Source organism: Opisthorchis viverrini, assembly GCF_000715545.1.
Source record: "Opisthorchis viverrini unplaced genomic scaffold opera_v5_55, whole genome shotgun sequence".
Lineage (NCBI taxonomy): Eukaryota > Metazoa > Platyhelminthes > Trematoda > Opisthorchiida > Opisthorchiidae > Opisthorchis > Opisthorchis viverrini.
The window spans coordinates 1,975,638-2,044,395 of NW_008751709.1; the positions used below are offsets into that span (position 1 = coordinate 1,975,638).

Here is a 68,758-nt window from a genome sequence, read left to right on the forward strand (position 1 = left end):
GAGATTTAAGGAGTGCCTCTCTTTGGGTTTGATATTCAGTGCTTGAGTGAACCTGATGGTGCTGTGTCACAGGTGAAATTCCCAGCACTATGCGAAGGGGTGGCAATCTCGTCCCAGTATGAGCCTACATCCGATGGTGGAGCATTTGGAAGAGACTCTGGAAGGTGCTTCTGGTAAATTCGTCTAACGTCCGGATCTGCCAATCTCAGTTACCAAGCCATTTGTCCGCACCGTACGCAGCCCTGGAAAACGCAAGAAGTGACTTCGGACGAGCGCGTGGTCAGAGTCCATGGAGGCCGTAGGGGGTTCCACGTCCAGGGTTATACTTCAACTGTGGGCTCCAGATGAGTGGCAACCGGTGGCCACGACAATTATTGTTCGAAGTATTCGCCACACCAGTTGGAGCGTTCTTTCATCATCATCACCAAAGTCAGCAACATCGTGCCCTTCCGATCTGTTATGGTTTCTCTCACGTGTGGTTCTCAGGGACAGGTCGCACGGATCAACTGAAATGATCTTCGGGCATTGCTGGCCTTCTGGACCCCTTCCATTTCCTTGGCTTTCTGTGTCCACCACACTTCACGGTTGGTTCGCACGCTCACGTTCACTTGACGTCTGATAATTTGTCGGGTCAAGTTATACTCAGTACCAGCTGAGATACTTCTAGATATAAGCAGTGCCACTGTCAGGCCTGGTATCCAGTGCTTAATTAGTCCTGGTAGCGCTGTACCAGAAGCATAACTCCTAGCACTGTGCAGTGAGTTGGCGATCTCTTCGCGATATGAATTCACATCCGATGGTGGGGCATTCGGAAGAGACGATTCTGGTAAGTTCATCTAACATCCGGATTTTCCACCCTATCACTTGCTAAGCGATTTATGCCCACCTTACGCGGTCCTGGAAAACGAAGGGTGAAGCGACTTCGGACGAGCGCGTGGTTGGAATTTACAAATGTGTTCCAAAACGACCGGCAGCCAGTTATTGATCCGCGCCATTGGTAACTGGTGGCCATGTGGTAGATTTGGGTTTGTGGCCTGCACAGCGTTAGAGAACACCATGTGGCCAGACAGCATCTGCTATTTCAGCAGTTAGTACTGCATAAAAACAGTCTGCGGTCAGCACACAGTTGAAGCAATCGTTCACCATTGACTGTACTTAGGACTTCCTAATTCAGTCTCAGATACGCTAAGGCTGTCCACTTGTGCATTCATATCTCCGGCAACCACCACGACACCTGAGCTTTTGGCTCTCCGCAAAAGGGCTTTTAGTGTGTCCTAAGACCTGTCTTTGACGGCGTCAGAGCTACAGGCAGCTGGGGTGTAAACACGCATCGGCCAACTTTTCGCTTATGACACTACTTCACAGACGTTTCAAGGCAAACTGCACAGAGGAGACTGTCAACAAGTATCCGATCAAGAAAGGATACTTCCGTCTGGTTACTGAGGATGATACCAATCCCTGCATATCCCGCCGCAGTACACTGGATCACAAGAGGTGTGGGACGGGAATCGAGCGGGGACTGGTGGGTTGGTTAGTTAGCCCCTTTGCTTGCATCTTGAACTCTTGTTTCGGAGACAGCATATATCAATGCCAACGAATGCAGTGTAAGAGCAAGAGCAAATTGTTATCCTGCTTGCTTCAGCGTGTGGACATTGAAAACAGTCAGATAGTCTGGGCGTCGAGGCGTGAATATTGATTGCGAGATACCTAAAGATGTCGGTGCCATGTGACGAACAGATGTTACACGCAAAACCGATGCAAGTCGGAAGCAACCATCAGTGCTAAGTGCTGGGACTAGAACGAGTGAGTTACTAATGGGGTGGAGAGAGTGGGGAAGAACAAATATGCGAAAAAGAAAGAAGGGAGGCATCAGCAGTAGCCTGTTTTCGTTTACCCGCCCTGCTATATGCAGCAAGTAAGGCGACCCGGTTGATGGCATCACGTGACGACCGATTTGACATAAGTTCACTTGTGTACGAGCGATTCGTATATGGATTGGGTCTTCAGAGGCCAGGCGTCCCTGATAACCGAACATCACACCATTTTGACGGATGTGTCACGCGTAGGATACGGATCGAACGAAGGCATACACTGATTGGCCAGAATGTCAGTCAACCTGGATCGAGCACCTTAGCTCGACGCTTCTCACCCCTTCACGGAGATTCTAGCACGACCTTGTGGAACATTCTATGGTCACCCTACAAAATCGGTAGTGATAACATAAAGCGCTGTCCAGAGCTACCATGCCTTTTAATATATCATAGTGGATGGAGCAGAAAGCCAAGGAGCCAATACAGAGTTGCACGACCGTTCAGCAAGACACAACACCGGGATACTGTCAAGGCGCATACACCTAGACAGGAGGACGATTGGGGTCCTCAACCAAAGCCTTTGGCTCAAAAGCCTAACCGCAAGGCAGCGGTGTTTTGCGGGAAATGCATACACATCACTGTTTCTACGGAACAAGTTCCAAACCCAACCTGGAGGACCAGGAGATTGTGTTTGTCAGACCTCTCACCATTGACCAACCTGATACGAGAGACTCTGAGTGTCACGGTGACAATCCCCAGTATAACTCAATGGATCGTTGAGGTGCGCCAAACGTCACACCACGGTAAGGTCCAGTCTCTTCGTGAGGTAAGGTCCCGTCTCTTCGTGAGCATACAGTCCGTAGCTGCTTTTTCTGGCCGGTAATTTCGACGGCCTTTCTGCAGCAAATTCGGCCGAGTTGGTGGTGTTCACCAGACTTCTGACCACCTTCTGGGTGGTCATTCTATAGATCACGGCCTTCCTGACAGTCTCCATAACAGGCGCTGTGATTGATTGGCGACACGCGCCTTAACTGGAGGTCATGCCATGCCCCATACGTTACGATAGTCCCGCCAGGGCTGAAGTTTTCCTAGCAGAGTTCGTGTTGGTACAAATCAAGAGTTGTGCTAATTTGAAGGGCTTGGAGAATATTACCGATATGGTCTTTCCGTGGAAGGGTCCACATAGCCTTCCTGCTTTTGACTGGGGTGCTACATGATGTGATTGTGATCCCGTGTCTTGCTCTCTCATTGGATGGCCTTTTACTCGTAGTTGCTAATGTTTCGACTGTTCTGAACCACTTTGCTTGTCATCCGATTTCTAAGAATTCCCACTCTTCTTCAGGTGAGCTAATTAATATGGAAGCCAACCCAGACAGTCAAGGGGACGGGTCAAGCTACCATGAGCAGTCTTACTATGAGGGATTAGATGGTTCTTTACAAGACCAGGATTCAGAATATCAAACTGGTGAGGTGGAACAGCGGTCCCCGTTACGAGAGCAGGTTGGTTTCTTTATCGTTTGTTTGTCAGATTTCATTACTTTGTGGTGCCCCATTTTGTTAGTGTGGGTATGGCGTGAAGCTGAAGCTTTTTTTGTTTGTTTCATTTTAATGTGGTCGTAGCAAGGAAACCATGAACCCACAATTTGATGGCTTTCGGGTCGCTTTCACTTATCGTTTGGTATCGAGAGATGTCCTTGAGAATATATCAAAATCCCATTGGATAACCTTCTTTGTGGTTTATTACAGAGTAGAGACTGCTATCTCCTTAGTTGTATTGTGTTAAAAAGAAGTTTGGCTGCATTTGAAGCAGTTCTGATGCTATACTTCACTTGAGGATGTTGTCCTTTGGATTTGTGACGAAACCTATACGCCCAAGTAACTTGTTTAGTAGTGTTAAGTTATAGTTCAGCCTTTTATTAGCCATAAATCTGGAAGCCCTGTCTTCCCACACGTGATTCAATGGACCGGTGTGTAATGTTATCCTCACCCGGTACTCGATCCTGACCTGCGGTAACAATTAGACGTACCACAATACTCATAAACCCTTCGATAACCGACGACTGGTTTAACCTTTCTTTGGGCTCATCAAGTAGGCCCAGCCCCCGAGTTTCCGTCATCCTTATGTTGCAATTGAACCCAAACTGCTTACCAATTTAGTTTTCACAGGCGACTCACCCAAAACCCAGCTGAGTCTCCCGTTTATTCCGTAACTGAATATATCGCACCAGGTCATCTCCCTTGTATAGCTGTAGTCGCAGCCCTGAGATTCATTATCCCCACAGTCAATCTGTATCACATGGTAGTCAAAGGTTCTAAACCTTTGTTTGGTGTCCGTGACCCGCTTGCAAGAACTGACATGATTATCTAGTTATAAATGTAAGGCGCCAACGAACATGGTAGTTATGTTCAATAGTGCTGCCCTCGTGCTGCTGGCTCGCCAGTCACAGGTCATCGAGACACTGGCAAATTTTCTAGGCGACTAGTGGGGTTGTTAGGAGTATTGCATTCCAAAAAGTCGTGAGGGAGTTGACTTCCTAAGTAAATTCTTTTTACTACATCCATCTGGTGAATGTATTCCCTTACGGCATCATCTGAATTCAGCAGAAATTTGCAACTTCAGTTCGAAGAAATTTCAGGAATTGCTTTAGACGTCGTCAAATCACATTCCGATTCTACCCCGTGGTAGTCAAAGTTCAAGTTCAAGACTGGCGATAAGATTTGCACAAACCATCATTCCGCAGGAGACTGCTGCTGAATCTGACACCCAACCTTCTGCGCAGATGCGCGGTTGTAAGTGCACTTATGGGTGAACATTGTAGGCTCAAGGTTTCTACATTGAGTCTCTGCGCACAGTCCGTGGAGGAACGGTGCAAGCAATTGTGTCCCCACCGTTCCAGCCGTTGATAACAGTCGTAGTTTTGTCAACCGATGAGTGAAGTGAGGAAATCGAAATATGATTCTGAATACCTGTTCTCCTAAGCTTGAGTGCCTGATATCAGTGAGGTGCAACTCGACTGCACTTCAGTTTGGTGTCGCTGTACAAGAGACGCTTCGGAATGCGTTTGCTTATCCTTTTCTATAGCCAATGCGATGTTCACATTAGAATTCATATTAGAAGGAGCTGACAGTGCAGTGTACTTCATAGATGTAGAAGTCGAGAAGCACAAATAGGTCGATCCAGAGGCAGGAAGCACGCGAATATGTGAACAGAGAGGTGCTTTTAACCCCAGCGCTCTGTTCCTCGAAGTAATATAATTCAACCTCCTCCACCACCCACCCCACAGGAAATGAGTAATATGCACGCTAGACACGTTAGAGACCGAGGTGAGAGCTATCTACGATGAGGTTCCTCGTCGTAATATACGAAGGCCTGCCGAACTCAGTCCTGGAATGACTGTAGAGGGAGAACCAGCTTGTTTAGATCTGCTTTTCAAAGGGGACATCGTTGGGGCATCATTGGTAACCAGTAAGTTATCCGATGAAGCAAGCGGAACCAGTTACTAGACAAAATTATCGTAACCATTTTGTCCAGCTGATCGAAACAAACTGTAATCAGAATCCGTCCTTCCGAATGCATGTAGATCACCCGAAGCTGCTTGTGCCGTTGACTCTTATGAGGTATTTGCTTGACTTGGACTCTAAGATTCCTTATCTCTTTTTGGGGACTAGCTCCTGCGGTAAAATGACTCGATCTTTTTGCTGTCATAGACAGATTTGTTCCAGGAACGGTGGTCTGAAACGTTGCCTGAACTTATGGAGATCCACTTCTGGTCCCAGTAGTTAACTGTGTAAAGCCAATGCGCCACATACCCGTTTATACAATAGTTATCTGTATTTTCAACTGACTGCTCATATGACATCACCATTCAGGGCTAGCCTTTGCAGTCTTTGGGGTGTTCGAAGTTCAGTCAAGTTAGAAACTCTTCGAATCCCGAGGCATCCTGATCGAACTCATGCAGTCGACGGGTTCATTTGGGCTGTATCTCTGTGGCTTAAGTCTTCGGTTCTGAACAACTTTCGCCAGCGACCTGCCCTCTTCCACACTGATAAGCGTCTTCAGCTGATGAGCTGATCTTCCAGCCATAAACTTGATGCTCGAACGTCTTATCTGTAATGTTTCTTGGATAGAGGTTATCAAAATATTCACGGCAGATAGCTTCCCGTCCCTGTCCTAAACTTTTTGGACACCGTTATCATTATCGATCCCTAATGTAGCCGGTTACACTTCGATATACGGTGCTTCTTTTCTAGTTGCTCGCAGGATGATCCAAGGTCTACAGGGTGATAAACCTCATCACTTTGTTACGTACGTACGTAGTTGATGTATATTATTCCATTTAATGGCCTGCTTGCAGCGGTGGCTACATTTTGATTCACCGAAACTAATTTGGCCTCATATCCCTGCACTTCGGTGAAACAAGTCTAATTTGCCGTAACCTGCAAGTGTCAGCACACCGGGTGCGTATATTGGTTAAGGCTGCTCCTTAGTTTCACAGTGAGGTTTGACTGATCATCAAAAATTCCTGCTATCCCAGTGGACAATTCGACCACCAACTGCACAGTCTGAGCCACCTACATTTTTCTCTATATCAGGTCGTGCCCGGAATGTATACTCCGTGAAAAACAGAAAATCTTAAGGTGCCAAATCACGCCTCATGAATATCTGGTATTGTACATTTAGCGAGATTTAGGACCTTTCTGATGAGGTCAACTAGTTTGGTGATAGTTATTTTAAAGTCATCTCAATAAGCCAGCCTTTCATCCATTTGCGCTTTCTTCTTCCTACTCACGTTGTTCTTTAGGATCGATTTCTACCCATCGCCAATGTTGCGAAGATCATGAAGCGTGCTGTCCCAGGCAATGGAAAGGTAGTTCAAGTTGTCCAATTCACTGTTGCTTCCAGATAGCGAAAGATGCCAAAGAGTGCGTACAGGAGTGCGTTTCGGAATTTATCAGTTTCATAACTAGCGAGTAAGTCACACCCTAAGTTTGTTCCCTGTACATGTATGTCCACATAGAGCTGCAGAGCGATGCCAAGCGGAGAAACGAAAGACCATCAACGGTGAAGATATTCTTTGTGCCATGAATACGCTCGGCTTTGATAATTATGTCGAGCCCTTGAAGTCATTTCTGGTCAAATATCGTGAGGTTAGTATTTTTCCATGCAATAGAGGGGACGTCCAATTGGCACATGATGGCCGATATGTAGTGGATGAGAAATGTATTTTTGTTATTTTATTTTTCTTGCAGATAAGTAAACTCGAATCCTCCTTGATCGATCAACAGTCTTCTACGCCTCATGTTTTGACCTCGGTGTCCAACACTGTCGGATCAGCTGTTCTCCTAACTCCGACAATACTAAGCGCCACGGGCGCAGGTCTGACCACCGTGTCCACCAGTTCCTTAACGCCCGGTCGGCAGTTCGCCCTCATCAATGGAGCAGGTGAATTAACCGGAGAAACGGCTATCGATCCCTCCAGTTCGGCGTCTGATATCAAGGTTTCGGCAGCTACTATGGCCAGTTTGGGTACTTCTTTATCATCTTCTCTCGGAACGACAATCATTCTCCCGATATCTACGCAGGTAGGTTTTCCCATAGTTGCTGGTTTATTTAACTGCGTAATCACGTAGTTTTCCTTCTGCAAGCGTATGCCAAATTATTTCCCGTGTTCACCTTGCTGTTCCCTTTGTCGGGAAATACCCTTGGAATCATCCCTTTAATGTGTTGAGATGGGGTCTGATTCTAATCACACAAAATCAGATCGTGTCAAGAAGCTAATACGAGCCATTGAACTCCATCACACGGAGATATTATCTTTTACATGTTCGAGCTAATTATCGATCTAACATCCTTCATCTGGCGTTCCTCGTCACTCTGAGGTGATCGTTTAAAAGGATATTTTGAAAGATAAAAGAATTATGTCATCTAAATGCACTCGGATTTACTGGGGAAAATGTTTGTGATCTGACGAATTTTTATTTTGGCCTTACCAACAGGTACTCGGGGCTTAGGGTTAGAGTGGATATAACCAGTCAGTTCATTAGCTCTGTATTTTCTTTTATCATTATTATTATTCATTCGCTCCCAATGGGGCGAGATGGCTCAAGTGGTTAGAGCGCGAATTTACTGACCGGAAGGTCCGTGGTTCGAACCCGACCTCTGCCCCTCGACTTCCCCTGCTTAGGCATGGGCGACCTGGCAGTATCCCAGCCCTCGTGCTTCCTTCGGGTAGCATGGCAGCTAGACACCGGAAGGGTGTTACAGCTGAACGATTTTTTCTATTCGGTCCCAATGACTGGTGGGCCTAGAAAGCAGTGTCTTCCAAGTGCCTCTCATAATGCGGAAGCTGGTGGTCAGGAGGAAACTTTAATTAAAATACGTAACGTCGATAGTAACCGACCCTTCCAAGAAACTGAATAAAGCCCAACAGACTAGTGGTGGTTCGCACACGTAACGGGTTGCTTGTGCGTATCTGTCGGATTTCACGACAAATCAGAGTAGTATATTGTTGCGGTGACATTTGTTGTTAGAACCCAGCCTGATTAAAGGTAATCGCTGAAAGGCTGGACAGAAATAACACAACGATAGTGACAGCAGTTCTTTACTGTATTGAATTCTGTTATTTGAGGAAGCTAAGTAACTGGGTTGATCGCCGCATGCGTCGTGGGCCCGTTTTAGAAGCGCACACCAACTCCTACCACCCGTCCGGCTTGTTTACTATCGGTTCAGTAATGACTGTCCGTCAATCTGTACCTGAGTGGGTACACTAACTACTCCATTTTAGGTGTTATTGCTGTCAATTCTGCTTGTGGGTTACATAGCACAGTTGTCAGGACCCTTTTAATTGAAAAGTAGGTATGCAGAGCCTTACAGGGCTTTTGGAATTTTGATCTTTGAGTTATCCTTCCTTCTGCAACTTAATTAGAGCGTTGGCCTCCATAATAGTTTGGACATGCAGAGGTGTTCGCATTCATCATAGGGAGGAGGCAAACAACAGATTCGATCAATCAATATCCAGAAGTCCTTAATTCATCCTTTGGCGCTCTGTTTGGGACCCAGGTACTTTAAGGTGGTGAGCTCATAGTGTTCCCGTAGAGCATATAGCCTCTCACTGGATTAAAGAAGTTTTGTCTCCTTTTTTACTTCTCTCCCTGAAGCAGCTGTGTGTGGATTATCAGGACGGGGGCCGGCAGCCAATTGAATGACGACTGCTGGAATCGAACCTGGGTCATGGAAATTGTAGTCAGTCCTATCCAATTGACCCACTCAACTCTTAATTAACTCTCACCTACAGCCCGTATTAGATTTTCCTACGCTGCGCTAGACGGCTAAGGTGAATGGAAGCACTTTTCAGCAACAGACTCAACTGAATCCAGCTGAGTCTCGTTTGTGATGCTTTGAGGCTGTCCAGAACAAAACTCGGGAATCGCGCTTACCTGATAAACCCGAAGAAGGTCGAAACTGGTCATGGACTTTTAGAGTTTTCAGCAATCTTCTAAGTGGTGTGTTACGTTTAATGAATGAAATTAGTTCGCAACCTGGGCTTAGTACACCACCATGTTCAATACACATGTTCATTACCTCGTCTGCTGGTGTCTGCGGCGTCCCATTCATTAGACCTTCCTTCAAGCTGCCCGGCATTCTGTTCAGCGCTTCTAGGCCCCCAAACTGAGCGCACTCCCTAAGGGTGCCATATTGAAGCTTTATTGTCTCGTCTTCTAGTCCGCTAAACCGATAGATTTAATCAGTTTGTGGAATTTCCAAATGAATTCACAAATAAAATCAGTAAGAAGTCGTCCCAGTGAACTTGAGTGTAGGCCGTGGCAAATAGGATTGTCATAGGTTACCAGGCGTCGGTTGTGCTGTCCAACACCATTGGCATAAACTTTCGACTTGTTATGGCCGCTTTATTTCAAATAGATGACGGTGACTCACGCATTTTCAAATGCTAACTCGGAGGACTATTCTTCCAAATGTCATTTGAGTTACGCCAGCCTACAAAAATGAGCTTTCGAGTTTTTCTGATGCGGCCAAATGGCTTGTGACCGCAACAAGTTCGATAGACATCTTCACTTTGGTGCCGTAAGGAATACTGAAATCCGTCCGATAGATGAACCTAATGTGGTTCTACACTGCTTGGTCAGCATTCTCAAAAAGATAGCCCTGACCCAGTGACGTATCATCTGATTACTTTTAACAAAACCAATAAGACAGAACGAAACGTACCTATTTAAGTGACTGTCATCAACAGTGCTAATAACAAGCAGCATTCGCCGAACCCAGTACGAGGGACGGGAAGAAACAACTCAGTCACGGTCTGTCCATTTGAATTTCGCGACTTTATTGCCAATGAACTCAAAGGCATCTGCTGCTACATTGCTTGAACTGAGTTCTATATAAACTTAAACCTGGATTTTAATCACTTTTCTTGTAAGATGTCCCTGTTCTGGTTCCGCTTGGTGGAAGTTAATTGGTCTGTCGTGACATCAAGTTCGTTATATCGGCACCCTTGGTTAGGTATGCATTGCCTTTAAATGGTAGTAGGCCGTACCAAAACAAGCATGTGCTTGGTGATCTTCATTCATTCCCTTATTGTACATTTTCAAATTCCGAATTCTTCGTTACAATTGTGCCCTATTGTGTTCTCAACTCCACCTTCGCTCTATTGCCGGTTTATTCAGTTGGCGATCGTGAACGGAGCCACAACAACCGTCACTACCACGGATCAGACGGATAACCCAGGTGCCTGATGCAGCCCACTAGGTTGTGTATGGCTCCTTTTTCTATGCACATCAACGCCGCCGTATCCGTGGTTTTGCTCTCATTTTGGTCCTATTGATTTATATTTGTTTTTTCACTCATCCATACTCTACACTACCCCCTTAACATTTTATTGACATGTCTTGCCTACATCAATAAAGAATATAAATCTAAGCAGACTGCTATATCCACTTACGTACGTTACGTGCGCGTCTATTTGTGCACGGTTTTTATGTGGGTCTCGTACCACCCGTTTCGTCGTGGGTCCTCTAGTTCCCACCCGCCTGTGTATGACTGGACGCTAATTCACTGTTTGTTGTCAGTCATTCTTTTCCATCCAGTTTCTCCTCCTTACATTCATGTACTCTCTAATCTCCCCTGTCCACCTCCTCGTCCTGCATAGAACGTGTTGGTCAAATTGTAATACCCTGTGTGCGTCTTACTATTTCGTACGTTATGCCGGCTGGTTTTCTTGTACAGCTGCAAACAAACTATCTATATTGTGCGCTCTCTCTCTGCTCTCTTTGTATGTAAACTTTTTCACGGTGCCTTTTCCGTTCGTCGTCGTTCACCTTTTGGCATTCTTCATTACCTCTTCTGTGTAACAAAAAACGTGATTCTCTTCAATCCGTATCGATCTATCATGTTCCGATTTGTGTACGGCCAAGTTTTTCCTCTCCCCTCCACATTCTGCCTGTCTCTGACACGTCAAATACATTGCGCATTTATTCTCAAAACACGGAAGCTCGTGTATTATAGCATGATTTTCTATTTTTGGGTTGGCCTCTTGGGACCATTGCGTGTTAGTTTGGACAAGTTCGGACCATGAGGTCTCTACTCCACTGTACCATAGTATCGGCCTGTTCTGTCCTCCATCCACGTGGTCACTGAACTTTCACTGACGACATCGTCCCTAAGTTCATTTTCCACATCATCTCTGAGGTCGTTATAACCTTCCTCCATCTGGTTAACCGTTTCCGCATGTCGGCCGCCGAAGCAAGTGCTCAGCTTTACGCGAATGTAGTACGTGACGTAGATGAGTATCTGAAACAAAACAGATTGAGTCGTTTTAAGTGAGGCTTTTTAATACGCTATATTTATTTGTAGGTACTTTACCGTACAATTTCTCCTATACCCCCGAGAAAATAAGGGAAACCTGGTCGGATTGGGGTGGTGGGTGTAATAGAAGCTAAGAAAAGTGTTTAGGGTAGTGCATCAGATAGTTCTATACAAGGTTTTCCTTTTAAAATCACTGTCCATCAAGCTTGTTTCCATGTCAACCAGTGTGCACTATCTTGGTTTATCTCCACCTATTTTCCAAACTGGTAGCTTTGTAATACTCGGATCCCGTAACCACTTTATAGATTGCAGTGTACAGTATTATTAGGTTTTGAAGTGAGGCTGAAATGTTAGATGTGGTGGGAACGTAATGGAACCACGTGGTTGCTGGGTATTTCTATCCAGTTATTCCTCTGGTTATGAAACGGAACCTACTTTGTCGATTGCCATAAATGACCACACATTGATCGATCTATGCACTTGTGTCTCAGTAGCCATTTCCATATGGTTATAGTAATAATCTTCAACTATCATGAGTATTACTGCCACTTCAGGAACAAGAAAAGCCTCGCCCACCAGAGGCTGTCGCCGGTGAAACAGATAAACAATTCTGAGAGGGGTCGGTATACAGAGAGTCACTGTATGGAGGGAAGATTCAATATAGACCCTCAATTTACTCAGTGACAGTCGCCCGCTGTGTGACCAGTTAATGCCGAAACAAAAGCAGTGTGTGCCGCTGCGCGGTTGATGGCCGTCCGAATCGTAGGGGATATTGCAGTTTTATTCAGACCACTATCGGGATCCGATTACACAAAAGTAACTGTATTGAAACGAAGCCTGTAATATCTCTGAACTTGTGTTGGCCTACGGCCTAGTTTAACATGATCCATCCGTCGACTTCTTCATATTTTACATTAATAATAGCCAAAAGTACAGTATCCAAGATTACCAGCTACACTAAAATAGCCTTATTCACCGCCTTCGTTCATATCACCCATATATGAATGACCCACCAGTGGTTGAGTGGCAGTAATCTACCGATTATCTGTGATCAGTGCATTGCGGGCTTATTGGTCGCGAGCCGTGTCACCTCAAAATGGACTTGTTGTGGAACAGTTTATCACTTGACAGTCCGGCGCGTAACTGATGCATTACTGGGTTGGTCAGAGCAATGTCGATAAATTACGTCTGAAACTGGAGAAGCTGCTATTGTACTGCTGCAAATTGTACTACAATTTCAACCCACAATCAATCGTGCAATATATCACTAAAAGTTATGATGGTGGGGAACAATGAGTACGAAACCTGTGAACTATTGGGAAATAAAATTGAAATACACTCGCTGTCGTTCCAATTCAGCAGCTTGAAGTAAACAACTCAAAAGGCTGTGACATTACGCTGACGGATAGCGTTCGTGCTCATGTCGGCTTTCGAAGCCTGCTGCCCGCGATCGACGACCAACGAAGACGACAATTATGAAAATAATGGTCGTTCAGATGCGGAACTGTTTCTGTGACATGTACAGTGTCGGTGCCATCACTTCTGCCTTCACTGGGCACTTCAGTTGAAAGGCATATGTATCTACACTCAGCCAAGTGTGGATTTGCCTGTACGATTTCTCATACAGTGACCCTTCGTGTAACGGCCCCTTTCTAATGCAGCCAGTATTTCAATCCCCGAAGTGTTTTTCAGTCTTACTACCGAAACGACTTATAAGATGCAATCCCTCACTTATTCGACATGACACCGGTTTCCTAAGCTAATTTGACTTTTTGTTAGGCACTAAAAATCAGTGTTAGGAATTAAAGTTTACTTGTCACCCAATGCCTCTATGAGGATCGAGATGAGTAGTTTTGTCGTGCAGTCGAACTGAGTTTGCCTAGTTGGATCGACAACCAACTGACTCAAATTCGATCGGTTTTGGTTTTATCGGTCAACCTTGTAGGCATAATAGACAAATTCTTATTGGAATGTTTCGTTCTGGAGACCTTGTGAAATTAGATAGATTTTAACAACCCAAGTCACTCCATGCCAGGTTTGTCAAGCTGTCTACGCTATGTAGAAAGCTCCGAGCACTTTGAACATCATTTTTTGAAATGCCTAGAGTCACCACGTAGATTGCTCCTGTGGTACACCAACTCATGGTTTTCCCAGGACAAATGATCACTCGTCAGATGATGGGTTAGCTTACGTGAATCAAAAAGCTGAATAACAATGCACACAGACAGGAGAGAATCGCGGTCTTCGGGTGAATCCAATTCAGGCCCGGATAGACTTGTCCGACTCCCAAAGGACCTTCTCCTCCTCCAAGCCAAAATAAATAGCTGAACACCCCGTAGATGAGCCCCATCAGAATTGGGTAAACCACATGTGCCAATCGGACTGGAATGGAGGATATGAGCAGGTCCAGGATGGCCAGACATGCGGCCAAGGAGTGCTTGAGTTTGCCCCAGATACTGGAGAAGACACCTAAGACCCATAGAGAGACAAAGAAACCGGGACAAAAACAGAATGATAAATGAATTGGAAAATGTTTGGGACCGATTGGGAAGTCATCGTTTCAGAGGGGGTTGGTAAACAAACAAAATAAATCCACCGATTGTTTACCAAAACCCTCTGAGAGAATGATACATGCTTAGAAAGGTATATTGAATATCTGAGCACAATGAAATCTCCGATAACGGACCACCCGAGGGGACCCCACCGCAAGCAGTGTTGTATAACCATGTTAATTGAATACAGAGTTCTTTACAGTAAGGATTGTCTGTGTTTCACCCCAAAAGCGAGGCCATTAAGTAGCGGTGAATGTTACCAGAATTTTGAAATCTATATATTACCGCATGCACTAATCAGCTGGAACCAAATGTGCCCGTTGCTAGTTGTGTCTGTCTCTTATCGTCTGACACGTATGTGTTGGTCGATGCGTACACACTGATTGGCTGCACCGACTCGAATGGTTGCCCGCTTCAACCCTCTGATTGGTCCACTGTTTTAAAGTTCTTCCACACCGGTAGAAAGCACCACCTTCATATTTATGTCAGTCCTTCCGTATGCCTCAAAGGTGGAGACTTCACAACGGCCATTCAGGTCAGCATGACTTACATTCGAAAGGGAAGGCCACATCTAACCAACAGCGCGGGGCGAGCCGATCACCCGTCGTTGCTGTGATGGCAGTGGGCTTACAAACGTTTCATTACCAGTCGAACATAGATCCTCACTGTTGCGTTGTTAATCTTCCGTCGATTAGTGCTAAACTGTGTGTAACTCGAATGTCAAGCTCGGCAAACAGGTCAACAGCCACCTGATCAACGAGGAGTAAGCACATGAAAAAACGTTTCGGCAGCACACTACTTAAAAGTCTTCGGCAGCCTACGACTGGTTTCGCCCTTCTTCGGACTCATTGGGTAGGCGCAATTCCAAAATATCAATCATCCTTATGTTCCAACTGGGTCCGAATTGCACGAAATTTGGCTAATACATCAATCTGCTCACCAGTTTGGTTTACATGATAGGCTCATTTGAATTCCAGCTGAACCTTTTGTGTGTGTTCTTCAACTAAATATACAGAGATTCAGTGAAAATCAAGTTGATATAAAATGAGTGGTGTATACGCCCAGTATTTCGGCAAAATTCGAACGAATCCCTCGGTCACCATCAAGTGTAAACAGTACCGTGTTTCACATCTCAACTCAAGTGAATAAGAGCGTTGGCGAACGGAAGTGAATTTTCAGCCGGACGTTAAAAACACAGAGATTTGCAGGATATACCCGTCACAGTCTAAAGGATGGGAGGCGGTCATGAGGGAGTTTCTAACAAGACAGTGAGCAGAGTGTTCCGTCAACGTGGAATAGATCGTTTTCTTGCTATCATTCTATCTTGCTAGGTGTCAGGCGGAGCGAAGCTAACAGAAAATAAATACTGAAAGGTTCGGTATTGGGTAGAAAGCTAAACGAATGGTAGGAATAAACAGTTGAGCCCACTGAACAACTAGTTTGTACCTAAATACAGAAATACTATTCTTTATACTCGCTCACGCAAGAACAAAACGGGAGCGAGAATTTGCCGAGGCGTGGTACTCCACAGAAAAATCGATCAATAAACACCGACACTGATCCAGTCTATCAGCCGTTACGAGCGAAAGAACCACATGGTCACGGGACTCGGAGCTAAGAAACCTAACGGCAAACAACGGACTAATTGGGTCAAAGGAAGACAACCACGAAAAACAGAAGGCCAATCAAATGAGCAAAACCCACCCCACAAAGCAAGAAGGAAACGACCGAATCACAGCATGACAACCACATACAGAACTGCCAGATCGAATGCAACCAACGAGCCAACCAGAAACGGGAGATTGAAACCACGTGAGATTCACAGAAGACCAATCAAACTACAAGACGACCGTTTCCAGAACTACCAGATACTGTTTAGAAGCTATATAATCACAGGCAGAAGAGGAGGAATTCACCCATTGAACCCTGCACTGACGATGTCACCTCGATTGGTGATGAAACGTTTGCAATCCAACTGCCAAGCTCGGCGAACAGACCAACAACCAAATCTACTTGGTATTTTTTTCCGGGGTTTTCAACCATATCACGGTCAATTTGTAGGGCGTTTTCTTTTAGAAATAATAAACTGATGTACATGATATTTGATTGCTCAAATGCGCTTTCTTCGGACAAATCCGGCGATAGAAACGCCATTTTGTTATAATCAGATGATACTACAACAAACTCACTTAAGATCTTCGGTGGTTACGTCACATTTTCGCGTCTTTACAGACCGGTTTACTTAGTCTCGCTGGGTGATGTCTCATGAAGACCTTACTACTGAGCTGCGTGGTCTGCATTCCATATCCGTCGCTTACTAAATTAACCAGGTTTAGGTGTTTTAAAGAGGGCTGAATTATTCGTTGCACAACGGACCACTAACCAGAAGATTCCTTCCCCTGATTGAGAGAATCAAACCAACCAGTGCGAGGATGGAAGAACGCCCAGCAAACAGCATCCTTAATGATCGTCCGTTTCATCACTTAATGAGAACCGTGGCTTGTTAGGGGTTTCCAAAATATCACTCTGAGTGTGTTTTGGAGTGCTTTTTCTACTCAGTCATACAAACAAATGACGTTCTTTAAAGTGTGTTTATCTCGAAAGAGCGATTTATGTAAATCCTATGCAGTATCAGTAAAACATCAAATGTGCATGTAGCATTCGTTATGACGGAGAAATAATTGAATATATTGAAAGTCGACCCGACTGAACTCTGTGGCAGATTTCAGCCTAACACTCGATCTAAGAACATCTTAGACGAACCGTGTACTTGGATGCGATTGTGCCTTCCTTTCACAGCAGTCAGTATGCTCAGAAACATTTGATTCGACGTCAGTGATTAGCTGAAGAACCAACGGTTGCGCCATCCTTTCACCTAGTGAATCAGTGTGTCTTATCCATACGCAGCTACCTAACCCGTGCCACGGTAACTTCATCTTCCTTTCCCATGAATAGGCGCTCAGCGGAGGATGCATGTAGCATAGAGTGAAGCAGGGTTGCATCCAGCCGACACTCGGTTGGAACAGTTTTTTTATGAGTCTACACGATCCACATGCTGTATGAAGAATGCTCAGGTTATATTCCGAACAAGTAGCCGCCCCAGTGGGGTCCAGACACCATAACTCAAATAGCGGAGTAGCGAGGCAGGGAAACCACTCTCTAACCACTTAATTAGGTGGAAACTGAGCACATACAGCCGGTACAGAGTGACTCTTACGGTGAGTAAAGCGATAATCTATAGTGTAAGTCTGTCACGTTCATTATCCAACCACGAGCATCTTTCGCCCATCATCAGGCATTGTATTTTTTTCAAATAACTACACAGACATTTGCTGTATCGAAAATCTCCGGATTTGATTCTTGCGAATGTACTAACGAAACATTTGACTATAGGGGAAAATAGTTAGGTTGTACATATCCCACTCCGTCAACGGGTTCAAAGTATGCTGTTGTATACGAAAAGCTGTCAAGAATTGAAATTAGACCGAATTTCCCACGCATGTGTTTGTCCCCGACCGAGATGTACGTGGCAGATTTGATCACGTGAAACGACATTAGATAATAAAACATTTTTGAGTTTCTAGAGATTTACGATGGAATATCCTTTGAATTATACTGAAATGACAGTGTCGAATAATGAATCGGTGCTCCAAGAGATTATTACTCGCCTGGTATGCTTCGTCTTTCGATGGGGCTGGAGAAGTTGAGTTTTACTGCAAGATAAAAGGAGAAACTGCGAAGCCTGACAAATTTAACAGCTTTACTGTGTTTTCTGTATGGAGTGTAGTGCATGTAGTCTAGGTAAGAAACATGGAACGATGGAAGCCAGTGAGTGTTTGTTTCCCGTAGGATAAACGGCAGTACGTGGCATAAAAAACCTCCAGATAACTTTCTGTTTACAGTGCTTGTGCGCGCGCCTCACATTTCAAGTAATACACAAAGAGTTGGTACTTGATTGATGGAGAGGAGGAACCCGGTTCATTTTTCAGTGTTGCTGTTCGTTGATAAAACTTTGTCACAACGTACGCTTTTTGATTAGCTAAGATGACCACAAATACCACATACATGATCGGTCGTTACTGATTTATCTTCACCTCAACGTCGTGACGTGAGTGGTGCAACATTCAGTCGGAATAATTCCACTATTCAGCCGTTAGTGGTGGCCAATGGTCTGCTGGCCGAGTTTCACAGCTAGCTTGCAAACGTTTCGTCACCAGTCTTGGTGATATCATCAGTGTGCTCTGTTGTGTGACCTGTGCGCATGGCGCTGCCCAGTAGCCTTCCCACTTCAATACATCTGAGCTGGCATATATCAGGGTATATGAATGCTCGGTGTTGTTTTAAAGTAACCAAAAAATACATAGTTCTTGGGGTCAGACTGTGCGAATTCCTTGAGTGGAAACTATAGATCATCTTGTTAAGTATGCGGTATTTTTATGAATATTTTCTCAATATCAGAGTTTTGCCATTAAATACGACCACCATTTTAACGAATGAGTACTATTTTATGACCTTTATAAAATAGTAGTTGAGTTTGCCTGTTCATCAGGCCCCGAATGCAGCCTCATTTTATTTCCATGGATTAGAGGAGCTGCGGAAAACTATGCGAATGGACATTCGACTGCCTTAGGAATGTGATAATTTAGATTGAATACCGTACCACCTTAATCAACCTTAGGTGTCTGGTCCTAACAAACTTGTAATTTTCCCCTTGCGGCATTCTGAATTCTATTGAGTGGCTTCCCTTTTTGGATTGAGTTGGTCCCAGGTCCTTTAGCCTCACCCTCGACAGACACAACAGGACATCCTGAATTAGGAAAAAAGTTGAAGTGTGACTTTCTAAACTGATGTGGATTGAATGAGCATCAGGCATTCCAAAAATTGTCGCCGAACCTAAAAAAACTGCGGAAGTTAGCCCCAACTAACCAGATAGTTGTCTGTGCAATTCCTGCAATAAGGCTGTCTATCAACACCCTATTCAGAACAGTGAAAATGTTGCATCATCAATCAGCCTAGATTTAACCGAATAGAAACCAAAAATATGGTAAGTCAGCTACGTGGATTGATCTCTTGCAAAGACATTTACAGCATAGGAACTGTGTTATTTCCCATGTATATGAATGGACTAGTGAAACAGGAGATCATTCTTTCGGTTTTTACATACAAAAGACCCTCAGTTGTTTTATTTTCATTGGACCCCTTACAAGTGAGCATAACTATGTCACGCAAAGCTGGTCCAGTTGTACTCATCTCATGTCTACCCATCAAGTGAGTTTTCTAATACAGATGGCAGGATGAGTACTCCAAATGTCGACCTACTATAATTTATTTTTGAAGAGCATGGTCACAAACATAAAAAGTGAATGCAAGCGACGAATGCAATAGGGTAACAGGAGAACATGAGGGAAAAGAGAGAAACGTCTCATTCTAATTCATGCCACCAACGGTTCCATCCCAAAGTATGTAAAACATTTTGATATGGAAACACGCGTCTAAAGACCAACAAACGAAGAAAGACAAATAATGTTGAATGCTCTTCAAGCCGAGATAAGCTCTAGCCCAATCAAGACTCGCACATCAGGCACAAAGTGTCCGTCATACTGGGTCTGGTGTGAGATTAAATGGCAAAAATGTACATTCAACACCATGTGCCACGCATAGAAGTATCATAAGTACGCAGAGGGCCCATAATGGCAAGCAAACACACGTCACTAACTGTGACCTTAGGACGTCTCAGTCCAATAACATCCCTGGCGTATTGAGGAAAGCATATCCCTCGATGAGAGAGGATCATCGGTTGGTGGACCAAAAAGTCGACATCACAACCGATTGCATGTAGGGCTGAGATTATGGCGAGGGAATATCCATCAGCACCATACTTCTGCTTCTTCTCATTCCGCAGTCGTTCCGCACTTATCCGAGACTATTGTGACGTCTATTTACAGTTGCTCGGAGATTTGGAGAAGCGATCAGGTGAGGTTTGAATAAGGACGTCGAAGTAGTTGCTCTCAACTCCTCGAAGACGGTGCATCCCAGTCGACGGAGACTTTTGCGAGTTCCCTTGCAACCCAATTATGACGAGCACATCTGGCGTCATGCGTGATCCAACAGGATTGCAAAATATGCACCAAACTCTCCGGTTGGCCACAGTTTCCACAACATACGATCATCTGGCCACCATGAACATGTCGAGCGATTCTAACTCTCATCCTGAGAAGGTTGCATCGGAGCTAGATAGCTCGGATAAATATCCGAGGAAACACTCGTTCTGGAAATACGAACCATCGATTCGAGAGAGGCGAGGCGATTAACTCTCGTAAACCGCGACCGCCAAAGCTGTTGTGCAGACTATCACCCCAAGCAGCCACCAGCTCCTCCTTGGTGTTTACGCATGCACCGTGGACTCGGATCGGAAGGCTGAGATCCCGAACAACTTTGCCAAATGCGGAATCGTTGACCACATTGCGCAGTACTCGGCACTCAGTAGAAAGGAGCTTTTCCATACGCGTTTTCCGCTGCATCGGGATTGTTGCACTCAGACTTGGGATATCAAGTCCCCCAAGTTGTTTACCGGCGTGGATGTAGCTGATCGGGGTGTCCTTCGGTAGAAGTAGCCAGCCACGAATATATTTGCCTGATGTAGTTGTCCAGTCTTTTGAGCGTGTTTCGGTGAACTTGGTCGAGCACGAGCGAATATGTCAGCCTCGGTATCCGGTAGTTCCTCGTGATCTCCATTCACTGATGTGGCTTCAACGGGTTAGGGTTAGGGAGAAATCTCCCTAAATCACAGCTAAAAAACGATGATCATACCTACCGGTTCTGTGACGTATATGCACCCTAACTATCTGAACCCTTCCAGCCCTAACGCGCAAATAACATGATACACTCTACATGTCGCAAACATGCTTGTCTGGAAACGTGTCACGCGCTGTGCAGAGTGCACTTACTACCTTGGCTACAGGTTTAGACTGGCTCGTTTCCAATAGCAACGGACGGGCTACATATATCGACTAGCCCGTGCACCGCAAAACAAGACATGACATGGGTGAGCGCCTACCTAGAGGACGGAACTTCGTCGTGACAATAAACAATCCTACCGAAACTCCCGATGAGCTGGTACGACTATTCCTGGCTAACAATATACAATACGCCTTCCAAAGAGAAAGAGGAAGGGAAGAAGGAACAGAGCACTACCAAATGTGCTTGCACTTCCAAGACGCAAAAACCTGCAGACAAGTCATCACCCTCCTACCAGGATGCCACGTCGAATTCGCCAGAAATCCAATCGCCGCAAGAAGATACCGCGTTAAAGCTGATACCGGCATTGAAGGCCCGTGGACTAATAATGAGGAGAAAACGGAAGGAGCCAAGAGGGAGAACACTATGCACGAGATCGTTGAGAAGTACGAATCGGGTACACGAATACACCAACTCGCGGAAGAATACCCAAACCTATTCGCGAGAAACTTCAATAACATCTGCCGCACTTTGGACCTGGTCTGCCATTATACTCCGAGAAGCACCAAGACAGAAATTTTGTGGTTCTACGGAAAGACAGGAACCGGCAAATCAAGCAAGGCCTTACAAATGGTGGAATCTAAGTCTGTCTATTGGAAAAACTCGACCGAACCGGAACATTACTACGGCTGGGCCGACGAACAATACCGAGCCCTTATTCGAAGAATAAAACCGTAGTAATGTTCCGGGTCGTAGTTGCTGGTCAGTATAATTTGTTTGGAGTTGAACTGCTTGGTTCCTCCTTTACATTGGCCCATCAATAATCACCACCTCTTGTTGTTCGTAGTGGTCCCACCATTCGGTCAAGTTTTTCCAATAGACAGACTTAGATTCCACCATTTGTAAGGCCTTGCTTGATTTGCCGGTTCCTGTCTTTCCGTAGAACCACAAAATTTCTGTCTTGGTGCTTCTCGGAGTATAATGGCAGACCAGGTCCAAAGTGCGGCAGATGTTATTGAAGTTTCTCGCGAATAGGTTTGGGTATTCTTCCGCGAGTTGGTGTATTCGTGTACCCGATTCGTACTTCTCAACGATCTCGTGCATAGTGTTCTCTTTCTTGGCTCCTTCCGTTTTCTCCTCATCATTAGTCCACGGGCCTTCAATGCCGGTATCAGCTTTAACGCGGTATCTTCTTGCGGCGATTGGATTTCTGGCGAATTCGACGTGGCATCCTGGTAGGAGGGTGATGACTTGTCTGCAGGTTTTTGCGTCTTGGAAGTGCAAGCACATTTGGTAGTGCTCTGTTCCTTCTTCCCTTCCTCTTTCTCTTTGGAAGGCGTATTGTATATTGTTAGCCAGGAATAGTCGTACCAGCTCATCGGGAGTTTCGGTAGGATTGTTTATTGTCACGACGAAGTTCCGTCCTCTAGGTAGGCGCTCACCCATGTCATATCTTGTTTTGCGGTGCACGGGCTAGTCGATATATATATAGCCCGTCCGTTACTATAATGAGTAATGATGGCTTTTCGAGACCTCAGATGACAAACAGCTGGTTGCCAGATCGTCTGGTTTGTTCCTTAAAATTTACCATTCCATTCATCAAATTCATACACAGTTTATAGGATCAGGACAAGAGTTCTTCGGAGAAACGAATATGGGGTCTACCGTATCAATAGCTGGCCTTCATACGCTATCGAAACAGTAAACCCATCGCTTTTTTAACTGGATACGGATAAGGTGAGTAAAATGCATCTTGGGTCCAGATGACCCTGCTTGATTCAGCCTTTACATTGGTTACCGTATTTTAGTGGGTACATTTCGAGGATAATTTGACGGTGAAATCCTTTAATGTGTGTCATTGAGGTTAGAGACACTTTCGAATTTCTTATTGACTTGTTAAAGGTGAAGACATCCAGATGGACTCGATAGAGGACATTAAACACATTCAGATGTGGCAGGAGACTCCTGCTCACAGGTCAACTGAGGTACCACAATGAGGATTTTCGGGCCCAATAACTCCGTTCTTCATTCTGATTCATGACATCGTGGGCGAATGTCTTCATCACGCTGCAGTACCGTACTTTATCTTATTCTGGTGACAAGCTGTAAAGAATGGGTGAGCTGTGAAGATGCTTTAAACGTATACGCTTCATCTCACACGATGATTGTCGGGTGGTCAAATAAGCGTTTGATGGCGTGACTGATTAGTAACATGCCTATTTGTTCAAAAGCTAGAACTTCCGCACAAGGTCTTGTACTTGAGGTTTGCTTGGATCTGACAGTTGTGAATAGAGGCGTTTGAACGCTACCCGAAGCCTCAAATACAGAGTCTTTTGGAGCTTTGAATTTTTCTTCATTAAGCCATCCGTAACGTGGTTAGCAAGCAAAAGAGTTAACTGGACGCCGGGCATGGTGCTTCGGTTGAGCCCTTTCAAGGTTCTGACTTTTGAAGTTGGGTGGTCGAGGTTTTGTATCCTCGTACCAAATCTATTTCTGGACACACAGAATTTCATCTCAGTCGGTTGAGGGGCTACTGGATTTCGTTGTTATATATAACAAATCGTAACTAGTCATGAGGCTATGAAATCCGCCAAGCCAGCAACAATGAGATCAGCCTGTTCTGGCACTCCGCTGATAAGCAGTCTCTACCGTCCCATCAGAACGGATTCCATTTTGCTGACAACGGTTCACCATAATTTCTACAACTACGTTGTTCTGAACTCTCATAGTAACCTCGTCATATTCAGCATTTTGACAGCCACTCGTGTTTCGTGACGTCCAATCACCGACGTGAGACTTTTATCGGAGACCACAACTACAGTTCGAAGCCACAGTTTTTCATGGTGGCTAGGTGCGGCTAGTTCAGTGCCTCGAAACGATTTGTAAATTTTCATCCAGTTTGTTGCGCCATTCAAACAAAATTCAACTTCAAGTAATTCACTTTTCTGAAAACTTGCTCAAGCTAGGACGGCCATATGGGGTACACTAGGGTTTGGGATGTTCTTTTCCAGACATTTTTTCCGAGTGCTGCCTGGTTAAGAAATATATTTTGGTAGCACAAATATGGACCTAACGAAACATTTGCTAAAAGCAATGTTTCCTTAAAATTCTAGATGATACTCATAAGTATCCTTATATTATTATAAGGGAAACTACACAGTAAGTTGCTGCAAATTCTTTGGCATCCCACGACCAGTTTCGCTCTTCTTTGGGCTCATTGGGTAGGTGCAGTTCGCGAGCTTACGTCAACCTTATGTTTTGGTTGAACCCGCATTGCACAAGATTCCACAGTCACACCCATGCGAGCATCATAAACGAGAGATTCAGTTGAGTTCTAGGTAAGTCTCCCATGAAAACCAAACTGGTATGCAAATGAGTTTATTTCTCTTGTCCTTCCTTATATTTAGTTTGAGTGACTAGTTTCAAGCCAGTGTTGTATCAGGCCATTTGTAAAGACTAGAGCAAGCAGTCACACAGCGCAAATGGTTGGTCTCCTCATCTGCTCTAAAATGCAGATTTGTTTGTTTAGCCTCGGAGCCCAAGCCACTATGATTGAATTAATCTTATGTGAATCAGTCTTATACTTTCTTTCGGGGTCCCAATGTTAAGCCAGCAGATGAGTCGGCATTCCATGAACTGGCGAACAATGATCGCAATTGCTCAAACATCCTAACCATTTGTCGGAATATAGGTAGCTCGGCGAACAAATCAACTACCATCCGACCAACGACCAGCATCCTAACCATTCCGAACGTGAGCAATAAGCGTACACGCTGAGGACTGGGGGGAATATAACCTGGACAGAGATCTGCCCTCTTTTTGGATGGCAAGCAACCGTGAGTGATTCTATCTACAATGTGTCGGTTTGAAGGAGTGAAACAATGCCATTTTTTCGAAGAAAAAGCGGGGACGTGGTGGCATAAGAAGACAGTTGGAGTACGTAAAATAAGTGAAATCCAAAATTGTCGCTTTTCATTCATTCATCATCATCCTCATCATCAAGGGCGGCAGAATCAGTGTTGGCACTGATGCTTCACTGCCTTACTATTTGGTTATTAAAAACTCCACAATTTCTGATAAAACTCTGTGAACAGGAAGTGGAGGTGGAATGCAATTTGTTCGGCACAGAGTCGTCAGCATCTTTGTACGATTCAGATAGCTTTAGGATGCATGAGCTTAACACGACGTGTTGGGGCGAATAAGCAGATTGCTGGAATGCAAAAGTAAATGTATAATCTAGCTGGATTTCCCAAACCGCCTTTTTAGGTCAAACTGGTTCCGGATGAATGCAGTGGCTACCTTTAAGTACTTGAACGTATCAGAGGGGTTTGGTAAACAATCGGTGGGATTGCTGGAAAAGTAAATGTATAATCTAGCTGGATTTCCCAAACCGCCTTTTTAGGTCAAACTGGTTCCGGATGAATGCAGTGGCTACCCTACCTTACTTGAACGTATCAGAGGGGTTTGGTAAACAATCGGTGGATTTATTGCTGGGCAATGTTTCGCCATGAATAAGAGTGACTATCTTCATAAAGTTAGACAACACATAGCTGGTGGTCCTTACCGACAAATTAGTAACGGAAAGATCACGTCAATTATGAGTAAGAGTAAAGTTGAAGTTGGGAGGTATCTAAGATCTGTGATTAACCATCTGGGGCAAGGCAAGTGGTATCGATTGTACCAAAAAAGTGCAATCCAACCACGACTGTACGGGTTACCGAAAATTCACAAGGAAGGTGTCCCCATAAGACCAATAGTGGATGGCATAGGTTCACCACCACATGAGCTGGCCAGATATCTAGCAGGTATCCTTAAACCACTTGCCGGCAAGTCACCCACACACATCCAAGATTCGTATGACTTTGCCAAAAAAGTAGCTGGGTTTCAGATAGAGCCAGACGAAGTCCTGGCTAGTTTTGACGTCAGTTCGATGTATACCAACTTCCCTAAAGCGGACGCTGTGGAAGTAGGGAGAAGACTTTTACTGGTAGACGCAACGCTGCAAGAACGAACGCAACTCTCCGTAGACGAGATAGTTGAAGGCATAAAAGTATGCCTAAACCTCAGTCAATTTGTTTTTGACTCAATTGTATACTGTCAAGAACAAGGTTTGGCGATGGGATCACCAATATCCCCGATTTTGGCCAACATGTACTTGGAAGACTTCGAACAGAAAGCTTGAAACGGATTCGGGTGTCCACCAAGAGTGTTCTGGCGTTACGTAGATGACACGTTCGTTGTAATAAAGCGAGCTAAGGTGAACGAATTCTTTCAACATCTGAACACATTGGACCCTCACATTAAGTTTAGCATGGAGCTAGAAACTTAACCTCCAAAATTCAGGGTGGCCGCAGTCCGCCGGTTGTTTTTGGACGTACTTTAGAAGCAACATGACTCGAAAGGGCTGTAGAGTAAAGATATAGCTTGCAGTTTTCTCGTCGTGCAGCTTAATTGAATGGTGTATGTGAGATGTATCGTCCATTGAGTTCGTTTGTGACATTTCGTTTTACTTCCGTTCCCAACTTGCAGGAGATGTCAACAGACGCGACGATTACCTCAGCATGGTCAGACGCTTGCAACTCCCACCCACTTTATACGACTTCCTCATTTTCAAAGAGTTATGGCCAGGTGGAAATTCCCGTTTACCACCACCTCCTGAGGCGTTAAATACCAGAGTGCATCGCGAAGGCATTCACATAAGATGGGCTTGGGACGGATTCATGTTGATGTGGGAAGCAGCACTCAGACAGAGTGACTAGCTGGAGGGTGATGAGTTCAATCGATATCCGTGCCGGCATGCACCTCGCTACTTTGTAAAAGCTTGGAAAAACTTATCCGTTTGTGTCCATTCAAAACCCATGATAAAAAAACCTTGAAACACAGTCCTTCTGTACTTTATCCGGCAAAACGATACGTTTATTTTGAGAATTAGCAATCTTGTATCGTACTTTAACACCAAATCGTCTCTCCTAAAAGGTCACCCAGAACACCACAGGGGATATATCAGCCAAACTAACCCCGGAAGTGGTGAGATTAGTCTAACAAATGAATTTTGATTGGCTAAATGCGAACATAAAATGATCAGTTTTGACCCTAATATTCGTGTGATAAAGTCCACGGTAGACCAAAGCGAGGCACTCCGAGATCCAGGATCCACGCGTGTTTGAATCGCCAGATATCCAGAAATTTTCCCAAGGTATCTCCAAATTAAGTCAAGTAATTTTTACGCAGTCCTCAACAGTTTATCGTGCCTTATTGTGAAAGGGGGAAAATCCATTCACTGCGTTCTACCAAGGACGCAACACGAAGAGTGCCTCCCCCCACCGAAGCATTTGGAATTCCTCCCAGTTACTGGGAGAATTGGTGTAACGATGTATACTACTGATGAGGCATGCGAGTAGTGTGTGGTTTTCTCATAAATCCGCCTCGCGTCTATTGAAAAGTGAGACTTATTACGGAATTTGTGGAATTGCTTTGCAGCATTCGTTTATGTTTGAGTGATAGTCAATGAGTATCCAGGACAGTTCAGGAAGACCTGTTCGAGAAGAAAACGGATACACGAGATGCATATGAGTGTTTTGCTTCTCTGTCCAATAGTCCGGTAACTAACTCCACAGTGAAGGCTTCTTTTCACTGGTAGTTGTGTTGCTTAGGCATCTCGTTGTGCTTAAATCTTTAACGTGCTGCTCACCTTGTCACTTCCAGGTTGGTGTGGTTGTGTGTAGCATGACATCAGCAGACTGGACGACCAGGAGATATCGCAGTTTTTGACATCATAGGTCAATAAATCGCATCGCAAATGAATCGAACAGCTATTGGAACCGAAATCATTGCAGAAAGCCTAATAAACCCACCGACCAGTCAGTCTTCTGTGTCAAATCAGAGTACTTTCTACATTGCAAACAAACAATGAATAAAACAGCCGATCAATAACCGGATTCTAGCGGCAATAATGAAACGGAAGTGCTGTTCGAAGCTACGAAAAGGCTAAGCGACTTACCTGAGCTTAGTGACGTCGTTCTGTGTTTGAATCCGTTTGATGCGCGATTGAGATCTGCGTTTGAATCTACGCATTATGCTCTGGTGGATAGTCTGCAGCTTCCAGTGAAAATTGACTGCCGCGCCTGTAGGAATCGGCAATGTGTGGTACTTTAAACGGGTTCATCATAAAGACGAACCCCCCCCAAACCAATCTATCGTAAAGCTTAGTCATCCCCACTAATCAACAAACAGGGACATCAGACTGAACACCCAGCACTGATCACGTCACTAGTCATAAGGAGGAATCTCACGGATTGGTTCCCTGACTGCCTTAAAAACCAATCAACCTACTTACTTACTCACTTGGCCTGACGAAGCTTTTGTGTCAAAAGCGAAACGTTGCCCAGCAATAAATCCACCGATTGTTTACCAAACTCCTCTGAAACGATGACTTCCCAATCGGTCCCAAACATTTTCCAATTACTTGAACGTATTTTCACACAGCCCCTGAGGAAGAGATGTTAGGCGAGTAAGGTCACTGTGGCCTTCGAGATGAATATTTCTTATCGAGTGGTTTTACAGGTCATCGTAGGACCCTAAGCGGATAGTAGTTTGATGTTTATAATGCCTGAATTTTTGGGTTGAAGCCAAAAAATGTTCTGCTCATATCCACATAGGTTTTTGCCAAGCGCCAAAAATTCACATCCTGCACCATGGTAAAATCACTGAAGGAATCTGACCGTATTCTATGTGATTAAATGTGGTTTATGTGACAAAATGCTCCAACAATTTTACTTTACCTAATGTCGACAATAATAGGGTTTTCTTGGAATCTTCACAGTGAATGTAAGCGTTATCATGACAAGGATAAAGTAGTGGGATTTCAGAGATGGTCTGGCCGAAAACCATCAGTGATAAATGGTGGAAAAACGAAACAAACAGGGAGTGCACTAATCCATGGTGATCTAATTTGCATACGCATACAACCGCTTCCGGCAAACTTCAAAATGAAACCGCTGTGTGAAATTTCGAAAGACATCCCTCTGGTTTAACGATCCACGTCTGCAAAAAAACTCGTCATCCTTTGGTTCCTTTTGGTGTATCTATGCAAGATTTATCGTCAATATCACAATTATTAGGTACGCAGAAGATTTCGACCAGAATTCTTTGGCTGGGCATGACTGCCTATTTCTATTTTATTTTGGAGCCAGACAGAGGACATTCTGCCGTGGTCGAAAGTGGCAAAGTCAACGATTTCGAAGGTGTCTCGATGATTGAGACCTTACATAAGTTTTGGTACGGAGAACTTCACTTCTTGAATACTGCTTTTCCCGGATTGTGAGATGTAAGTGTAGCAAAAAAGCTAAAAATCACTACAGACCAGTTCATCCTGAGTTAGTAGTAGTGTTTATCTGTTTTTTGTCCGGTGGGAACAAAATGTCTGCACATAGTGATGCGGAAACCTAGTCAGTTCGTTTGCAATCAAATTGCCCAGCTCAGCGAACAAGCCAACGACCACCATCCACGATACCTGAGCTACCAACATTTTCCTCTATAGTTCCGGATATGTTTATTAGGGAATGTCGTGCTATGTCCATATCATGTGATAGTAGTTTGGTGGAGAACAGTAATCAGCAAATTGACATTAGTCCACTTAAAGATAGAAGATAGAGAGCAATTTATCTGTAGGCATGGAGGAATACACTCACCCAAACTGCTGTTGGCCAAAGCGACCCAGTAGACAATACTGACCACGATTATTGTGTCAAGTGCGATTATGTATATCAGCCAAATTGGCCCGTATAGAATGAGCGTAGCGTCTTTTCCTGAGAAGATGAGAAGACAAATTGAAGTGAATAGTACGTCTAATCTGTTCAACACTCGGGTTATGCTTTAGGGTACACTGTTTCCTTGAATATATTATGCAATTTGTAGAAGCGAAAAACGGGACTAAAGGGTAGACACTGGTTAATTTCTAGACAAAATCTCAATAAATCTCTTGTATCTCTTTAACAGTTTGATTTACGCTTTGGATATGATCACGTTTAACAACCATAGCAATCATGTAAAGTGTGAGTAACGCGAGGTACTCTTGGGCTCAATATTACCAGTATACCGTGTCTGCTCCGGAGATGAAAGCTCTTCTCAAGTGTATTCTGCATTGACAGAGGTAAAATGATAACTCCAAGTGGAGTTTTTAATGACCAGGGAGGAAGCAAAAATCATCACAGCCACAGCTGGAGGGAAACCAGTTTACATTAGCCTTCCATTTAAGGGAGATATACCGGCCGATCTACTACAGAAGACTTTAAGCCAGTCTGAACAAAGTTTTCCTGGCCGCAACACTCCGAACCTGGTTCACCAGCAGTCGTTTGTGCCCCTTTAATCTCAAGGATAGAGTGCCTGTCCACGCCCAAAATATGTTAGTATACTCATTCTCTTGCTGCTGTGCAGCGGAATACATCGGACGCACGATTAGGCAACTCGGTCTGAGAATGAAAGAACACAAAAACCTTGCCAAAAACATGTCTGTCAACCCATCTGTGTTCTTAATGTCCAGGACGTTGCCGGAATCGACTCGAAATAATAAGTGAAGTCCACAGTCTACACAGCCTATACAGTCTGCACAATACCGCACATATTACTGATAATAGTTTATGTACCAAAATAATATGTATTGCTAACGTGGAACTTAATTGTCATGCGATGGGGACTTCCAAGCACCAAGTGAGAAAGGATGTTCAGTTACACATCCATTGATCCAAAAGGGTATTAAAGTGAGCATCTGAATAAAAACTTTTTTGCGATAACAGAGGCCAAAGAGAAAGTTACATACAACTTTTTGCCTTGGATGAGAATAGTAGATTAGTTGGTCATAAGCCATGACTTTGATCGCCCAAGTTTTCTATGTATGATGGTTTGATTTCACTTGGAATATTGTAAGACCAAATTTTCTTTCAGAAGGATAAAAAGCATATGTTTTAGTTGTATAACGGTTGTTTTGTACACGGTGAAACACACCCGGAAGAATACGAAAAGTAGGAGGCTAATGCTAAAGTTGTACGAAAGTTGAGAGTGCAGTGACATGGAAGGTCATTCGATAGACACCGAAGAGACTTTTCGGGGTTACTCGAAGTTCATTTTAACTCAGGGGAGTAGATAATGATAAGGGGGTAGGATTCAGAAGCACGGACTTCATGCTCTGCAGTGGATTATCTTAACAAATTAGAGAAGAATATGAGACACAAACAACTCCTTGTCTTTTACGCAGAAGTGTTTCAAACGACCAGCAAACTGCATTTTATAAATGCCAAATGAACGAGCCGAGGGAAGAAAATCTGACTGTCCCCAAGGATCTTTGTTCACGACACAAACTGGAGAATAACTTTACAAAAGGTGAACATCTAAACATTCAGCTGCAGATAGCCAGTCAGTTGTGTGGTTGCTTTGTATTAAGAACAAAGAGAACTGTACAGAGGTGATGAACACGGATTCGGCACTGGTTTTGATGACCTTTATTGAGCCACTCGAAAGTGTAAGTGCCCTTTTGTTAGACCGACGTGACGTGGTCGATTCTGCGTCGGACTCATCAGTGGGTTTGAACAACAAACATGCACTCAGGACGTCATTGGTAGCGTGTTTTTCCTTACAAAATTCATTAACGTGCTGATCCTGGAAGTTAATTTCATTCCTGTAGGTCATGTACACGAGTCTGATGTAAACGGGGTTTTGTCACCAGCAGTAGGAGCTTTCAGAAAGTCACAACCAATCCTGCTACATCCATCAAAGCAAACCAGAGCAAACTATGTCGTCAGCTGCGTTTACTAAACCTTTTACGTGCCACTTCCAAATTTAAGACTAGAAGGATTGGTCCATTTTCGATAACTAATGAGGATGTTCTCCAGTGCGCTGAACAGTTCACAAACAGGGCTGAGCAATAATTCCGTGAACATTTCGTGTTAGGTTTACTGGATACACGCTCCACACAACGGTGTGAGAGGAGAACTTCAGCTGAAAGTCAAGGATATTTTCTAAATGAGGAGTGAATAGGTCAGTTGCCAAGCTGGTATTAAATACACAAAGATTCAGCCCATTTTACACGAATACAACTAAACCCACTGACCGGTGATCTGTTGTATATTCTTATGTATATGACCAGGAAAAGAATTTGTCGCGTTACGCACTACTCATAAGGTTGCCGAAAATTCGTCGACAACCCACAACCAGCTTCGCCCTTCTATTGGGGCTCATTAAGTAGGTGCAGTCCTTGAATTTCCGCCAACCCTATGCTTGGAAACATCACAAACTAGAGATTCAGCTGGGCTCCAGGTGAGTCTCTCGCAAAACCAAATAAGTTTGCAAATGAGTGTATTTCGCTAATGTGTTGCGTTATTGAAACAGATCACCTAGATTATTGCTGGAAATGAAGAAGTTACAGTAGAAATTTCTCGTTCCGGGCCCGTTGAATTTGCCCATTCTAGATAGTCTCGCAAAAGTTTCCGAAAAGTCGCAATGAACAGTGACTCATTAGCCAAATACGGGAATATATATATATATATATATGCAATATAATGAAAGTCAGTCTGATACAAGGCTTACTCTCGGAAACACGCAGAAAGCGGTCCGATAATGTGGTGAGCTTTGCTAACACCTCTGAAATTTTCATAAAGTCATAGAGATCCTCTTCATCTGAAGAACCACAAAGGGTGATCTGTCTACCTTATCGCTAGATATGAGAATGCTGTAGAGGAGCGGATGTCAGCTGAGTCATTAATTAAACACTTCGGAATCACTCTTGATGTCTTTAATCAGGGCGGTGAATAATTCTCGTGTTTTTTTTAACTTCGTTCCAACCAAATACAAATCTCTTGATAAAGTGAAGTGACAGTATGTGGTATCCATCAGCTGACATTTTCTGCTTCCTTCAAGCGTTTTTGTTAGCCATTCTTTTTCAGGCTGTCTCAGAATTGGCAAGAATTCTTAGGGTGGAGTTTGGGTGTGAAACATAAATTCTCTTGTTAATACCCACAGAGCCAATGGTTCACAACTCGTGAGATAGCTTAACTGCTAAACGAATTGTTATGAGGCTACCGAATTCGACTCCTTACGGGCAAACGCGACCTGATGTAAGTTTTCATCAATCGACAGACGCAAGGCGGCCGCAATGCAGGTCATATGGTCACACCCATCGTCCGCCTGAACTCATTTATTTATTTATTTATTTATTGTATTTATTAATTTATTTGCATCCGTAAGAACTAGGCAAGATTTTCTGAAAGCGCATGCTCGGTGGAATTTCTATACGGACAGGAAATGACTTTCAGTGCTTTCCTCTATTTCATTAAACAATGAATCAAAGGCACGCCAGCAACATCAGCCCGGAAGACTATGGTGAATTGAACCTGTCAAATTTTCGAGCACTTCGTTTGTAGGATATCAGACAGAGGTTTGATTGCAATCTGGCATAGTAAAGAAGCACATGGATGTCTCTAATCCTTTATGTAGTCTCTTTTGAGGTGACTATATATGTAATAGCTTCACACTGTGTGGTTCTTACTTGACCGTTCTTGACTATAACCACTCATTCCGCTCGACGAGATATCCATAAAGACTCCTCGGAAAAGACAGTATTGTTTTGGAATCATACACATACAGATTCTGGAAGGTGGAGGAACAAAATATCGCCGCAAAAATACCAGTTTTATCACTTTTTTGATGGGAATAACCAGGCTGATTGACTTACTGCGTGGGCAATTGTAGATGAGGCAGTAGAGTGCGAGGAGGAAGAAGGCGAGTGTGAGAAGTCCAAATGACCAGTTGGTTGCGTACACAAACCAAATGTGTGTCTTGTCGTGGAAGTAGTTGTGTATTTCTCTTGGGATATCAAAGCAAATCCACACCAAGGTACCCAGGGACAGGAGCACGCGATAGGTTGTGAATAGCCACGGTTTCATCCAAAGCCACTAGGAAAATAGGGGTGAGTGATGAAAGAATGTGTCATACTGCTTTCCAAATGTGGGCGGGAAAATAGGTTGTTGATGTAGAGGAGGAAAATGGGTGACTTAGTTTAGTCATAGAAAAGCAAATACCAGTACATAAGTTTCAGTCTATTGTGAGGTTAATGATACCTTCTGGCATCAAGGTCCATATGGCTTGCAGTTTCAAACCTTAAAGTGGGAAAAACTAGTATTCTCCAAGGGGCTGGTAGGATTTCCAAAATCACTGAGACGCATATGTGAAGCCGGCGCAGTGTTAAAATCATGCGTGTACTGATAGCCAAACGCCGTGACCTTGTTCGGTGGTCATATGTGGTAAAATCACTTTTTTGAAATCTTTAAAAAGGCACAAAAATTGAGTTAATCGACGTTGATTTTTGTAGAGATTTTGGGGGATACGTATTTTGTTCATATTCACATCACCCTCATTTGGACGGCCGCTCTCCTGTTCTGGAGTAATTATTCTGATGAGTGCACATCAAGAGGGAGCACTAGACTCGAGTTTTGCACTTATCAGAGTTAATCAACAGTGGATTTCCAATGGCCGTGCTGACAGCTGACATCTGAGGCGAGCGAATTACCACCACTTCACCAACGTACGTAGGACGCACCTCAACTTTGGCTTATCTTGACTTGCCTTGTAAGATTAGAGGTAAGCCATACAAGAAACAGAGGATATGTCACATTCTGACCTGATACTGGTTCGCTGTCACTCACATTATCTCGAGGGAACGGATGAAAGACGGATGCAAATGAGAGTCATGAATGGTCGAACCATCCCGCAGATGTTGTGGCCCATCTTAGCACTAGTTGTCTCTTATATGTTCACTATGTTATGTCCGACGTTCTCTAAAGGTGCTTGCCGACCCTCAAATTAACAAAAGGATTTATTCGGGTGCTGTTAGGCTTGACAAGAACCTTCACGTAGGTGAACAGTTCGAAGCTCCCGCCATTCGTCCTTAACGAGAAGCACAGAGCTTTTCCAGCTTCATTCTGTTTAACTGACAGAAATGGATGGAATCATAAGATAATTTAGAAAATGTAGCCATAACTCTCATCTATCCATCCTATTCGGTGACTTTGAACCGTCATTTAATGGTTTTCATCTGCTGAGTTTACGTGAAGCAAGACAAAGTCTTGATGAGTAGCTCACCATAGGTAGTACCTCGTACATTCGAACTTCTGCTTTCTTCCTGAAAAGATGATTCTGCTTCTACTAACACATAGGAATACCGTCTCGTTTACAAGACAGCACTGATGATCTTGACAATTGAGTGAAGATTAGATCAAACTCTCAGGCTTGTAGATACTGCCTGGTGTACGCTGTGCATGTTAAACTAACTATAGTGCGCTGTAAAACAAATTCTAAAGACTCATGCATGGTGCGCGCATTAATAGCGTTAAAAAACACGAACCGATAGTATTGCTTCGAACAAAGTCTCTATTCAATTCGTGCATTATATTTTGCATGCGACTTGCATCAGTTCTGGTTACAGATTCAGTAAGCTTACACAAAACTGAGTACAATTCGATCCTTTCACAGTGAGTTTTACTGTGAAAATCAGGGGAAAGAGCATTGCAGTACACGAGATACGAGCCAACACTTATGTTTCACAAGAGTAGATATAAGGGGTAGGGGACAGTAATTAATGAGTATGGCATTCCATCCCAGTGAAGTATCTACTAATTAGAATCGAATTCGAAATAAGGTAAAATTCACGACTACTAATGCTCCAAGCTGAGAACTAATCCCTAGATACATCAGTTAAACTTACAATCACATAGGTGAAGTATTTTCTTTCGAACAGGCTGATTAGCATTCGGGGCTTTTGTGCATAATGGAACGTTCACTACTTGTCATAGGTCGTAGGACAGAGCAACCAAAGAGTGAAGATAATACTCTTGTCATGGCTATCACAGCGGTTAGCATGAGATTCCGGGACTAAATCGTTTTTTGGCTGCTGTCTTGAATACCAGAGAATTTGTTGCATTTGAACCTCGTCATTCAGCAGGATATAACGGTGCCTNTTGGTTTCTTACTGAATAGGGGAACAGTTGCGTAGAAAATCATTTGGAACCGATAAACACTGTCCATTCATATAGCGAAAACGTAAGATGTAGCTTTCGCATATGTTCCATATCTTTAAGGACTTACTAAGGGCTTACTTAAGGATTTACTACATTAAGGAACACTGTTACAAATGTTTCCAACACCGGTATTCCAGTACCACCTAGGAAACTCTAGCTGAAACTAGTGACAACATATTAAACTAAATCATCCACCGAACCTCGGTAGGAATGACAAATCTAATAGACTGGTGACACAAAGTGGTTATGCTGGGCACTACTGTAATGTATGCACACTTGGTTGATATGAACAGTTATATTGTTCCACTTTGAACGTCTAGATGGGAGAAATGGTTGCCGCAGACAAAATGGTCAGAATGTCGGGAAGGCTGTTCGGTTGAGAGCAAATGATAAATGACTGATGGTGTGTCAGTAGTTGCTGGGTGCGTTTGCTCTCATTCTGTGTTCGGTTGGCACTCCAAACTAAATACCCGAGGTAACGTTGAATCGCGACTCCATAAAATCTCACATTTGTTCTATTTTTCCACTAAACAGCGCTTCAAAGCGTCTGCATCACTGTATCATATCATATCACATCATATCATATCATGTGATATCATATCATATCATATCACTTGATGTGGCACTACTTTCGAGATCTAGGTAGACTCCTATGCACCTGACTGCTGACCAAATCATTTTCGGGACTAATACAGTTGAGTCTATGATGATATTGTCTTAGTTTACGGGCAATTATTAGACTTTATATGCTTCCAAATAAGAAGAGGGACTGGCGAAACTCCGAATATCTGGTAAACCTGACGAACTTCGAAAAGGGGAAATTGGTCGTACGATATCCAAGAGATTTTATCAACATTATAACCGGTGTCATTTCGAGAATGTTCAACTTGGCCAGATTTTGTCAGAACGTCAACTGGTACTCAACCAAGGGAATAGTATTCGGTCAATACCAAATGAAAAGAGCTTTCAAGGTTTGACCTACATGGTTTTGATACATCAACCGGTACAACAATAAAATTACATATGACGTTCTCACGGAGCATATACACAATTTTCTTCCTTCTATCACCCCATTCCTATTGAACAATGACAGAAAACCAATAGAAATAGTAATGAATCGCATTGGTGGAAAAGATCTTACTCAATAATAATTTAAATAAAATTCTATTCCGATGTACTTTTTGACCGTTCGATAACAAAATTCTGTGCCTACTAAGCAGTACTGAGGTCTTGGCGACCCTATTCAAGTCCCTGCCAGCATTTTCGACCGGGATGAATTCGCTTTACTCAAATAAATCTACACACATTCAAAAAATAAAGCAATTAAATGAAATATTTATGTTTATTTGGGCCCGTCCAAGTTGAACAAAGGAATTCAAGTCTAAAAATCGTGTGGAATGGATTGATCACTCCTGCTACTAAACAAAGATATCACTTTGTCTGATTAGAGTGTCCCATTCTCGAGCCGAATTTTTACCACTTTCGGACTCTGCTTTTCGAAAATTTAAATATCCACTATGCTTGTGTTTTGCCTGCGAATGGTCTCGATCAATGGTACAATAAACTCGCACATTTTTTCTCGGCCATCTATTTGTTTGTTGGTCGTCAGAGAATTTGAAGTTGTGTGGTAGGTATTGTCTCGTTCAACTAAACTGGTCAAAACGTAGACAGCAAAAACCTTGTTACCTCATATAAAGCCTTTCAGTTCGTTGCAGTTTCAACTGAAGTTGAAGACCCTGAAGAAGCATTTTTATCAGCGCACTTTTTTATACATGTGCTCTTGAAGTTCTCTCGCAACAGAATGAAACGTCATTAGCTGCACTCGACCGACAAGAAATCTTGTTTACTCTTGTTTTTTGGACGATGCTCCTTACAACTTGGTGTGACGGTTTTTAGCCAACCCGGATCGATGAAATAACTTATCCACTTAAATAAGCAAGCCTCTTTGTGTATTAGCATATGTCGTTATCGTTTCCATTTCTGCAGTTGCTGATCTTTACATGTGTGCTTCCTTGCCAAACATTCCTAAATACCTTGGAGACCATTTTACATAACGACATGCATGTACGTTCTTCCAAATCGGTCACACGGCTTTTTACGCTTTTCATTATTAAATGGCACCAGTAATAGGAGAAATTCAGGGCCTTTGGTGCCTTTTATATACCTATCTTGTTGGACGAGTCCAGAGCTGTGTCAATAAAATGAGGGTAAAATCTTTCCGATAAAAATTTTGAACAATTCATCAACGGTTACCATATGTGAAAAAATAAGAATACAGCTATTGATGAGGGCAGCCTTCGATCACAAAATTGTTACCACAACCTATTTCGTTCTACTTATTTCCCATAAATACGGGTTAGTAAAATTGCAATGCAACCGGAGCTGAATCTCTAGCATAGAATTTACAACGGCATTACATGAACCCCTTCACGAGTTTCAGGAGTAGCAAACTCACTTGAATATTCTTTAAGGAAGGCCTAAGGTTTTGACAAATACGCTCATTTGCAAATAAATTTGGCTTTCGCGGAAGACTCAGGTGAACCTCTCGTTTATGATGTTCTTCAGCTGAATGTGCTGCGTACAGACCACCTTATGATTCAGTTGGTACGATATACGAGATATCGCAGTATATTTTCATAAAGAAAACTACTCACAAGGTTGATAAGTACTAGCATTGCAAGTGGTCAAAAAATAACGATAACTCTAAGTTTCGATGAGCAGTTTTTTTTATTATAACGAGTACGTAAGGATGGGTTGGCTTTAATGAGTGGCGAGCGCACAGGCTAGAGTGCATCTTTAAGAATGCGTTTCGAAAGTTTACAGTGGGCCGCAGAGTACCTGCGCATCGGGAAGCTGAGTCTTTACATGGGAAGCATTTTGGCGGCCTGACAGTAGAACGACAAGTTTCCCCGAGGCGTTACAGAGAAGACAGCAGAGCAATACTCACAGTAGCAGAGGCTGAAAGAGATGCTAAATTCATGGATATTATTCGGGGGAACAGAAATTCCCACACCATAATAGCTTGACGTTGAACTCTACAATAGGCGGAGTTAAGTTGCGAATAACTTCCAAATAACCTGTCTTAAACTTTTCACATTTAATCTTGGTACACAGATAATTCTAATAGTGCTTTATCAGGGAGAACAGTAAATTCGGAGAGTGGAAATGAGTAACATAGTTATTGATCAAGGCTATTGCTAGAGAGGGAAAGTTTCTTCTATATACAAGCAAGGAATTATTCCGATTTCAAAAAAGTGACGTAAGCTTGGGCAACCAAAGTGTGTCACAACACAAAGTCAAAAGTATTACAGATTTCGAAGATTCACATTTCAACTTACTGCAGGAATAAATCAGGGTAATGAAAGATAGAAAAGAGTTGCCTCATAGAAAAGACATCCAGAAGGGGCAGTCTAGACAATATGTACTTGAAGATAATGGAAAAAATCAGAATCCTCTAGAAGTTCGTTTGATCAACAAAATTTACTCCATGGTTGGCATAGCAAAGAAAAAACTCACAGAATGGCGTTGATTGTAGTGAGCGCCCAACAGAAGTAGTCTAGCAAAACGATTCCAAAAGTAAATTAATTTAGGATACCGGCACAGAAACCAAGCTAACAAATAATCCTATTATTCAGTGTTGAGCGTACTGTAGGAAGTAAAAGTAATCGTAAAAACTCTGTTTTTCTTCGGAGGTTTGTATATTCTCGTAGGCGATTATTATATCACGGAAATAGTTCATATCAAACCGCGGGTTGTGTAGATGTGCATGACTCTCGTTTCAAACTGCATGTGATGACCGATGATGGTCTCCGGAGTGCATAGAGTTCAACCAACGGAGAACTCCAACTGATCTGTCCCCATTCTGTGGTAACCGTAAACTGAGATGGACTAAGATTCCCCAGTATCGTGCTAAATCGATTGAAATCGCAAATCGATTGAACTTTCAGGAAGCGGGGCGGCTCATATAGCATTCCTAACGGTTCGTAAAAAATCTTTGCAGTTTAGTTACACTAAACCAAATGAGACAACTCATCAAACGTTGAATCATGTGCAGATCATATCGTGCAGACAAGTCAAATAAATCCACAATAAATTAAGTTACAATCTATAGGGCTTTGAAAAAACTGCTAGAAATCAAATAAAGTAGAAGTAACTCATAAACAGTGACTGAACTTACAACAGGTTCTCTACAGGAGACATCAGGTCTGCAAAGATATAACATTCAGTTGATAATTCCAGGGTTATACTAACCCAAAAGGTTTTGATTCAACCTCCCCCCCAGATTTTATTATGCTTGATAGTCAATCCTAACACGGAAAAAGGCTTTCCAGTGCTTGTAGTATTTTTAGAGCAGAAAACAATCAACAAGTGAACTCCATCTTTGTACAGACTCTGTAGTTGAGGGCACAAGTCGTGTCCCTTAAAAGCATACGGCAGTGGGTCAGTCAAAGCTGTTTGGCCCCTCGCAGTGTTCTAATGGTGACAGGGTCTTGCACCCAGAACAGTTCAATTGGTATGGGCTTGGCCCTGAAGTTGAGTATGCACGTCTTCATCTGTCTAACACAAGACATTTTTGCTATTTTTTCTGTACTGCTATTTTGTATTCACCTGCACCGTAAGCTTCGGCTTACGCACTTGTTTTCCATCCCGCGGAACCGTCGTAAGCCGCTGTTATTGGCAAACCTTTCCTTCACGGTGCCTGCACGGCGTGTACATTACCTTAGCTGGTTTTGAACACCCAACAATGCAGCAAACATCAAAGGGTTTCACGTCTTGAGAAATTGCACAAAGATTTTAGTGATCGACCTAGATGGTTGAGGCAGTGTTATTCAGGCTTCTAGAAACGGGAAACAGTGCTGTCAAACTTGATCAGCAGAGCTGATAAGAATGCCGAAATAGTCAGTCAAGCTTTATAGTGGTACAGGATAGCTATAATTTGTGACATTCTAATCTGATGTTGGATCGTGATCCAGAAATTTCCACTGTCTCTTGTGTGCAAAAATAACGAATTTCCCGTTTTACAACTTTGAAAAGCCTTTTTCTGTTTGGAAGCATTCCTTGGGGTTTAAATGGAAGAATTGGGGGTAGAAATAGATCATTTCCCTGAAGGACACTACTCACAAAATTGGGGATCATCAGGGAAGGAACCTCCTGAGTTTCCATCAACCTTATGTTTTGTCTAAACCCGAATTGTACGAAGTTCGTGAAACAGACTCATGGGCACACTAATTTGGTGGACCATGTGGTAAGAAGGTTTTGCCCCATTCTGTTTGGACTACACGAATATCAGCTCCCTTTCGGCCATTTTTTGGGTAGATAGTGTTCACCATCCAGAATACGACGTGAGGCTAGTTTTTGGAGAAGCGCTCCTCAGTAATGCAAGGATAAAGTGTTTCTTACGGACGGAAACAAGTGAAAGAATATGATTTATTGGCTAAACGATATTCATCTGGTTTTTCTTGATTGCCTTCATAAATGAATTCTTTAGAAACGCCAAGCTAAACTGAAAATCATCCGGTGCGACAAATTTCGTTTGAAACACCGCGTGATGGATAGCAAGCTATATGTGTTGCTTGAGGGCTGATTGAATTCACCCCGCGAATAAATCCAAAACTAAGTGGTTAACTTCTCTTTTCGTCTCATTTATTATACGGATCTTGTCTAAATACCACGACGGTACCTTCAGTCAAGTCTCGCTGTCAGCTTTTCCGGATTGCATGAGTTTTTTAAATGTATGTCTACGAACCAGATAGGAAGACCAGTAATCTAACATGTCAGCTCCATCAGCACATACTAGATATTTTTGAACCACCATTTACTTGCACGGGCACGTGTTTGCCATCGATAACTGCTTAAAACAGCTAAAGAAAAGTTTATTATTTACACAAGCAGAGCACAAACAGGCACAACCAACAACCTATCACTACGCGCCGCTGCGCTCTCCAACAACGCACTGATGATGTCACCTCGACTGGTGATGAAACGTTTGCAATCAAATTGCCCAGCTCAGCGAACAAACCAGCAAACACAAGCAGAGCACTATACTGAGAATTTTGGGACTTCTGGTGTTGTCACATAACCTCAAACCGCTAGACCACTTCACTGCTGACCAATTTACACAGCTGGTGAATTTCAGTTGGGCATGAAAAGAAGGTTGAATCAGCGGTTGACTTGTACACATGTCCAAATGTCGGACAGACTGGATGTTTTTGTCTAAGCAGTGATCGATCCACATGGGTCCTCCATGAAGGTCAATTATTTTCTGACGTGGCAAACAGCTGGCTCAGATAACGTTTCGTGCCCAGTTAGAATTCATGGACTGCGTAAACTTTTCGGCAGGTGATTGGTCTCGTGAAGAACATCCTGAAATTATCAATCGCATCCCAACTAATAAGTTGTAATAAGGATGAAAGCGATCCTGCGCTGCGGTTATTTGTGATCTATTTACGTTGTTGTTTGAGCTCCCGGCACGTCATCTACTTTATCGAACTTTGGAAACCCATTAGGCTTTCTTCCAGTCACACAGAAGCTTCCAGTTGGTCGTGCTGGGCCTTCTTTGACGTTTTATTTGAATAACTAAGCACCCAAACGATTTCTTCTATTATTTTCTTTTTTAAACGATGATAATTAAATGTCGGTATCTCCATAAGTAATCGGTATGACGCTTGCAAAAGTTGTACTGTCTTATGCAGTGTAAATACCAAAGCATTCTCTAAAATTTCACCAATAGCATTACTACCCCTCATAAGGACTGTTTTTTCAAGAATTTGTTTCAACTGAAGTAGACACAACCGAGAGCGGACTACATACTTTTCGAGCAAAATATAGCAAATCATCTGCTTGCAGGACATGTCCTGAGTGTAAGTTCACTCTATCAATGGCTGTTTCGTACACGGAAGCCACTTTTCATTGTTTTTGTTCGACCACAAATGCATGTTGTGCAAGCCCTCAATTCACCAGATGAAAGCAGAATGATTATTCCTCACCTGTCAATTATTTACCATCTGTCTGACACCAGTTTGCTTGAATGCGGTAATACATCTGACTTAAATTTTTCAGTTTTTCCGGGACAGAGCCATCCGAAGACAGGCAGCGCCGCAGTACCCGGTGTACAGCCTTCAGATGCTGGAACATTCCACGGTGGTGGGATGTGCTGAATAAGGATGAATTGAGAAACCGTGGATAATGAAGCGAAATGGGGAATGGCTTCTTTGAATAAAAATCACCTCCGCAGACGAGCGGATGGCCGTTATGAGGGGATGGGTGTGTATGTGCCATTTTTAGTCACCCAACACTGTTGTATTGTCATATGACACCCTTTTGAGTTGGCCAGTTTGCTAGAAAATGGTGTCAAAATTAAAGGCAAAAATATTTTACAGCAGCGTAACGAAACACCCGTCAACGTGTCGACCTGTGTATGTGTTGCCTGATGTGGAGTCAAAATGAACGGTAACAATAGGCAACATGGAACTTAAGCCTTAGTTTCAGTCACTTAGAAAACGTTCGTCTATCGTACCGCTACAGCGAAGGTTTGATGCAATTTTCCACCTCTCTGCTCTACATATCAAAGGAAAAATTGTCCAATCTTGTAAAGAAAGTCATTAATCCAATTGTTTTCCACTTTACTTTCTGAGGATACCATAACGAACATGAGTAGGGCAACGTTTACGGACGTCTGTGGAAAAATTTGGTTTTCAAAATCAAAGTTTGTTCCGTTTTTCATTCTGGTAAGCCGGGTGATACACACCTAGTTTCAAGACCACAAACCAAACAGCTCTGGCCGTTGAAGTCGCTTCCTGTGAAATTTTGAAAGTTTTATACTGTTGAAGGGTTTGTAGTTATTTCATCATGTTTCGTGCCATTCGCTGGTTCTAGTCCGGCAAAATGTCATATTTTCACCTTCGGTAGGTTCATTCATTTCATTTTGAGCGAATTGAGGTCTAAAAACGATTTATGATGGACTGAGACATTCTACCATTGCTACTTTGGTATACTAATTCAGTGCAGCTTGGATGGCTATTTATTCAGCTCTAAACTCTTCTTGGCCAAAACACTACTGTGAAAATCCAGCGACCATGTGCTACTGGTTCTGGACGACTACAGTGCAGATGGCGAGATGACTCAAGTAGTAAGAGCGCGAATCTACTGACCGAAAGGCCCGTGGTTCGAACCCGACCTATGCCTCTCGACTTCTCCTGTCTACAATTGGGCAACCCTCATGCTTCCTTCGGAAAGGGCTTTGTAACTGAAAGAGTAGAGTAGAGTTTAGTGCAGTTCTTCAGACTATTGTGAAATTCCCGGGGGGAAGGCGAGCAGTTAAACGTTGCTTCAGCTCGAACCTAAATATTTTTCAAACGATTAGATTTTATCAGTCTGCACATGTGGTTCAACACGAAGCCTCAACCATTCGGATGGAAGGTTTTATGCTAACTTTGTGGCATACTACTAACAAGCCCGACACTTGATAATGAAATAAACCCGCAAACTGCCAAAATCCAGAACGCTGTTCGGCTGCCTTGAGGAATAGGCCTGGAAAAATAATCAGTTGCGCATAAAATAGTAGAGCGTTAGGTTGTTGTGCTGCCTTCCCTAATGTGTGCGCAAAGTCCTCTGGGGCTAATAAAAGGACCGAATACCGAGAGTAAATACTATCGGACTTGAATGCTGTCCGACGCGAAAACAATTGGGCAACCCTCATGCTTCCTTCGGAAAGGGCTTTGTAACTGAAAGAGTAGAGTAGAGTTTAGTGCAGTTCTTCAGACTATTGTGAAATTCCCGGGGGGAAGGCGAGCAGTTAAACGTTGCTTCAGCTCGAACCTAAATATTTTTCAAACGATTAGATTTTATCAGTCTGCACATGTGGTTCAACACGAAGCCTCAACCATTCGGATGGAAGGTTTTATGCTAACTTTGTGGCATACTACTAACAAGCCCGACACTTGATAATGAAATAAACCCGCAAACTACCAAAATCCAGAACGCTGTTCGGCTGCCCGGAGGAATAGACCTGGAAAAATAATCAGTTGCGCATAAAATAGTAGAGCGCTGGCTTGTCGTGCTGCCTTCCCTCATGTGTGCGCAAAGTCCTCTGGGGCTACTAAAAGGACCGAATACCGAGAGTAAATACCATCGGACTTGAATGCTGTCCGACGCGAAAACAGCTGCAGTGACCCAGGCCACTCAAAACGAATGGCCGGAATTAGCATCCCAAAACAACTTGTTTACGGTCATGTGGAGAATGGAGTAAGGTATCATGGACGCATGAAAGTCCCTGTTGAGATGGCGTCCATGTAAGTAGGAAAAATCAGTAACGAGCATGGGAGAACCTGGAGGTAGACAGAAGTGCTTGAGGAAAGGACATTCATGCAGGCAGGACTCAACTGTAACTGAACAAGCGCAACCCATCAGTAGCTCTCCTGTTATGTTCACGGATCTAGTGTTTTCACTACTGTTTATTGGCTAATTTGATTCTGCCAGCTATTTGTGGTAACGTCAACTGATCTACCACTGATACAAGGTTAATGTAGCATGCCTAAACTAATTATGATGATCGCTTATACTGACAGATAGACTGCCCACTTCGATCGATTATATACGCTAAGGCAAAACACCCATCACTTGACGAAATATGTGAATTACCAATGAGCTTATCATCAAATTCGAGTAAATTTCAAACAGAATGCCTTACACCGAACACGATACTACTGATGTGATCTTCCGATGACGAATATCCTCGCTCATTGGGACACCGTTGTTCGAAACGACGGTTTTCTAATTCAGACCACCTGAGAAAGATGCGTCTGCTACACACCGATACAACGAACTTCACTACTGATTGCTAAGAAGGATCACCGAGTCTTTTCATGTTACGCCAGTGTTTTCCGGTGGTTAAATTCGGGTTTGTTATCTTGGCCATTTATCAGCTGGTGTGGGATACAATGTTTGCCTTTATGTGTGCAAATGCGCATATGGACTATATGTAAATGAGTGGCTTCGTCCCTGAGGTTGGTTTTAAATCAAGCTCAAGTCAGACACCATCCTCATGAATTTTAGGAACTCTAAGGAGCGATCGTATTCATCATAGGAGTCATCGTATTGCCGGACATGTTCAATCACCATATACGCATAGGATGACGAGAAATGCGGTCTAGAAGAAATTGTTCCTTTGTTGAATCTCGAGCTTTTCGGATGATGACAAGAGTGACTCGCCGTCACAGAACGTTACCAAACTGTTACTGGTCACCACAACTCCAAAGGATGAATCGCGACCTAGATAAGATAGAGTCGTCATGTAAAACAGTAAAGAGCAAAAGCGAGAACTAACTCTAAAGCCGAAATCCGGAAACCTATAAATGGTTTTCCCGTGCCAATGAAGGAAAAATTGAAATTTCTGACACACTGCTGGGCTAATGACGTGAACTACGGTGCCACATTGGTTGGTTTATATGATCTAAATCCCAAGGTAAGATCTACGGTCAAGTGTGATGTGATCTATTTGCCGAGCTTTGCAGCTCAGTTGCAAACGTGTGGTCACCATACGAGAAGACATCATCGGTTCGCAGTTGGGTGATCAACACCCAATAAACTCACCCAAACTACTATTATTCTGATATATTAAGGATAATAATCGAAAATATTCTGCTGAAAAGAGTGAGTTTACAGAGGCAAGTCTTTATGACCTATTGAAACTTCCACTTTTTCACAAGGTATACAAATGTATAAGATGGATACTGAAATGTTGCCAAAAATTACCCAGATAGCAACCGTTCGAACGTTGTGCATTTCAGCTTGAAAAAAATCAATTAATCTGCTTCCGGTATCTCTGTGTCTGATCATGTCAAGTGAGCTTACATAGAACATTGATCGCTATTGAATGTTTGGACATATAATTTCTTGCATAACATTTTCCCGAACTTGGGAGAATTTTGGTTCCCTCGCTGAGTATTCCTAACTGAGGGTTTCCACTGTACACAAACCAAATATTTTATTTAGCATTTCTGGACTAACGATGATTATTTATAGTAGAACACCACCTTGGAAAAAAGTAGGGCTGTCTGCCTTCTGTCCTGTTAGTACAGTCTTTCCTGAGTATAAGAAATTTCAATTTAAAAACAAGTTGAAGGAGTAAATTCCACGCATCCAGTGTTTTTTGTATCTGGCAGGCAAAATCCTCCAGCTATAAACACTGTGTTGTCATGCGGTGGCCCACAAGTAAAAACAAAACTAAAGGTTGGTTTTCTTCAGTGACACTGGTCTCATTTCTATCGCTTCGTAAAACGTGACCAAGTTTCATTCACAAAAACGAACAGGAAATGACGCCACGGGGGTTACTTTGTGGTTGAGCGCAGGTGACTTTAGTTGTTCAGTCTTAGTTACTGTGACAATGATGACAACGATTTTAGGAAACCGCCTCCCGCCGGGAATATCGCGATTGCATGTCCTAGTGAGGCGTGTGACTGCAAGCGCCCATACTGCTGACCTTTTTTAGATAAGGGGACCAGATAATACATACAATACCATACATACATACCATACAATAATATGAAAGCTCAGTTGCCTAGCGAGCACCGCTGGTCCATGTAAGTTAATGCCCAGCTTCCAAAGCAGAGAACATCCAGCATAAGGTATGAGGTCTGAAATGGTCTGTAACCTAATATCTCTAGCAGACTGCCAACAGCTATTTCACTTGACGGTCCAGAATTCCTTGCAAATGAGTGTATAATCATGTATTAGTTTAAAAAAAGAAGTTTCTAAGAACTTTGATTGCCACATCATTTCCGCGCAAAATTCCAGCTCATCAATAGTTTGAAACAAAAACGAATTGTGTGTTATCCACTGGCTATTCTCACGAACAAGGCTTACCATCTTGACAACTGTCGATCATTATAAATCATTCGCGATTCTTACATGAAATACCCAGGCCAGAGTGTATGGCAGTATCAATCATAATTTTTCAAATCATCTTGTGTTTCTGATGGTTACTTGCTACTAAAGATCTCACTGACGGCTATTAGCTGAGTCACGTGACGGGCGACTTGCGATTTATCCTCAAGTGCGGAAGAAACCAAATGGATGAAAGTTCACTTAACATCGTTACTTCGCTTACTCGCTGTCGCCAGAGCAAGTCCGATGAACTGAGCCTCAAAGTTTCTCTATTGACCGTACTTCACATGTTAACTTTAGTATCAGCATACGTGAAAATCTAGAGAACATGAACACAGCTTTCCTTCAATTCATTGACACAGGAATAGCAGAATTCATACGGGTTGCATCGGTCGACTGAAACTGATGTCTTCAGTCACTTCAGATTTGGAAGCAAAAGGAGCATCTCATTGGATTGTGGAGAAATGTACACATTTTATCTTAATGGAGGGACCCCATCATCAGGTTTAGTGATTAAAATAATGGCCCGGTGGTTAGAAATAGACAGTGGACGGTAGCAAAACTGAGTCAATGGAAGAATAAAATCTCAACTAATTAGACAGAAGCTGGTCTCAGGGTCTGTTGAGTGGGTGGATCTGGCAGTGTGTCACATTAGCAACGCAAGTTGGGAGTCCCTGCTAATCGCTACTGACAACATGATGCCGGGTGACCTTGAGATTTCTGCTGTAGCCAAGCAATGCCTTCATATGGATATCAGCACACTACGCGGTAATCTGTGGATGATTTGATTTGATTAGTCTTGGTTGGTCCTACCGAGATTCGGCACAAGGGTTGGTGGCCTATTTCCTTCCCAGTTAGCCGAATCATGATTGAAAACACAATAGAAAATGTATAAACCATACTTTGAATGTGGGCAGCTATCTTATCCTTGATTTCAAGTGATTTGTTAAAGTGATTATACAGTAAATCATAGGCGCAGCGCTACTGCTGGGAAGATTGTAGAGATTATAACGATCAGGAGGTACAACGGCTGACTGCGTTCGCCACCAGGTTTTCTCTGTATAGTTGACCCAAATATACTGACCTCTCTACAACGAACATTATTGTTGGTTTGACAGATCCCAAGACCAAGTTGTTGGTTTTGACTCTATCTGGATGGCCATTAGCTGCTGTCTAGTTAGGACCGTGTCTTCAATTTAAATGCCAATGTTGAAGGGCATTTAACATCTCTACCTTAGTATTGCTTGACAAAACGACATATGTTAACAAAAATCAATCTAAAAACAGAAATTACTGTTGAGTGTACCCTTGTTGCAGGTACGTCCAAATAACCGACAGAAGATTATCTGCAAGGATTTCTAAGCACATTCCAAGGAAGCTAGCACTTAACGGCCTGAAGCTTCCGTTCGGAGCGACCGCTCGCCACTTGATGGATTGCACCGGCAGTGAAGGACAGAAACATTTATTTAAAGTCACGTACTTCCTGAGGAACAACCTCTATTGAGCTTGGGTTTAAGATGACCCAGTGGGCAGCGGATTTACTGATCATGAGGCCCGTGGTTTGAACCCAACCTCTGCATCTCGAATGCTCCGGTTTAGGCTTGGGCAACTGGCTTTATCCTAGTCCTCGTGCTTCCTTTGGGTGGCATAGCAACTAGGTACCGCAAGCATGCTACAGCTGAAATATTTCGATTTCTAATGCGCTTTGCTTAAGTGGAGGCAATTCAAAGCTAGAAACTCATCTTATGTAAGCGACTGGCATTTATATCAAACTCTGCTTCGCCAACAGTGAATCGTGTCTACAATTCTAGTCCTTCAGAAAACATGATCCGTGGCCTGTTGACCTCTGTAAGCGGTAGTGTTTCCGCCCGCGTGTGTCTGTCAAGGTATCTCATCCTTATCCTGCTCTGGCCTTTATTCTGAATGTATATAAATGGGTGATGAGCTACTCGAAATTGTTAGGTTTAACCCAAGCCTGAACTTCAGAAAAAACTGTAATGTGCTGTATCTGTGGAGATATTTCAACCATTTTAACCATATTTTGTGGATGGAAAAACCTTAGATGATTCACTGGACAATGAGTTCTCCGAGAAAAAAGCCTCACGTTCTCTTGGGTATTTTGAGAAACGGTGCTCTAAGGCGGTCAGAACGACAATATGCGATCTTACCATTTCGGCCGGGCCTAAATATTTTGAGATCACATCAAAAGGCGTGACGCATTTTACGAGTGCCTCGTCAGTTAACAATGCCAAACAGCGTAATATGCTAATATGATAAAAAAAATTAGGATAAGTCCTAAAATTGGCGTATCTTCCGAGAAAAGTCTTCCCCGAATGTGTTATGAGTGTGCCGATTTGCCGCTTGCATAATAACCAGTGATTTCCGGAAATAGAGAAAGAATCCAGATTCATACCGTGATTTATCTGGCCCACTGCACCATTGCATTGAGCTCAGAATTATGCACCGTAAAGTAGACATTTCGAAGATCAACACACCAAACAGGGCAGACGTTACGAAAATTCCCACTTTTACATAAAAGTCTGTGGATCATTTCTGTGCTAAAATTACCGGATATTTTTACATGATATCTCAGGGCACCTATAAGAGTGAGTTGGCAAAGTCTCAAGTAGTCTTGATGGAAATCTGAAGGTGGACCTATGTAAGGGCAGTGTGTTCTGGGGGGATGTATTCAAAACTTTGGGATACATGCCAGAAGTCTTGCCATCCTTGGCCTCATGTCAGATTTTTGTCAAGACACTTGGATTGTTGTTAGATCATGTAATGAGGCGAGAAGTCCTACAAAAAATGTGAGTTCTTGGTATGAAAAAGCCACTGTGATAAATTCATTTGTCTGACTCGCTCATGCTTTAGCTTAATGGGTTAGCTACGTATTTCCAAGTACATCTTCAAATTTCTTGTGGCCTGGAAGATGCTGAACTGTAATTCAGTTGTATTAACCTATAGAATTAGTCTAAATTAAACAGAACAGTATAACAGAAGTATTGTCATCTTCATTTTGTGCTGGTTTTGACAACAGAGATAAAGCCCCACAGCTCTTCATGGCCTGGTGTTCAAAAACACGATATTGTTAAGCTTCGACTACCCGTACGGTTAAATAGAAGCGCTCTTTTCTCAAAGCGCACTGTTGGCCTATTACCGGTGCCCTTGGTCTTGTAATGAAAAACAAGGAAGCGCCTGTCCATCGAATGACGCAGGTTACGCTGGGGCACTATGGTATTTCGTGCAAACATTTTGGTGTCTTGGGCACTTATATTTTGCGACTATCCAGGATGAACCTCGGTGGATCGTACTCAAAAGCCTATGGTCGACTGTCTATCGAACAATACCTTTAGTTTTTTAAACCACTTGGTCTGTTCTGTGACGAATAACATTCTCTAGTTGCTCGTTCGTGTTCATTTGGTGGTAAATCATGATTAGTAGTATAAAATTCGTAGATTAATTGTTCTCCGATACAACATTAGGAAAACAACCCTGTTCTGTCATATGAGGTAACGCTTAGTAATATTTAGTTTTCAAGCTAAGACTCAAGTGAATCCCAGCTGAATCTCTGGTTTATGAGATTTTTCAGCTGAATGTGCTGTTAAAAGGTTGTTTTGGACATCTCAGCCCATTTTTTCTTCGGAACACACTACAATTTGGTTTCAAGTAGAATATAAGATTAACGAAAACTCGAGTCTGGGACAACCTGACTAGTCTCAAGAAAAGCGAAACGAGTCGTAGGCTATCGACGAATTTTCGGAAGCCTTTTGAGTAATGCGTTCGGAAAAGAATAGTTTGTAGCCCACATCGTGAAACTTTACCAACGCTGATGCATATGGTCGTACAAGGGAATGATCTGGCGGGCAAATGACCGTTAGTTAGAGGGGGACTTTGTTTGGTCGCGCACAAAAATCTGAGAACAATTCAAGCATCAAATAGAAGTTTCAGCAAACCAGGCAAATCTTCACTTCTCCGCAGAACTCTGAGTGGACTATACCTGATAAGTGGGGTGTTTCGCACCATAAAATATCATGGATAGCATGCTGCAAAGAAATAACCGTTAGTTCCTACATTCACTTATTGTATGGTATAACAGAAGAATTCCTTCATCAGCACCATGATAACATATTAGACGAAACGTGAGCATTCAAATTTTTGTGCGCAGAAAGCAAAAAATAAAACATCCTTTGTGAGAAAAAAAACGGGGCGATAAACCCAACTTCAACATCGGAGGTGCCTGTTGAGAAGCTGAGGAAATGGATGAAGTAGTCCTGGAGGAATCTTTTATTCGTCACCATGGGGATTTCATTGGTGGGGAATTGAGTTTTCCGATCGAACTAATTGGATTGCATTTGAAGACGCATATAACTGCGTAGTTTAGCTTAGCTGATTTACGTTCACAGAAACAAGCTTTGATTGAAACACTCTAATTCACCCGTAAAAAATCAAACAGATGATTTTAAGTATGATTAGTATTTCTGTTCTTTTCAAAATAACCCGCCACACAGTTTTCAAATCATTCACCTGCAAGTTAACTTGGAGAAGCTGGTAACCGGTTACACAAATGACGTGTCTAGGTTATGTGAGCACTGGTCTCTTTCTATAGAGGAAAATGTTGGTAGCTCAGGTAGCGTAGATGGTGGTCGTTGGCTTGTTCGCTGAGCTGGGCAATTTAATTGCAAACGTTTCATCACCAATCGAGGTGACTTCATCAGTGCGTTATTGTGGAACGTAGTAGTGCGTAGCGCTACCGCTCAGCTCAGCGAACAAGCGCTGGTTTCTCTTCGAGATTCTTCAGAACTCTCTGTCTAATGCTGTTGTACACTTTTTCAGTTTCATCTAGGCTAGAAAATGCATTATTGACAGTCTTTGATATACTAGAAATCCAAACAATGCTGGTGAACTCCAGTTAGATGGCATAAAATCGGATCAGTCGCGCTTAACTGACACTTGTTTCCCACCCCGTTGTTAGCATTTTCTTGTTTGTTACGAAACGAATCTTGTTTATGAAAACATATCCGTTAGCTATACACGCACATGTATACCAAAAATAAAAACTGATTCATTCGTTGTCCCTTTCGCTGGGTCAAACCCCCTACTGACCATGTTATTTAGGTTGGCAATGAAATATTTGCAGTCCAACTGCTAAGCCTGGCGAACATACAAACAAACATGCAGCGCACACTCTCTACCTAAAATCCGCAACAATGCGCCACAAATTTGCCTTTGAGAAATGACAAGGCGACTGTAAAAAGGATGTGGCGTTTCAGTTATTTGGTGCACAGATCTTGCGTTACCGCTCTGCACTTAATCTTTGACAGCTTTGCGTACTTAGAATCTGGTAAGTCACTCCATATCCATACAGTATGGGGTAAATAATTCATTACTTCAGTTTTACTAGAGCTTTCGGGACAGCAACTGTTGCGACTCACATAGTCTTCTTCTACACGAGGGTGACCCAGTCTGTTCGTGCTGGACCTTGAAGTACCCCGTGTGACTTCCAAAAGTCGGGTTGATCGCCTTTTTGTACGAGTCCACTTTCAGTGAAAAGACATGTGGTCCATCTCACTTAACACATATTTCTCTCTGACGTATTATTCGCGCATTAGCTTTTTTTTTAGGTTTGTAAGTTCATTTGATTGCTTAGAGAGTATTATTCGGCATTAGCTTTTTTTTTAGGTTTGTAAGTTCATTTGATTGCTTAGAGAAACAACAAATCTTTTCACCCCTAAAATGTAGTTTTGCACCCATCCGACCTCACTGAACCACACACACTCCAGAAGAAACTCATTCACTCATTAAACCATTCACTTCAAGTCCGACCGAAGCTTTTGCTCGAAGTAACCATGCTTCCAACTTTCGACCAATGCTGAGTAGGTAATTTTATTTTCCTGCCATAGCAGTGCATAGTTGTTAGGATAGGCTAAATCTAGAGTGATGACTGAGTGTATTATCATACCTGAAAGAGCATTTACAGTCACAAGGTGAACAAATTTCATAATGAATAGGACGTAAAAACAGAAAACCAAGCAATCCACCTACCTGGGAATCGATGAAGTCATCCGGTCTGTCGTGGCTACATCCGAAACTTTTCCACGAAAATTCAGAAACAAAGAACTCGTGGAAATAAAGTTTCCAAAAACGGCTCCGTTTCTGTTTGCCCAATACCTCCTCCGTCATGATAATTCGGAGCCGACAGAGGTTCCGAGTGCGACACACATTTGAGTAGAAGGATAATCGGGAATTAAATTTCCGGCGAGTTGGGTCTGTTCACTATGTGCAGACACAAAGCGAAACGGGTTGGTTTCGAAACCAATCGAACCCCGTTTGGCCCTCCAGACTTCCGCCAACCCGTGTTTCGGCTACAAGTGATCGATCGGTCGCAATGTGGGCTATTGAACCGATTTGGTGGAACCGTTTCGGAATAGTTCGGTATGCTGGTTGTTGCTTTGATCAGAAGGGAAACCTAAAGAAAAAAGAGGAGGACTGTCGAGTTCCTGTTGCCACAACAGTGCCTAAATAAACGGACCAATCAGGACGGACGGTAGAGGTTCTGGCAAATGAACATGGCTTATTGCGTGGGCGTTACTCACCCTTCCGCTAGGAAACTTTCAACCGCAACAGTGTATTCGGCGCAAGGCAATCGATAGGCCCACTGACGCAGTTTGCAAAGCATTAACGGATGAGGAGACATGATATATCTGTCACAGCCATCTGTGGCTGTCAGTGGTATCTGGCCTCTCATGTTGTTTACAACAGGAATTTCGTCTGAAATGTCGCTTTTCGATAAACAAACAAAAATCATGCAAGAACATATATCACCTGACCAAGGACCTACCAAACCTATCTTTGGTTTTTAGCCCGCCACAGGTGACTGTCAATCTGCAGTCTAGAAGTTGTTATTCCTCTTGGCAGCAGGACCAGCGAGTCCAGTCTGTTCACCTAAACTACACCTAGCAAAGCATCACAGACAGATTGTTCCAAGCGTTTTGGGACTTTTGCTGAACAGAAAATGTGCGACAGAAGCTGTTTCTTGTAGTAGCCCTCATATAAGCTATGAGGTTGCACATGGTAAACTGTCGTTATCTGACTAGCCTGAACTCATCATTCACACGTGACCGTCAATTAAACCAAATTTATGTAAAAAAAAGTCCTAGCCTGATAAGCACAAAGGACCCCGTTTCCAGTGAGCCAGCCATCACTCTCCCGCAGCTTTTAGTTCCAGGTTTACTGGAGCTTTATTGCTGCCCACTAAGTCCGCCCACCAACTATTCGGAGCACATACTCGACCAAAATGTAAACATCCTGCAGTAGTATACACCGACTTTCCTCTGTATTTTAATTTACTGACTGTCACCGGCGAGATCCTCGTTCGCAAATCCCAATCACTTCTAATCAGAAAAAGGAATCGGTGACATAACTCTTTTCACACACTTTGAACTACCCACCTATCGTGTAGCATAGTTCAAACCGGAACACTTGGCTACAAGTACAGATTACATCAGGGACACGTTAATAAGGGTTGGTATGCCAATCATGGAAAACTCCTTGTGTCATAGCTTTGTATGTACTACTTGACTACCACCATAATTATGTTATACCCCAGTGGACTGGAATCCTCCTATCAGCGTCACTCTCGCGTTCTCACAATTAAGCCGTGTCATCCAACATTCTACCACAAACTAACGAGAAGAAGAAGGAACGGTCATGGAATGGGCGTTTATAGAAATCGCGTCTTGCTATTTTAATTGGAAAACTTTGTTCACAGTGAAGCGGAGTCACGGGGTAGCTGGTGCCATGTAGGCGCCAGGGATGTACTTTTAAATGATATACTCACATAAACGGACTTATTTTTTACCGTCTTGACAGCCAGGTGCACCATGTTTCTTGTGTTTCTAGCTGTACGGACCAGCTGCAAGTCAGCAGTATCAATAGAACTAGTTCGTACAGCCTGATTCGTGAGACCACGTAACAAATCACACACCCCTCGCGTGGGAATTCTGTCTGGCGTTTTTGTGGTGTTGCCTCTGTGGTGAATTGTCACTTCGCCGTTATGAAGAAACATCCAGGAGCTAAGAGACATAACGTGACACAAAAGTGAACCACATGAATGAACCAGCCCAGCTGAATTTCGTAGCAGAGAATAATCCCTCCCCTATTGTACACATTTGGTAGAAGACCACTCACATACACTGGCTAAATTTAAGTGCTCAATAGTGTGTTTAAGTCTGCCGTTTTCGAGCTCATCCATAAAGAACGCACTCAATGTCAGACTCACTGAAGATCTCTCAAAGAATCTACCAGCTTGTCGTTAAAAAGCTGAGTTAAACGGGATTTTTACGTTAAGTATGACGCACAGGGTTTCTTCAATGGAATAGAATAGAATACAATAGAATTATGGGTACACTTGTTCCTTCATTAGTAAAATAGAGAAGTGGTCTGCCTTGTAGGTTCAACAAACTGAAATGTATCGTGTAGTCTTTTGGAAAGTGCGGAAACGTACGGGATCCATCACGTTTGCCAGTAATTGTGGGTATTGGTAATGAAGAGATTTCTCTGTGTTCAGAGAGGATCTCAGCTGCGTCCCTTAGTGAACAGTTTATGAATGTCTCAGAGACTCAGAAGTACTCAAAAGCTCCCCTTTAGGATCAATGGATATAGCACCCGGATTTGTGTGACATGGCCGAATCTACGTCATCTCTCATTCAAAGCGCATTCAGAGCGTTCAGACTGTACTCTGTCAGTGGTCCTTTATGCGGTGTCTTGGAGTGACAATACATACAATAAACTGAGTCAGATTAGAACCACTGTTATTTTCTGCCGGAGAGCGGAATCTTTAACCTATCTGACCTGTCTGTCCCTGCGATAGTACTTCATTTAGCTTGTTAGGGGGTTTCTTTTCTCATTCTGGTGAGCGTTCGGAAATCTGGAAGAATATACGTGACCCATTAGGAATCACAACCCGTGGAAGGGAACTAAAGGTTTAAGCAGCACTGAAAGTTCGAGAAAAATATATATACTTTGGCTTGGACCTGACCAAGTATTTGACCTGACTGCCTAACCAACTATGTCATTGTGTCGTGAAGTGGTTTTAGTAATGCGGTGATCTCGAAAAAATTCATGGAGCTGAATGCGGTGTGGATCACTTCTGGGTGTGTACCGAATGATCACCGTCACACTCTGAAGACCCGGACTAAGCTAATTCAAGTTGAATGTGAGAAAAATGAAGGAACGAGAGACAGCACCGGAATCTGGTCTTAATGAGAAATCCTAGATCAACGAATACCACTTACAGACCTCATGACAAAGCTTCCGAAATACCTTTGAAAAACAAAACAAAAGAACGCTGGACTGAACGAAATGAGAAGCTTCTTTCGTTTGTGGGTGTTCTACTCACAAGAATTTTTTTGCTGGAGTGAATATCTGTGAGACGAAATCTTAATAACAGGACGAGAAAACCGATGACATAGTTAAATAGTACAGTCACTGAAACTGGGAAACGTCAATCCTATTAGACTGTTGGACCGTTGGGATAGGTGTGAATTCGAGACTTCACCTACCAACATATGGTAAATAGTTTTGGGGTTTTGCGGCATTGGTATTTTTGTTCATACTCTCTCCACTCTCGTTCGAACGGTCGTCCTCCTTTTCTGGCGTAATTATTCTGGTGAGTCCACACCAAAGGGAAGCACTGGACTCGAGTTTCGCTCTTATTAGAGCTCATCAGCGGTGCATATCCAATGGCTGTGCCGGGATTTGAACCCCGGACATCTGACATGCGAGGCGAGCGTGTAACCGCTACTCCACCAACGCACGTTGCACGTATCTGAATTTTCACGTCTGGTAAACACTTACACGGCTGGCATACAGCAGCAGAACTGTAGACGGTCATAATCCAGATGAAAAGTGGAACAGCAGCGGGAGTGAACAGCTTGGCTGCGTAACAGTTCAGTCTGGAACGACCAGTACTACAGAACGACTTTCTGTACCTCCTATAACAATGTGGAAGGTGATACACATTTCAAAAAACTCCAGTGATGCAACGATAATTCCTCTTCGTAAATGGCAGAGAAGTCAGTGTGGCACGGGATAAATCTCCTCTGCACAGGATACGTGCTCATACTTGTTACCCTGTTGTATTGATCAGTCTCGAGTATTCTGGACGGAAGCATCTACGAAGAGCAGAGTGTATTTCGAGTCGGTCAAAATAAGATTCACTTAATTTTTGCTGTAAGACAAATCCAAAAGAAACACAGTGAACGGAACTAACCGATCAATCGGCTGTTCGCTAATCTTCGCCGGTGCCTTAGACCGCGTCAAGGAGAAGCAAACCACCTTACAAAATTTTGTCCGTACGAATTGTTCAACCTCATCAAACCCTCACAACTTGGCGGGACCGCCGGCTGTGGACCTGCGAAGCTGTATGAACGAGTGAGAAATTCATATCGAAATGAGACACGCTTGAGTTCTTGTCTCAGCCCTATTCAGCCCTTATATAACAACCACGATCCCAGTAAAAATTGCACAGCCGAGTGTTCTATTCCAGACGCTTCCTGGCTGCTCCGCGCCAGTCTGGTGGCTGTCCTGCCATTTTCAGACAACTGTGTGCTAATGTATTCTGAAGTGGAATCGTAGCGTCTGAATGCGGCGTTCCGTTCAGCGACATTCAGCTTCAGCACGAGTCAAAATATTTATGAAATGTTTGTCTTTTGTCAAGTTGTGCAGGGGACTAAAAATAAAACAAGTATCTAGCGAAACGACCGTGAGATAGCATGCTGCGGGGATCTCTGGTGTCCTGGCAGCATCCAAAGAGCCCACATTTGGAAATGAAATAAACGGATGTAATACGAACGCCAGCACGATATGCGGCCACCGCGAGATACGGGTCTTTAGAAATCACCTCCGTCTAGGTACCGAAAATGCACTGCGCTGGTTTGTTGTGCTCTCTTCACCACTGCACGACATCCTGACATGGAAGATATACATAAGACATGTTTGGGTTATCGCTTGAGTTCGTTCGCAGTGTGCGAAAGACCGTTTGGTTCAAATGGGGGGACCGAATACCGAACACCGGAATCTTCCGAAGAATAAAGATCAGTGGACTTGGATGCAGCCTGATGCTGAATAGGCTCCATTGGTTGGGCCACTTAAATCAAATGGTCGAGAGTTGTATTCGAAAGCTAACTGTCCATTTTCAACTGAGGAATGGAGTTCGAAACCGGGGACATCCGAGATTTTGCTATTTGAGGAGCTTTCAGATAAGTTAGATCCAAGTTAAATCACGGAAAAACGTGGCAGCCGACAGTACGAGTTTGCTGTCACCTGAATTTTGTAAAAAAAATAACAAGACCTCTCCCTTCTCAGACTCTCAGGTGTTTGTGCATGTACAGGATGCCCTTCAAAAACCTCTGTGCAGAAATTTGTGTCCGAGGTATTCAAAATCCTGGTGTTTAAATAGTGGAAAACGGGGTTATCGTCTTCGAAGAAGAAAGGGGGCACAGATTGTTTTGGATGTAATGGTCAGCCCATTCTTTGAGATGCGCATTGTACCCACAGAGTGTGAGGTGATGCTCCTGAACAATGAGTGGATACTTAAATCCATGAAGATACATTTGAGGTCGCGGGTTGTTTTACATCTTTCGAAAAGTGTGTTATTTTCGACTGCAGTATTGCGGACGAGGTCAGCGCACGGATCTCTAAGGACCGAGTCGCGCTCTTTAAAGTTGGATACCTATGGCGGCATATTTCTTAATCTACAAGACGTGTCTATTAAGCTACAGTATGGATTACTTTGTTGCATGGTTACGAGACGTAGTACCTGCAAGTAGCGGAAATGGAACGTATTCAGGTCTCGGAAAACCGCTGTATCATATCTGTAGCTAATGTAGGTGAGTGCCAACGAAACTGCAACAAGACAATTAGGAGATGAATGTTCACTTGTATAACAAGAACTCCAATTTATCCAGCACCGGAAGCTGTATTGTCTGAACCATGTAATGTGAATGCTAAACTGTCGCTTACCGAAGACAGCGTTCTACTTTCCGTGCCCAGTTCAAAGTGACTGAAGCTGAGGGATGGTCAACCTTTGACCCAATAAGGAGGTAGGAAAGCAGTTACAAAAATTCAGGGTGGTGTCGGTGCTATTAACCTTCCAGGATGGAGTCCGCGTGATCCTCACTGTGTCTGGTGGGAGAAGCTGCAAGGTATGGCCGTGAATCGATGTCGATGGCGTACCTACTCTCAGCTTCTATCCAGCACTTCCGAATAAATGTCTGGAAGTGTAGATACCTAGTGATGTTTGTAGTGGGCTAGAACTAGGTTCCTTCTTCATCATATCTTGTACTTTGTTCACATTAAGTCTTTCAAACAAATTATGGCTTTTGGGCAGTAGGGTCTCAGTGCTGAACCTTGATGTTTTGTCGCCGGTGATGGTGAAGGTGTGAGAAGCTATCAGAAGGGATGCGCCGCAGCGCAACAAAACAAGTGGACCATCAGAAGAGGCATAATTTCCTGAATGCAGACTCAACCGTTTGCAACAGGCGGATCCATGGGCCTTAGTATGACCAGACTTGTGAGTTATTAGAGCATTAAACGGCCCAACTGCCGAACGCAACCACGCGGAATTGAGGTAGGTCTGTTCCATTTTTCAATGAGTTTCCTCCCGCCAGTACCATTCTGCGAGTGATAATGTAACTAAACATAGGGTCAATTGAATCCCATCAGTGTACCTATCGCTAAATTTATAGTGTCCTAATGGAGTACTCCCGATACCATATCTCATGGGCTATAGAAGAGTTTTCAACAACCTTGTGAGTGATCTCCTTTCCTGTCTCCTATACTGTGATGTCTCGAATATCGTACCAAGTAAAACGTTAAGTGGCTTTTGTGCAGCACATTCAATTGAAGAATACCATGGACAAGAGGTTCAATTGAGTCCCCCGTGAAAACCAATTTGATTCGTAAATTAGTGTGTTTGTCGAAATCGTAACTGCTCAGGATTTCCATGGATACATAGCGGTATTCAGACCCAAAAATAAATGGTGTATGGTTTTATTCTATGTATACGAAGATAGACATGGTACCCCCACATACGACAATCGTCAGTACCAAACTGTATAATATTGATCCGAAAGGCGTAGAGGGCATGTTCGTGGACTATCATCTCGACAACCTGGGTTCCGACCCCATAAGAATGTCTTTACTTTGGCTGCTGGTTCCGGCTTTGTGATGTGCTCATGTTGTTCCAGATATAAAGGTATAAAATAGTCTTACCTATATATGGGATTAAAAAGCTGGAGGTGAAATCAAAGGGTCAACTTCGATGCTGATACATGATTCCAGTAGTGCGGCCATCTAATCTTCGCCATGACGAAAAGTGCCAACCTAACCCGAAAGGCATTACATAATAGGTTCGTGGTTAGTTCGGTTCTTTTATCTATAGGGCGTTTTCAGCCCAAAGTAAATGTTGGTTGTGGAAATAACCCTCCCTAGACGTAAATTAGATAGAACGAAAAGTCTCGTCAAGATTCCTTCCAGCGTCTGTTCCGTGATCTTCATACAACCGCCAGCAATTCCATATCAGCCGATTTCAGATTATTCACGTTTTTGTTACAACACGAGAATGGCATGACGTTCATTCATCGATGGAACTTTACCTGCTCAGGTGACTGACACGTTCCAACCAATGTCTCGAAACGGAAATAACAACAAACGTAGATATTGCTGGGTGTAATAGCTCTTTTGTAGTAGATCTTAAAAAATCCCGAATTCGATGTAATTTGGCCCTTGACTGTACTGTTGTTGAACGTAGAAATTCCCCTGTCGCCAGAGAACGAAGTGCGGCTTTTCTGCTTGAATATGACCAGTGTAGAGCTCTGTTCGATAGGGGGTCTAACTTGTGAATTGAATTCACTCAGTAGGAACCAAGAGTAGCATCGACCGCTAAAAGACTCGGTTTGTCAGCAAAAAAAACTAAAAGTTTAGTGTAGGTAAACATGAGCACATGACATCTTCCTCTACGCCCTGCCATTTTTAGGACATTTTGGAAGTGCAGCTGGCGAAAGGAGAAGGCAAACACCAACTAAGCGGTTACAAGCTATTGGACTAAAAATTAAACTACTCATATGCACAGTTTTTAAAAACTGAACATTTTCACGCGTCTTCTTCGCTGACCATTACGCAATTGTGAAAGAACATCACAAAGCAGTTCCATCCGTAATAAACTTCACTTCCCATCGAACGCAGGACGGAGCTTCGACACGACCACAGACTAATCACACGCCTCAGCCATTTTCACGGTCTTCTTCGCTGACCATTACGCAATTGTGAAAGAACATCACAAAGCAGTTCCATCCGTAATAAACTTCACTTCCCATCGAACGCAGGACGGAGCTTCGACACGACCACAGACTAATCACACGCCTCAGCAGCACTATGCACCATCACACTGTGAAGACATCAGAAGACGTAGTGATAACATTGATTCCAGTTGAAAACCTGACGATTTACAATGCAACAGAATTTGCCCACCAGACATGCTATTAAATTCCAGTCTGTGTTGATTTGATTTCGCTTAGCAGGCTTGGAAAGAATACCCGAGAGGGGATTTTCAACAATAATGCTCCTCTACAATGACCACCCTTCCTTAATTACCACTCTTGGCCTATCTCAACAGACTCACGATGAGATCATTGTTTTCACTTGACTAGCTTCACTTATTCCTTAAAATGGAAGAAAGAGGGGAAGTATCATGGCAGGTCACGTTAGCGGATTAGCAACAGAGCGACGACACGAGAGGACTGGGCACTGTCATTTATGATAGCTGGACAACCACCTTCGATCACATACTTTAGCCCATGCTTAAACTCGGTGAAAAGGTTAGCTGCCAAAGCACTCTCTGGAGGTTTCTATTCTGATGGTAGGAAACTGCTAGCACTCACTAATTAACCTCTTATTGCCGGTTCGTGTTCAGTTCTCAGCTACGAAACGGACGGCCCGATTGCGCTTATTCCGCTCAATAAGAAACCATTCTATAAGGTCCTCTCGCGCTCGATATCTTGCTGAAGAGAAAAAAAACAGATTCTTCACTAGTTCTGCGCTTTTCGAAGCTACTGCATGTAAAATACTGTTCAGGCCTAGACCCAACCAGAAGCAGTCGGGAAGCGAGGGTTGGGATCACACTACAGATCTTCTAGTCAACATAAACGCTGAGACAACTTGATGTTTCCTAGTTGTTCCGCAAGGTCAGCAATGTACATTAGACAGTAGGGCGATCGAGGGACAACGCTGACTGTAGACCTCAGTTCCGAAAGCGCTAAAATCAACTCAAACAAAAACTGCACTAGCCAGAGATACCAATTGCATCACATACCCTCTGAGGTCTACAAAAAAGCATGTAGCAGGTTGAGTTTAGCGCGCCAAAGAAATTTGCTGACAGGTATAGGAAAATGCTCGGACCACTCTGGACAAATCAAATAGACCAAGTGGAACAGGTTATATTAAGTGGCTGAATACAACCGTGGAGATCATGAAAAGAATGAATGAAAATAAAACTTGTTTTGTGTGATTGTCCTTCTTGGCTAATGCATCACAAATGCATATGGCACCAGATATTACGTGGAAAAGGTTAAAATCGGGGGTACATAGACTTTAGTGAAATGGAAATAAAAAAGGAGGGGGTTCAATGAGAGGTAGGTCAAGTGAGCGACAGACAGCCCTATGAAACCTGATTTTTCGCAGACCAGTTTAAGTTCACAGGACGAACAAGTTACTTTTGGGCGCAGAGTTATGGGTCAAGCAGTCGGATTCCAACGGTCTCCGTGATACGTAGTAGTCTGGATCGTATCAGTCGTGATCGGTTCACAGGTACCCGGTATATGTTATCGGGGGCTTGTTGTTTGTCAATAACATGACTGGTTTTGGCCAAATGTGATGCAATTTCACTTAAGCCTGGTTTCTTCCAACCACCGCTCAGAGACACGGGATTGTGTTCTCGCATTCTGTCCGACAAATGCCTTGTCGTACGACCAACGTATGATGCTCGGGACAAGCATACAAATGAGCTGGTGGAAGAACGTTGCAATTTGTCTTTCAAACGGAACCTGAGAGTGGGACCAGAATTGAAGCTCAAGTACAGATTGGTGCCCATGTGTGTTGTGTCAAGTTTCCAAGCCTTCTGGTAATTAGTTCAACAACCGAATCATCTTTCAATGGGAGCTTCATGTAGTCGGTCTTCTTTCCGACTGAACATTCCTTAGGTTTGTGCTCTACAGACTGCAGTCTTGAGTGCGAACTGTTAAGGATATCCATTTTGCAGTAACGTCCCAAGAACTTTGGTTTCTCCTGTAAAAATTTGCAGGGGGCTTCTTCATTGCCCTTTCAGTCAGGCATATAATTAGGTTAAGCTTCTGTTGCAAAAGAATGAAGTGATCGAAGTGAATATACTGACTTTTGCACGTTTGTTTTCTATGGACTGTGCCCCATAGTTTTTTTTACTTTATTACTAACATCAAGGAAATTTTACCGTCCAATATCGTAAACCGGGTATATCTCAACCAATAATGACGGTGCTATCTAGACTAATATCGATCGCAGAGGCAATTGGAATCAGACTGCTAGACTCTCAACTCTGCGTTCAAAAGAAACTTGTTCGACCTCTGAACTTGAACTGGCCTGCGAAAAATCCGGTTCCACAATGCCATAGGCATCACTCAAGTGGTTTTGTGACCCAGTGACCTACCCCTCATTGAACCCCTTCCCGTTCTTTGCTTTTCATTTCACTAAAGTGTACGTACTCCCGATTTTAATCTTTTTTTCACGTGGTTTATTAACCAAGAAAAACAACCAAAGAAAACAGGCTTTGTTCGCAAACTTATTTCTTTATTCATGAATTCCAGGGGTATATTCAGCCAATCGAGACAACCCATGTGTTAACGGGACTTCAGAATTATCTGAGGTACAGCGCGAAACTTGCGGAAGCCGGGAGAAAGCCGCATGTTCTGAAGTGCGGAGCAGGTTCAGTTTTCAACGCATTTTTCGCCAATACTTCGGAGGCACTGAATCAATTTAACAGCCACTGCACCAAGCCGCGATGAGTGTGACACGATCCGAGAGAACTAGATCACAAACAATCCCAATGTGCATACACACTAGAAATATTGATGATATCCTCGCTTAGATTTCAACGCATACGTTCGACTCACAATCGGACGGATGCTAGAGAGAAGAAACTTGACCGTAGGTCCAAGCGTCCGTGGATGGGAATTACACAACCGAGAGATCTGAGTCAGATGAGGCTACCTAACTAACTGAAGTTATCCGCTTGATTACGAGACTTGGGGAAGTATGAAAACGCAGGCCACCGAACCTCAGAAAGGAAGTGGGTTGCCAGTTCATATTCTTGGATGGCGGTGAGGAAAGGTCTGGTTGGTTCGCGTTAGACAGACACTGGAGGTCTGTGGTTCTGATCGGGGCCCACCAGGTTGGTGCAGGGTGGTCTGTTGGAAGACCAGGTGCATTGTTATGTACTACAGATGCGAGGGCCCATACAAGTGAATCGATGAAAAGGCCCAGTATGAATTCACGACAGAAAACAGATGTATTGAAAAATGCAATTAGAGGTAACATGCGAAAGTCAACCAGTATCCATTTTCGATGAATCTTCTGTACATTCATTCTCTGCAATGCCTTCATCCAAAGGAGACAGGAAAGACTCATCATCTGAAAGTTGAAAATATTAGTAGGAATTACAACAGACGGTTCGCCAACCTTCGATCATTTCTCTCAGATCATGAAGCGCCGACAAGAAAAGATGAAACTGCTTCTTTCGGAGGTCGATCTTGCGATCATATTCTTCATTTATCTCACGAAGTCTCTTCAATCGATTCTCCAATTTATTGTATTTTCTAATAACCAGAGAGAGGGAGGAAATAGAACATCATGGGATTATAACGGAAATACATTCAGACCAGTTGAAGGCCCACAAGGAAATCCAGCGCCAAGTTGAATGGATGAGGTTGCCCTATTGTTAGGGATTTTCGAAATGCGTGGCCAAAATTTTTCTCAGTAAGTACATGAGTGAGACGAACCTTTGCTTAAATGCAGCAAAGGGATAACTTGGGGAAAAACTCCTATTCATGAAATGTTACCCAGTTACAGCCAATGAAGCGGGAGAAAACTGTGTTGGATTCACTAGCAATACGTATACTTGGGCTAAAACAACAGGGCTATGGGTTTCTTCTGCCTATAAGTCCAAACACGCAATCCACGAACCTAACACCCCACAGTTGCCTGCTTCGGTCCCCTCTTATAGTGGTTGCAGGTCGCTGGCAACCCCATGACAAATATTTTATTTTGATGAAAATAGTTACGTCTACTTACATTCCACACAATCCACTCATTGGCTGACCACGTTTGAAGTACAGTACTCGCGCAATGGATAGTGAATGCAGTGTTTACTGAGAGATCAAAATGACCAATTTTCGGGAAATTACATTACCAGTTCGTCACCACATGATCACATAGATGTTGCCCGACTCTGCATTATCGCCGTTACTACCCAGCACTCAGTAAACTGTCAGATCAGGGCAAACAAGTGATATATAAAGGTACACACAAAAGATATACCCAGGATCGTCAGGGGCTTCCCTATTGTTTTCAGTCGACTGGAAAAAGTTTGGGATCGATTGAGAAGTCATCGTTTTAGAAGAGCAACACAAACAATCGGTAGTTTCTAAATGAGAAACGTTTTGCTTTAAACACAAACTTTGCCAGGTCAAGTGAGTTGATTACCAAGTTGACCATTTTTTAAGGCAGACAGAGAACCAATCAGTAAGACTTCTTCGGATTAGCACACTTGATCAGTGCTGAACGTCAGTTAAAGGGTCTTGTCGGCTAAGTGTGGTTGCCTAAATCTTATGGGTAAGGGGTTGGGGGTATTTAAAATTATTTTTGATCCGGTCCGGTCCCTTGATCTTCCGGCTTAAGGCGCTCCGATTGGAGATTCACCTTGAGTGCCCCTGGTAAATTTTGTTGGTCTGTGTAGGCCTGTAGGTGCTACGACAATATAGTTGGGAGTTGCGGGGTGGGTGAGAATAAGTGTATTTTAGATCTAAGCTACTTCTCCTGATGACTCTTCGTTCTGGCAACCGGACACCACCACATGTCAGCTCGTTTAAACCGTTTTACACACGCTTGTGATTTCTGCGACTTCTATTATATTTACGATGGGACACTTGGCGATTTCCGCCACCCCGACCAGTCTTTCATCAATGCTTCACAATCATCTGCGCTTTCTGGCCGTTAGTTTACTTTTCTCCTGTGCTCTCCGATTCTGGTGTGAAGTTCCCCGGCCGTCGGTCCTATATGGACCTTAGTGCAGTCGTTGCACTTGATTGTGTAGACACAGTCCTTGGTTCTGTTCGCCGGGAGGCGATCATTCGACTGCACCACTGCAGAGCGTAGTGGTTCCCTTCTGGAACGCTACTATCATATTGGACGTGTTTAGAGTTCCTGGTTTAGATGGAATAACAGCATTCCCAAGCCATGCTCTGTTGGGTTTCGCCACCAGTACCAGCACCCTTCGTAACTGACATCTAATGAAACTAGCTGGACATTTACTACCCCGAATTTCGTTCTTTACTTCAAATTCGGCCGCTGCCCGATCAATTTCTGTGCACGGCCTTACTCAGTTTAACATTGATGAAGCAATACTAGCGAACACTGACTTTGGATGGACAGACGAATAATCTAAAATCACCCCTGTCAGTTGGCTTCTCAAACATTTTGGTCTTTAGTTTCCCTCCGACCTTATGTGTCGTGCAGTCTAAGAGGAGTGGTGCACCCGAAGTTGACACTCCCTTCGTATTAAAATTGATGTGTGAATTCACGTCATTCGGCTAGTTCTAAAACTCACTGACCTTGTTTCGTCACGATAAACGTGTCATCTACCTAACGCCAGAATATCTTGGGTGGGAATCTGGCTAAAGTTTTCTGTTCAAAATCTTCCGTAACAATATTTGTGAAAACCGGGGATATAGATCCGAGTGGTAGTACTTGTTATTGGGTGTAAACCAGGAAGCCGAAAACGAATCGAATGAGATTCAGGTATGCTTTCACACTTTTTACTATTTCATCAACAATAAGCTGGAAGTGTGGCAGTAACAGTCGCTTGGCTATTTTTAGAGGGTTCCCTTTTGGTACATTTGTATATGACGGAGTGACACCGAAACTCAAGAATTTCATCCGCTTCCACGGTAAAACACGCTACTTTGTTGGCTACCGTCTGTTTCCCCCTAAGCTCACGACTTCAGATCACAGAGGATTAGATGGTCTATAGTTAAGGGCATTAGATTGGAGCATAATATGAGTTAGTTGACTGTGAATTACGTCTAATCAAGTCACCACAGCACATTTAGGCTACAAGTCTTATTTCTGACCACAAGGAGATTTCACGTACTTTGAAGGTTATAGTGCCGTGATCGTCCGGATATCCAGACTACAGCAAAGCGAAACACATGTGTCTGAACATTCACTCAGCCTGATTGGGTATGCTCGGGGAGAAATGATTCATCATCATCATCATCATTGTCAGCTGTAAGAGCCGCGTACTCGTCGTACACTGGTTGTAGCTGCCGCAGCTTCGTTCACCGACGATTTGGGGGGGGGTGGTGG

The 68,758-nt window shown here is 43.3% G+C and overlaps 3 protein-coding genes across 3 annotated transcripts; 2 read left to right on the forward strand and 1 right to left on the reverse strand.

Moving 5' to 3' along the window:
• Positions 1 to 1,932: 1,932 nt before the first annotated feature.
• T265_03645 (hypothetical protein) lies at positions 1,933 to 11,625 on the forward strand (the record flags this gene model as incomplete). Its single annotated transcript, XM_009168180.1, has 7 exons — positions 1,933 to 2,614; positions 3,154 to 3,311; positions 6,614 to 6,679; positions 6,715 to 6,782; positions 6,830 to 6,959; positions 7,062 to 7,394; positions 10,494 to 11,625. The coding sequence occupies 7 exons, from the start codon at positions 1,933 to 1,935 to the stop codon at positions 10,560 to 10,562; spliced, it is 1,506 nt and encodes a 501-aa protein (XP_009166444.1).
• Positions 9,881 to 54,521, reverse strand: T265_03644 (hypothetical protein; the record flags this gene model as incomplete). Its single annotated transcript, XM_009168179.1, has 5 exons — positions 9,881 to 11,616; positions 13,823 to 14,100; positions 29,831 to 29,947; positions 33,865 to 34,084; positions 54,131 to 54,521. The coding sequence occupies 5 exons, from the start codon at positions 54,266 to 54,268 to the stop codon at positions 11,407 to 11,409; spliced, it is 963 nt and encodes a 320-aa protein (XP_009166443.1).
• T265_03643 (hypothetical protein) lies at positions 21,225 to 21,878 on the forward strand (the record flags this gene model as incomplete). The annotated part of the gene is made up of 1 exon (XM_009168178.1): positions 21,225 to 21,878. The coding sequence occupies one exon, from the start codon at positions 21,225 to 21,227 to the stop codon at positions 21,876 to 21,878; it is 654 nt and encodes a 217-aa protein (XP_009166442.1).
• Positions 54,522 to 68,758: the final 14,237 nt, after the last annotated feature.